This window comes from Mytilus californianus, unplaced genomic scaffold (assembly GCF_021869535.1).
Source record: "Mytilus californianus isolate M0D057914Y unplaced genomic scaffold, xbMytCali1.0.p SCAF_8, whole genome shotgun sequence".
Lineage (NCBI taxonomy): Eukaryota > Metazoa > Mollusca > Bivalvia > Mytilida > Mytilidae > Mytilus > Mytilus californianus.
In genome coordinates, this window is record NW_026262734.1 from 34,501,346 (window position 1) to 34,573,434 (window position 72,089).

Here is a 72,089-nt window from a genome sequence, read left to right on the forward strand (position 1 = left end):
TTAATATGTACAATCAGATAAACACTAGATTTAAAGCAAATAGAATAATTAGAAATACAATAAAGATCAATAAATGAAATAAATTAAAATGAAATGAAATACATCTTATACTTTCACTTTCTTTTACAGGTGCGGATCGGTGATATGCGACAAAGCCATTTAGTAGATGCAAAAGTGCACGGTGTATTAGTCAAGAAACGAATTACAGAAGAGGGAAAGACTTATCCTCTGTATCTCCATAGTCTAGATTTCGAGGCCAATGACATGGGCGACAAAATTGTTCTCATGTGGCCAATGGTTCTTAGTCATAAAATTACCGAAAATAGTCCTTTATGGAACATTCGTCCTTCAGACTTGACAAATGAAAAGTATGAAATTATAATTTATGCAGAGGGAACATTAGAATCAACTGGAGAATTTTGCCAGGCTAGAACATCATATTTACCATGTGAACTACTTTGGGGTCATCGATTTGATCGCATAGAACAGTTTGATGCTGGTAATGGGAGGTGGGAAGTTGACTTTTCTGGGTTCAATGATGTAGTTTATAATAGCAACATTCGTCACAGTGCTAAAGAACTTAGCGATTTCAAAAGGAGAACCAAATGCAAACAAGAAAAACCACCTCGACCTCCATCGCCTCTCAAATCAGTAACATACGATTTACCTCCAGAATATCCTGCTGTTCTTCCGCCGTCCGAACATGAAAATGCTGATTACCACAGACCATTATCAGGATTTGCCGTGTTACATAGACTTTCCAATCCAGAAACAGACGCAAGCTCTGAAGCAACGGATGATACTGTAATCGAACGAGATCTTGGAGAGGGGGGAACTGTATACGAACGAGATCTTGGAGAGGGGGGCACTGTAGACGATCGAGATCTTGGAGACGGTGGCACTGTAGAAACCCACAGTAGTGATGAAGAATCATATGGCGATGCTGAAGAAACTTGTAAATCTATAGACAAAGATCAAGATACAATTGAATAATATTTAAATAAAAAAAAAAATCTTACTTTTCATGTCCAGTGCTTTACCTGCAAAGTTACTTTAAACCAGAAGTGATGGATTAGTGAACTTTTATCTACTCTTTTGGTCACGAATTGTTGAAATATACCACTTCCGTATAAACGAATAACATTTTTATTCTTTTTTTTTAATCAACAAATTAATTTTGTCTCGAAATGTTTCATTTAAAATGGTAATTAATTTCGAAAACTCCACACTGTAAACTAAGGGGAAGCGTTTACACTGCAATCCTAGCTTTATCATTTAAGCCAAGGTTGCACTGACTACGCAAAAGATGAAAATAATCATAGAAGATCCCATAACCATGCAAGATAACCTAACTCTCCATAAAGTACTGTCTTGAGCGAGCTCGGGGATGAACATATTATTTCATTTTTATGTAGATAATACCTGTAGAAAATAATACACCGTACGCTCTATCTATTGTAACACCTGGTTTAGACTATAGATAGATATAAGAAGATGTGGTATGAGTGCCAATGAGACAACTCTCCATCCAAGTCACAATTTGTAAAAGTAAAACATTATAGGTCAAAGTACGGCCTTCAACACAGAGCCGTGGCTCACACCGAACAGCAAGTTATAAAGGGCCCCAAAAATGACTAGTGTAAAACCATTCAAACAGGAAAACCAACGGTCTAATCTATATAAAAAACGAGAAACGAGAAACACTTATGAACCACATCAACAAACGACAACCACTGAACATACTTTTTTTTAAATTCGCTATCATAATCTACGCCTAATATCATGTTGATTTCCTTCAGATATTATTTACATTAAAATTGAGTATGAATCAATTTACATGAATCAAATATATCACAAATGTGGAATATAAAAATAAGAAGATGTGGTATGATTGCCAATGAGGCAATTCTCCACCAGGGACCAAATGTGCCAGATATCAAGAGATTTTCAATGATCAAAATAACATAACATATACGTTTCATAAGAATCCGTAACTTTGACAACAATCGCGAGCCATTCCAAAATTGTCCTACGAAGCCCTTGTGGTCTCATACAGATAGAAAGTTGTAAAATATTACCGTTTTCCAATAAGTCATATGTTTGTAGGGTTGTAAAAGCATTGATCGTTTAGACTTAGATACGTACCGATTATCAGGTTGTCTGCATATTGATATCGTAAAATATCAGCGGCGAGTCACAATAGGAAGCTTTTTGTCGAGTGAGCGCAGCGAACGAGATCAAAAAGGCTTCATATTGTGTCGAGCAACTGATATTTTACAATATGAATGATCATGAATATGCATACAACCAGATAATCGATTCATTGGGTTGTATTTGCGTATTTTGCATGATAGAAACAAGTGTTTTCTTTATTTTACCAACAAACCGGAAGATGACGTAATAAGTTCGGGTCAAACTTATCAACGTCGGTTCATATATTATGACGTCGGTGATATGTCCGGGTTAACGTATTTGGTTGTTGTTTGTTGCTGTTTATCATATTTGTTTTTCGTTGGTTGGTTTTTATTAAAAGAATTAAGCAATTTCGATAACAGCATCAATATAATCATTATTGAATAATTCACAAAATTTCAAGACAGTTGGTTTAATAATATGCAAATACACATTTAGTTTATGCAATTAAACATTTGGTAATAAAGATTTTCTTTCGTTATAGAAAAAAATTACATTAGAAAATAACATGAAATTCATCACCAATACATTGAAGATTTATTTACATAAATTACAGATTTTCAACACCTAAGAAACGACCTTGTAAGTTTGAAATATACTTTTATACACGCACGGTCAGTCTCCATACTCGTGAACAGTAACGAATGACACATTGACTTATTTCATATTTAAGTTAATGGTATTTTTTTTAAACATCATGAATATCAGTTATATCAGTATTAACAAAATTGAATTAAAATCATTTTGCACACGTATAAGAATTCATTTACGCAGTTAGTGTACATATGTTTAACATATATATTGATCTATAAGTCAATCCCCAGTCTATAAGTATATTAAAGATGTAACATATGTCCGAGAATTTGTATGAAATCATTTTATCAATTTTTCGTATAAACATGGATGTTTCTATTTCGAATATGTTCTTTTTCGTCACTTTTGTTTCATTCATATTATTAGGTTTTGGAGCCAATATTAACAGGTATCAAGTCGATGATCTTTCTAAAAATCCGTTTGGTTTTTTAACGGGTAAGTTCTTTGCAAACCCTGTTTAAATATAGATATGTATTTTAATTTTAATGTTGAGAACTGTTTTCAACCATGTATAGATTGGTGAATAGCTTTTTATAGTGCGTTAAAGTGTTTGTAATTTTTGTAATCCTATAGTTATTTGTAAAATGATTGTATGAATGCACACAATTCTGAATGAATTATCAATGAAAGCAGCCGGATTAAGAGTATACATATCTATATGAGGCAACAACCCAGCGACAAAAGCACATACATAGGTCAACATATATAGTCGTCACCATTAGACAGGTGTCTACACGATATATTAAGAGCTCCCTTGGGTGTAAACAATTTGTAAATTATAAATTAACGAAGACAGTCAAACTATAGCTCTGCCATCAACACAAAATTACCTAGAACATCCTAAAGATTTAGCAGAATGCAATGACAAGGTTCTGAATTGGGAAAGCCATAAAAACAAGTAGTTATTTAGATCTCAACTCTCCCCTTCTAATATCGATCAGTGTAATACAAAATGGTCCGTAAAATAGTATATAATAAAAACCATGAAAAGAAAGCACATATATACAGATAAGATGGGTAGCAAAAACAAAAGTGCAATAAAACAATGATAAACAATATGGTCGCTGTCACTGAAAGTCACCACAACGTACTAAACGTTCTGCTATGAAATCATTGGTCCTATAGTCTGATATTAGTGACTATATTATTCGGAGTAGATTTCATTAAGCAACTTTATGAAAGGTACATGAAAAATGATCTTGAGCAATGCACAGAACACTTTGTAAAGAATCTCAAGACATGTACATTTCAAAGACTGGCCCAGTGGGTGTTGTCTTTTAAATTTGTTGTTATCAGAAATGGTTTTACTTATTTAGAGCATTTGCTTATTCCTTTAAGATAGTTATACCGTTTAGTTAACTAAAGTTAGTTAAATTCAAAGTGCAATAAATGTGTCATAATATTAAATACACACATGTAGACGAATATTGTATCAAATAATATCTACCAACCAACATGACACATACTGCATATACTATATACTATATACTATGCATGGGTCTTCGTCCGGAACACATTACAGTCTACATATTTTTAAGGATGTTCAGTGTAGTTTTAGTGAAGTTTATACCATAAATTCTTTAATCTAACTTTATATTTGAGTAAATAACTAGATCAATGTATTTTGATATGATTTTACGTTTTTTTTTATTTTTCATATAAGGAGTATTCACTATACGATACTCTTCTTTAATTTTAATATGTTGAGTTGCTGTCTCACCGACAATTGCAACATAGCACCTTATGTGTTGTTTGTTTAATATTTATTTTAAGATAAACAAAGTTAACAAATTAGAGAAAATAACATGAGTAAAAGTTAAAAACGGAGAGATAAATGGGATAGTAAACAGAGAATTGTTTTGCAGAAAATATCAAGAGATTTGGGATGAACGATGACACCTGTTTAAAGATTTTAGACTTTCATTTTATCAACTTTCAATCCATCAACGACTGTCACAGAAGCCATATTTATAAATTAATTTATGCCATTTTAAAATATTTTCCCTGTTACAAAATATTTCGTTCCAAAATCTTGATATTTGCCAGAGGGATGTAGCCCTAGTGCAGATATGAATCGAATGATACATGTAACAACAGAGCAGAAATAGAAAAAAAATATTATTATATATAATGTATTTATACGGAAGCCGATAAGGGTCATTAAAAAAAAATGATGTCGTTATTACGACATAGCGATGTTGTTATTTCCACATAATATGTCGTTATTACGACATAGCGATGTCGTTATTACGACATACTATGTCGTAATTACGACATATATTTTTTTTTAATGACCCTTATCGGCTTCCGTATATTTATCACTTACATGTATTTGAGTGCATTAAAATGAGTTATTACTTGTGAAATAGTTTTTCTCCCAAACTAGATTAATAACAGGAAAGTCCAGTTCAAACGAATTCAACAAATTTGACGTGGGGTTTATACATATGTAGAGTGCTACATTCTTTAGAAAAAAACGACTCAGTATATGATTAGATCCTGCAAAACATCCAAAAATCAAAATGAATTCTTCCTGCTCTGCCATAGCGCAAAAACATTTAATTGACGGGTCACACTTGACGTCGCAGTTTTGATCTTATGAACAGTGCTCTCGTCCTGAACATGCATATGCAATATTTGCCACTGGACAAACAATAACCAATCAATATGAACAGAGCAAGATAACATGTTAATAATCTTTACATATATTCCCGTTGAGTAAAAGCCAGAATTGGCATCCTCAACGTACTCATACAGATACAGATACATAATGTATATTAACATAAGTCTCACACGTTTAATGGATTTGTAACGCGTTGGGACATGATTCAATTTGGCTTATCTCACGTCTCAATATACATGTAACTTACCATTACAAATGCATTATATGTATGAAAGATACGTCAAAAAGTAACTTAAGTTGGATATAAATTGTGTCGTTTTTTGTGTTTGTCTCTAATAAAACAAAAACAAAAACTTAGATTGAAAACTAAAATTTTCTTAAGATATCCATAGGTATAATGAGATATGAGCCCAGGTTGATTGCTTATCATTTTGATTTCACCCTGCGACCCAACTTTCAAAAGTGCAACATTCTTGAAAATCTCAGAAAGTTATAAATTTAGTTCATAATTGTAGATTTCCTGAATTTACTGAAAGACGATGAGAGAAATTTAACAGTCATCCCTCTGGTTATGTCGAATATAAGCAAAGAAATAAGCGAGAAACTACACGATCAAATGAAGTTCTCGAACCACATCGATACCATATTGGACCAATATCCGGATAATTATAACAAATCTTTCTCAAATGTAAGTTTTGCGCCTATCGACGAATTAGATTTACATAATTCGGTACTGGCATACAAATATAGATATTATTTTATTGTAATTAACTGTTATACAGTTTAGAAAATAATTTTAGATTAAGCAATGCATATATTTCACCCTAATACTTAGCTCTGGTTCCTAAGCCAGTTTTGGGCTTTAATTCTGGTCCTTTTTGGTCTGATCAGCTCTTCAACGTTTGTGTCAAGTTTTTGATGTTCAAATAACTTGAATTCGAGCATCACTGACGAGACATAAATAATAAATGATTAATTGTCGAAATGCCCATCTGGTACCGTTAAATGTTATAAACATGTTATGTACTGACAAGTTGAATATATACTAAAAGTACGACCTAACGCAACCGGTCCTAACGCATCATATCATAAGTGGACTTTAGATGTACCGAAGCTTAATACTACAGCTCTCCTCGCCTTCTGTTCAGACGGTCGTATGTACACATATATACAGTTTAAGGTCATACATGACGGTTATCTTTTATTACACAATGGTGTTCAGCATCATTGGATCTCGGGTGTTGGACAAGCCTGGCCTTCGTGATATATATTTTAAATCAGTCATTGGGTTATGCCGCTTTGTTCGTATGTTTAAAATGTGAATAAAAAAGGAGATTCAAGGTAATACGCCGATGAAACAGCAGCCAAATGACAAAAAATACCCGCTTTATTTTGAATTATGCCAAATTTTCATGATAAGCAGTAAGTCAAAATATACTTGATAAATATGCACTGACAGACTTATTGGTGCTCTTTTCTGCAAGTGTTGACTAAAAAAAACTGGCGGTTTACTTCGTATCTTTCAGTTTTGTGTTTGTTAATTAAAGAATTAAATCTCGAAATCAAGTTTACTACATTTGATACATGTTTGCATAAAAAAGGGGCATGGTATTCATATCACGGTACTAACTAGCCAATGTCATATGCGTACACTTTACTGGTGCCTGCTTCTGTTTTTAACGAACAGCCAAATTCAAATTACTGTTTAAACCACAGTAAATTAAGGAGACATCTCGCTGTTCATACTCGACAGGTAAATAACATTTTGGACTTCTTTTCTTCTGAAAAAAGGGGGAAGTACACACACAACACAACAGACGGGAGGGTTCATATATTTTTGGATTAACAAAATGTTATTTGTGTCAGACGTAATTTAATGATAGAATAGTTACACTGTATTAGCGTCTAATGTCCTCGGATATTTATAAAAAAGAGGAAAAAGTACGGGTTCTATCTCTTGACTGCATGTTTAAAAAAAAAACTTTTTCGTTGTTAGCCGAATTTTCCAGATTTATACACATCTAAATAGCACTACATACACTTGTATGCCGAAAATGCCTAATTATTATTCAAATTCGACAGGGGCAATAATCTCGGTTGAAACTTCTCAACAAGGCATGCATTTTTATTTCCAATTTCAAAGAATAGTTGGCTGACCCGATATTATCGAACGTAACTCACATTTGCAACATATAAACAATACTTCATAGTCTAAATTGATTGTGATAAAAATTGAAATGTTTGAAAAAATTTGTAGAGTGCCATGCAGAGAGAGTACTTTTACTAAAAAAAAAACACCAGTTTAATTGTTTTTGTTACTTGTGTTATAGGTCAAAAACATAAATGGGACAAAAGTAATGACCAACACAACGATCTTCAAGAGTAAGGACAACGACTCGATGACCGGAATGTATATGAAAGAGAATATTGTTGATGGAAAAGTAGGTTTTAGGAAACAAATATAATATTTCGACGAAAATTTAAAAGCATTGTACAATACTATCATAATTTTCAAGACTTGAGCAGCGCATACTGCTGATGTGTGGCCGTTTGATTTTAAGTTCAGTTTGGTTTTTCTGGTGCATGTCCTTTGATGTAGACTTTTAACAAATAGTTCCCATTTTAGCTTTTTACCTTCTCAATTAATATGAAAAATGGGATAATTATTTTCATATACCTGTGTTTAAAGTAATTGCAAATGGCTGGTATTTTTGTTCAAGCATATTGTTTTTCTTAAATTGTTTAACATTTCACAGCGGTATAACATGTTACTTTAATTATTCTTCCCTTAGTTTATTTATTTTGTATTTGCATTGTATCATATAATACGTAGATTAAATTTATTTGTTCAGTGTATGTTCACTGGTGTTAATATGTCTTTTGATTGAGTTAAGCCATTTCAATTGATATTTTATAGTGTGTCTTTCTATGTTGTGATGTAAACTATTGTTTCAGATAAGGGTGAAGGTTTGGTACCATTAAAACGTTTAAACCCGCTGCAATTGTTTACACCTGTCCTAAGTCAGGAATCTGATGTTCAGTAGTTGTCGTTTGTTGATGTGGTTCATAAGTGTTTCTCGTTTCTCGTTTTTTATATAGATTAGACCGTTGGTTTTCCCGTTTGAATGCATGGTTTTACACTAGTAATTTTTGGGGCCCTTTAAAGCTTGCTGTTCGATGTGAGCCAAGGCTCCGTGTTTAAGACCGTACTTTGACCTATAATGCTTTACTTCTATAAATTTTGACTTGGTATGAGAGTTGTCTCATTGGCACTCATACCTCATCTTCTTATATCTATATCTACTTAAAAATAGAAGGACCAGACACTCAATAAACATATGTACGTCTGTGCAAGGTCTTTAATATTTAACAAAGACCAATACCTTGAAGTATGCATCAACTAAAAGTCCCTCAGTAAACATTTGTGGAAAACAAATCATAATTGAAAATATTGAAATGTGTCAAGATTTGATGTTCTATCTGAATTATATATTGTTTCAACACTTTTGCTTTATATATTTGTAGTCGAAGCTCTTGCAAGCACGTATGATCTTACATCCAAAGTATTCAGCGATGAACAATACAATTTGATGACAGAAACCGACCAATTGAAGCAAAAAGATACTTACTGACTTTACTTATTATAGTCATTACATTCTGTACTTAAGTTTAATATTAAACGAGAAGAAAAATATATCTTTGTTCATAAAGCGGTAAAGAGGAACGAATTGTTTACATGTATATGCAAACAATTAAATCGTGTGATTCAAATATAACTGATGAATTTGTACATTTGACATGTATGTTTCTGCGTTCTCTAAACCTGATCTTGGATAAATAATTGCGGCTTGTTTAAAGTCCAGTAGCAAATATTTCATGCAAATTTATGACGAGAACAAAATAACAAACCAAAACAATAGTTTCGTTTTGCAAAGTTGGCAGACCGGGATAAAGAACTAGAAATTGTGACAGCCTCTGGAAAATAAGGATATGTAGGAAAGGCGAAGAAATGTTGCTTAGCAACAGGCCTCTTACTTAATAAAATAGGTGTTACAATGTTTATTTAATGTGGAGAGAGTACGACGCTATCTCTTCACGATACATCAGATCCAGTTATACCAAGGGTTTAACTGCCGGACGGGAAATTTAAGGGATGGTCTTACTTCTAAACGCTAGTGAACCTTTTACGTCTAAATCTGTTTAAGGTTGCCATAGATTGATATAGGTACATGTACTACAACAGAAATACATGCAGTTATGAAGCTGATCTTGCTGTTTTGAACTTGATTATTTCTAGTAGTAACCATCGGAACATTACTTACCAAGACGAAAATTAATGGTCGACTCGGGAGTCAGAATAATATTACCTCGATGGTGGAAGATGTGTCTCCCTGCGACACTTTGCTGATGAACTTGCCTTTCCAGTTCAGCGTACAAAGCAGTATTCATATTCATATCCGTTTCAATTTTTCTTGACCTAAATATCAATACTATACTAGTATTTGTTATAGTGCCTGCGGTATTTTTGGGGTCTTAATCTGGATTATAATGGTTTACTTTTATAAATTTTGACTTGGATGGAGAGTTGTCTCATTGGCACTCATACCACATCTTCTTATATCTATATAAATATATTCTGGTGTAACGGGAAACTTTGCTGATGAACTTGCCTTTCCAGTTCAGCGTACAAAGCAGAATTCATATTCATATCCGTTTCAATTTTTCTTGACCTAAATATCAATACTATACTAGTATTTGTTATAGTGCCTGCGGTATTTTTGGGGTCTTAATCTGGATTATAATGGTTTACTTTTATAAATTTTGACTTGGATGGAGAGTTGTCTCATTGGCACTCATACCACATCTTCTTATATCTATATAAATATATTCTGGTGTAACGGGAAACTTTGCCCGCCACATGTATTTCGCTTTAACGTTGTATTGCACTTTTTTCAGATTTCATTTGGTGGGTCATTTGTTGAAATGTCAGATCCCAAGGCCATTTTACTTTTATATTTAACGTTCTTATATATATCGATTAGATCAATGTTATCTTTAAATAAAATTCAATAGAATTATCCACACAAAAGAAGCAACAAGTCCTTCAGTATGTTTTATTATCTGTTTTTTTTCATAACATAAAAATAAAGTCTTGCGTACAACACATCCCCCCTCCTAGTACCTTCCAAGTTTCAACAGAAATAAAAACCAACTGCTCCTTTTAAATTATTGTTATCAATAGATAATTTATATATTATTTCCAAATAATATACATATGATAATCGTATACCATTTATTATAGCATCAGTTTGCTCTGTATTTTTAATGTATCCAGCATGCATCTTGGATGTTAATTCACTTTACATATGCGGTACAAGATAGGCCCTTCCAGCTCATAAAGGGTATCATATGAATCAGTATGCATATAATGATTCTTTTCCACTGTCAAACCAACAGCTTGCGATTCATCCAAGCGTGATCCAATTCCTACTACAAATATATGAATTTTCTTAAATTTAGCCCTCCTGGATTCAAGTTCAGACTTGTGAAATTCTTCCTTGCTCAGCGGTCGACTTAGAAAGATAAAGCCGACCTTTAAACCTTTGTCCGATTGAATCTTCTGTCTCATATCTCGAAGTATGCTTTGGAAAGAGGCCGAGGTCATGGTGTCAAGACTGTTCTGTAAAGAGTTCTGGTCGTGGACATGATCGATAAGGCCGCCATTTTGTGTTTGGAGGCCACATGAACTTGTCAGGACACTTAAGCTGATTTGTTGCTTGTCCATTCGGAGCCGCGATGCGATTCTATTTATTAGGACCATCACAAAGTAGGCATTCTCTGCACCAATCGATGAGGTATCCACTGCGTATGCAATGCTCATAGGTTTGGAAGGAGAACATGCTAAATGTAAACAAAAAATAGTTCACATGTTTTGTATTAGAATTATAGAACTTCACACAACAATGAATTCGGTAATGAGGCATAGGTTTTGTTATCTAGTTAAAGGAAACATCGTAATTTCTAAGTGTGTATGCGCATACTCGTGAGTAAATATTTTTCATTCGTCAGTTTCCATTTTCTGAAAGTTTCAATCATTCGTTTTTTATCAAGAAACTACGAGCTCATATTTCAAATATCGCATCCCTTGTATGCATGTATATCGGCATATTTCTAAGGTGTAGCTTGTAAATTATAGCTGCTGCAAAGCATTTAAAGATTATTGGGGGGGGGGGGGGGGGTGGGGACTAATTAAGGTGGTGCTGATAAATGTATGAAAGATTGCAAGATAGGAAATGGCTGATAACATTTATTCGCCCCGGGGACTAATTAAAATGTTTTCCAAAACCGACCCCCTTTATGAAAATTAAATGTCATACTAGTATATAAAAGTAGAAAATGCAATATTCAAGATTTGTGATACAATTGATGCTCTAAAATATGTTGAAAGTGGGTTTTTGTTCTTTTTCAACAATTGTCTAGATTTGGAGCAATATTTATGACATGCAGTCGAGGTCGGTTCTAACCGCTCTTCAGGACTATCAGAAACATCTCAAAAATATATGTAAGATGTTATATCAGAGACATATATACTCTGGTTATATGCAGTAGTTCTACCCTAAAGCTTGCCAAATCTGTTTTAAGGTAGAACTGTCACAATATGTTCTAGGATAAAATTGTCAGAATTTGTTCTAGCATTGAACGGTCCTACATGACGTAAAAAAGAGCAGCTCTAATATCATAAATCAGAACAGTTCTAGTTGTCGAGTTAGTCAGGGGCAGAGAACTGTATTTTAATGTTAAGACATACTTTTATACTGTTCTAGAACATATCTCCAGACAGTTCCTTTTAGATTTGGAGAAAGGTTCAAATTTATCCCTACTGTATTGTTAAGATATTTACCGTAACTGTCTATGATTCTATCGTGTAGTGAATGCGTAGTTGTCGAAAATGAATACACTCTACATCTCCTTTTAAAACAGTATAGAAAAAATATAGATTTTGGTATCATATTGTCCCTTTATAAAAAAATGTAATACAACTTACTGCCTTCTCCATACAGTACTTCATCGTCATTCATCATGGGTTCAGTAGGTGGCGCTGGTGTTACGGGTACAACTAAAACAATAAAATGTCAATGTTATGTGTTTTAAGAAGATTTTCTTGATTATACCTGTAAAATCTGTTAAGGGAACGACCATTTAACTTCAAAGGGAGGGTTCTGAATCCAGATTTTCCCAATACCTTATAGTGTTAAATTTTGAAAAAAAGAATTTGATTGATAGCGTCGAAAAACTGAAGAAAAAAAAAATTTCTGACTCAGACAAAAAACTATAACCCCCCCCCCCCCCTCTTGAAGTTAAATGGTTGCTCCCTATAACTAATGATACATAGTGTATACGATCCAAAAAGTTCAGACAAGTACCTCCATACTCCTATATAGAGAAGTTTCTTTGACATTCAACCGTCACTGATGCATCGTTCTTTGGAACCTGGTGAACTATTTCCAGGGACTAGACATTCCTGTATTAAGATCGCAAGGGAATAAACAATAACGCACTTTGTCTAACTGTTTTTAATTTGTTATTTGAAAAATTGGAGTTAATGACATGCGCAGATCATTGATGGTTTCTGATCTGTTTAAATTATTCACAATTTGTTTAGACGATATAGTGCTTGACACATTGTATATACACTTTTCTGTTGTTGAAGGCGATATTTTTTTCTATAGACCTATTTGTTATTTTTGACGCCGGGTTTCTGTCTCATTGACGCATGCCTCACATTCCCATTTACTTCTATATACTTTGTTTATAAATATCAGAAAGACAGAAATCTACTGTAACAACTTACAATAAAATGCCGCGAAATATAATATTATATAAACCTACCACAAACTTAAATGGTAAACAAACCCAACTATGTGTGTTCTTGTCAGGGGTGTTTTGGTAAATTAATTATTTGCAGCCTTTTTTGTGTATCATAATTATGTTAAAAAATGCCTTTAGCTTGTATGGATCGTTACATAAAATCATATCGAGGCTCATTAACATTACTGCGATCTAATCAATGACAAAAAAAAAATGATACCTTCACATGCTTTAATCGCAAGTTCATCTTTTATTGAATCCAATGCATCAAAATTTCCAATCTTTAACATATAAGTTGACAATGGTTTGGTTGCAATAGCTTCAAGCTCATGTTCATCTACCTGAAAAATATAAATAGGCTGTTTGAGCATTTACAGAAATTCATATAACAGACAATAATTGTGAAATATCACGTTCCAGAGAGCTATTCATATAACTCATTCCTTAATATTTATAGAAGGTGTTCAATTCAAGAACTTGCTGATCTTTAATTCAGTGAAAGTCGAATCATTTGATTCCGTCATATGTTTTCATTTCGTATGAAATTTATGTAGGTTATTGAAAAAATGTAAATACGGATTGAGTTTGATGTAATGCCGAAATATGAATCAATCGCTTGTAATTTTGTATCCCGAATGGAACAACTTTTCTTAAGAAATACGTAGAACATACCGAAAAGCACAAATGTCATAAACACATACAGGAGGGTCTAGAGGATGGTTCTTTATTTCTGTATTCTTTTTATTATCTTTTGTTTTTAATTTTAGCACACCATTACCTTCTATTCTTTATTTCTTTTGTCCCTTTTTCCTGCAGATTTTGCCGATTGTTATATAATATTCTACAAACCCTATCCAGACCCTTATACAGATTACAACCAATAGAAACTTACAATTGTTACATATATCGGAAGTGAACACAAACCTGTGACCCTATTCCAATGACAAATACGGTAATCCCTGCTGTTTTTGTCTTTGCAGCTTCCGTTACTGTCCGAACTACGTCATTTGACTGACCATCCGTCAATATTATGGCTATCCTAGGTCGATCTACAGACTCAGTGGACTTGAAACCTTTCTGTCTAATGTAACTTAGAGCTTCAGCAGTGTTGGTGTTACCTCCTTGAAACTGTACTTCGTTTGTCTTTTCCAAAATTTCCGCTTTAGTTTCAAACTCTCCAACACGGAGTACTGGGACAACTGTTGTACTACAATTTCGAAGATAAATGCAAAATATCACATAATCTTCAAAACATATCAAAAGATAATTTATATTTTGTAGGAGGGATGTAAAGTTGTTAATATACATTACTTAGATGTCTCAAATTACATAAACCCAAACTTATTGAACAGATCAGACACCATGTCCATTGTCTATTGTTGACGACCATATATTGACCTCTAGATGTCTTTTGGTTTTCATTGCTATTGGTTTTCTATCTCCTTGCCGTTTTCTACTTATCTCCTTTTATTCATATTGAAATATAATATGGAAGCTAAATGTAGCTACTAGCATTATAGCCATTTGTTTTATTCATTCATACTTTATTAAATAAAATAGGGAATAGTCAAAACGGAAAAAAGGAAGAAGCGTTTACAGAAATATATAAGATCATTGTCCTCTCTTTGTTAAAGGTTATAGGTAAACTGTAACTTTGTTGTTGTTCAATCATTGCGTCTTGTAATTTTTGAAATGATCTGCTTATTTATTTTTTAAAACAAGATTGATATGTTTATGTTGTTTTTCTGCATTGGAATTCTGTACAGTGTGTTGTTTGGATTGCACAAGATCCTGTCTTCCAGTATTATGTATGACATTGTTGTATGACATTTTCTATAAAGAACAATCACCTTATTAAGTGTAGGACGGCATGCATTCATATCAGTATTGAAAGTGCTTTGAGAATAATTTCAGCAATTGCGAGAATTCTTTGGTTCATTTTTTTTTATATTTTTAAGTGATGAAGGCAGATTGGTCTCTGGCAGTATGTTGTGTTAGCCTTTGAAACACTAGTAGGTCTTAAATAACTTTGACATTTCTTTGATATTATGTACACAGTTAAATCGATGAAATCTATAAAAAAAAATACGTATTCCTAATAACCCCCAAGTTTTCAATCGTATGACAGATAATAGATATATCAGTCTGGTAAATATGTTCTATTTTATTAATTTATAACGTACCTAAATGTAACTAGCCCGACTCGAGTTTTGTCTGAACCAATATCAAATATTTTTATTAAGTTTTGTGTAAAGTTTATTTCTTTCTGGAAATCCTTGAATGGAATACTGGCAGACGAATCAAGAGCAAACATGATATCTGCTGGCTTGCCGCCACATTCTACAAAATTGAATTAAAGATCAGCATTAAACATTTCGTTAAAATGCAATGAAATCAACGAGTGAAACCTTATTATGATACATTAGAACCAAAATATGATACATGTAGCTCTTCTAAAAGACAAAGGGTTCGTAGATTTAAACAAAGGATGTCAACAAATCCTCTTCAAATAAAAGCCACTAGCTGAATTGTTTTCACAAGGCTAAAAACCAACAAAACATCGAAAGATAATTTGCAAAAATGCGATTCACATGTATCCTCTTGGAATTTGATGTATAACAGTGCATTCTATTAAAACTACCAATGTGCAAATCGATTGCTTCATTCATTCATTTCACCGAACACGCCTTGAACACATCGTACATAATGTAGTAGTTACATCCGATCAGTTTATATTTTCCAGTTATATAAAGCAAAAAAAAAATATATTGTTTATAAAATTTCAGGAAACAACTTTAAACTTTCATGGTTACTGTAGATTGGTGGGATTTTTCAATCAGGATTACTGACCTGTTGGATTTTCAGAAGCAAAACAAATATTAGCTCTACAAAAATGTATGCTTCATCTTGTTTATTTATTTACATGACCTTTTAGAAAATACAGAAAATAGAACGCATCCGTTTTGTTGCAAAATATATATGAAATGTTGTCAATGGATAAGTTTCACAAACCATTAATCATTGTTAATTACGGACGCTTAAGGAAATATTATTCAGGCAGCTTTACAGAAGCCATAGCGCCGTTCATACATCATTTACATGTAAATTATACATTTTAAATATAATTTTTCAGTTTATGAATTATTTAATTGTTCAAAAAACGAATGCTGCAAATCTCTTCGACAAAGTAACCTATAGGTGTTCTTCTATCTTGTCTTTTTTGCATTGAGGCTCATAAAGAATTTAGTTTCAAGTGTTTCAAAAAAAAACATAACAATTTATATGTATTCCAACATATACTGAAGAGCTTTACAGCAGTAATCTCGTACAATTTTGCGTGATGGTCTATGTATTATCAAGCTCTCTTGTGAATTGTTATCCGATTTAACGTAATCACAAGTGTCCCGTTTTCTTTATCTTTATGGAATAAATGGATAATTCACAAGAAAGGCGAAAATCAAAGTCATATTTTGTAGATGGCAGTTGATTTTCGAGCACTTGTGAATTGTTAATCTTATTATATAGGAGATTTACTCCATCATTATACATTCAAGGTTATAGATAATAATATAACATTCGATGCAGTGGTAGAATGTATATTATGTATTTTACAACTGTATGAATAAAATGAGATATGGAGTATACTTCAACGGCATGTGTCAAGCTTTTAAAAGTCCCGAGATAAAGCAAAGACCCCCAAAAATCTTTCTACGTGTTCAAATTCTCAAAGAACAAATACAATAAGATATAAGGATATGAATGTCTTTCATTTCGTTATTTTTTATTTTTTGTGTAAGTTTTCTCTATTCTATATATTTGTTTGCCCATTATTCTCTAATAGGTATATTATAAGAACCCATGATTCTCTATTCTTTTTTTTTTCACATTATTCTTTAGTCTTTACCAATTATTTATTTTTTTTTAATTTACATTAAATTGATACATAATAATGATTATACCGGATGTTAATTGTTGCTAGAAGTAATTTAAGTTGCATTGAATTGTCTTGTAAAAAATGGAAAAAAGTGAGGAAAAGATTTCACTGATGATGAAAATGTTTTGGATATTTCCCTTATAAATTAATAATATCTCAGTACGTACCTTTATACTGCTGTCCATAGATAAATGTCTGAAACTAAATTTTAAAAAGAAATCATTAGTTGCTAGTAAATTGGTTTGTTACTTTGCTTTAGTTTGCTTTAGTTTGCATGCGTTAACATCTATTTGTTTTAATACTGGTTCGATCACTATAGTAAATACAAATAGGAAATTTAAAGAAAATAAATGAAAGTTTTCATCTTCAATATATTTAGTAATAGTTATCAAAATGAACCGACGTTATTTGTGTACAGCATATTAACATTTCGCTTACTACATAAAATAGCATTTAGCGATTAGTAAAATGCATCCTATTGTGTTTTAATTAGTACCCCTTACATCGGTGCATTTCATTTTTCTATGAAATCATTGTTTAGACAAGAGTATAGCGATTGTCAATTTAGTAAACAGGAAGTTCAGTCTTTGTTGACGAATGATATCCGGGAAGTGGCAACCTTATGCAATGATTATTACGTATGCCCTGATTTCATTTTGATTTCCTTGGAGATTAGTTATTATCACTGGTTTGTAATAAGATAAATAGAACAGCAATTTAATCATTGACTACATACTGGCAAACCTAATTGAAAATTGAGAAGAAAGAAATTTAAGCAAGTGCAAAAGTTAGAACGTTGAATAAAACGTTGATCAATTTTGATACAAACTCGATCAACCTACATGTCAATCGACAGAGGCAGAAACTGTAATTCTAAGAAAGTTAACCACAATTCCCAAAACTATCCTAGTCTAATGTTTTTGTATGTACAAAGGGATATTCTATCAGACATTAACAATTTTATACTTCTCACAGAACCACTGACAGGAAAGTGTCTGTCATTAAGTCCGCCATTTCGCCAAAATATTTGATGAAAATTAAAGCAGCAATTTATTATTTGACCACAATTAATATTTTATGGTAGGTAGTTCTTTACTATTTCCGGAAGTTCAAAGTCGCAGAATATAGTAAAATTTTGATAAAATCACAGAGATTTGGTAAAATAACATTTATAATTAAACAGTGCTAACTTCAACCACGCAAATATTTAGCTTTTTACCAATTCTACTGAACTACATTTTTGTACACTCCCTAAATGAATTCCAGGATGGTCGTTAGATTTCGCTGTACATCATAATTTATAAATTGTCTGTAGTTACGGTTAGTTGATAGATTAGTGTTTATTTAACGTCCTGTGATATTTGATTTAGAGGTAATGTTGCAAAATCTGTTTCACTCCATTAACTTGAAGGTCTCGGAAACTTATACAATTACGTATATAGTATAATATTGACAGCACATTACAAAACAATATCTCTTATTTACGTCTGGATATCAACGACGCTGTTTTACAAATAATAATATTAGACCGGTATATAAGTTATCAGTGCAATTCTCAAGAGAGACAGCGTAGTAAAAGATATGGACAAAATCAATTATATCATTAAAAGTCAATATATTTTCCTTCTTCATTTATTAACGAAATGAAAGAACGTTTTCTTAGATGTACGTATTGACCAATCTGATTTAAATTCAGACCTCTATTAACTCGCGTGCTCGTACATATAAGCTCATATGAGTATAACGAAATCAGAGAACTATATTCTAATTAGATTGACGTATTGACATAAGATTTTAAATATATGTCAAAGTTTTGACTCTGAAATAAAGCTCATTGCTATTTTTATTTTACGATGCACGTTTTGACAGATTTTTGGATAATATTTATATCACAACTAGCTAAAATAATTAACAGTTACATCTAATTAGAATGTGCTTAGAAATATTAATTTTCGAACTAGAAATGCAAAGTAGACCTTTAGTTAGATGTATTTTTCTATTATCTTAGGTCCTTTTGGTCATGTAGCTCTTCAACTGTTTCGGGCTATACATCCTTGGCTTTCAAATATTCGAGTTTAAACATTCCTGATACAGGTAAATCCAGAAAATCTCTTCGGACGTATGACACTTATAAAGTGTTGTTTTCATTTTTTCTATTTATCATTTGACACGGAAAAGGCAGTATATATGACGAAATAAAATTGTATGAGTACTAATATGTTCTTTGATGTAAATGAAAAAAATGGCATATAGAGAAAATCTGTGATAGCAGCCTGTTCAAGAAAAGTTGGGCTAACATGTATTTTGCTATTATTTATATTATTTATTAATAGATAGATAGATACAGTACATGGCCAAAAGTATTCGTTACCTTTTTTTTGCCATATATTTCACACTTTTTCAAAAAATTGTTTTGAAAGCATCTATAATGTTGGATTTTCACAAACAAGTTGTTAAAAGACATATCATTGTTTAAAGTATGCTTGATTATTTTATCATAGTTTTTTCATCAATTTATTTTTGTTTTCTCTTGATATGAACATGTATAATATTTTTTTTAGTTGAAATATATAGCAAATTTATGAATAGAAATGTCCCCATAATATTGTGGGTAAACCAGAGAGTACAACATTTTCGTTTACATTAATTGATTTAAAAAATGTCACCATGATCTCAGCGAAACAAATTACATTAACATCATACAGTATTGATTTCGTCGTAGTCAGACGCTTCAAATTTATAAATTTGAACTTCAATTTCGTTTTATTTGCAAAAACAGTCGCTGAAGTTTTTTTAATTAAACATGTTAAATGGAACCGTTCTACGTCATATAGTTCAAAGCATGTTTACGTTTTAACAATGTAAATACTCGTAATCAAACATATGTTGTAAAATTGAATAGCTTGACGTGATATTAAACAAAGATCAAACACTTAATATTACCCACTGTCTGTATTCCGTGTACTTTCTAATGTTACAATCACACTAAATTGCAAGATTATAAAAGTATGGAGATGTTGAATGATTGCCTATGTAACACCAAGTGACCTATCCACCAGAGCTAAAAAGACGCAGATTCAAGATAAAAGCAATTATAGGTCACCGTATGGCGTTCGACGATGAGAAAACCCATATACCGTATAGTCAGCTATTAAAGGCCCCGAAATGAAAAATGTAAAACAATTCAAACGAGAAAACTAACGACTAAGCTGTGTTTGAAACGCATGTCTATGCATGCCTTCACAAGAAACTCAATATCTTCTTTAGAGGTACTGCGAGCCCCTGTCCCTTTGCAAATTCAATGCTTTGATAAGACAGGGCCGTAACTAGCCTTTTTTAAAAGTGAGGCAAACAATTTTTCGGTGAGGGGTCTGGAAAAAATGACGCAAAATCGTGCATTCTGAGCGTTTCCCAGACCCTTTCTTAAACTAAAACGCAAGTTTTGTTTTAATTATTTTTTTGACAATATTCTGGTCTCAAAGCAAAATATATAGATTCAGTGTAAGACTTTTTAGTTTTTATGGACAACATCAAAAGACCGATATGTAGGATAAAGCAAAATTCGTAATTCACAGTCAAGTGTGTGGCTGCTGTTTTTTTTGTTTTTTTGTTATTGAGTTTTGGCTTGCAGAAATTTTATGTTTTTTTTTCAAATTAAGCTAAGAGGGGGCTGATTATCATTGATATAACTATGTGAATTCAGTTTTTATAACATATTTCAATTACAAGTTGATGTAGTTCCTAACTGGGATAAAAGTGTACCCTCAGGGTAGACTCAGTTCTTATAATATATAGACCTCATTGCTACATTTTTGTGCAGTTTTAATATGTATACCGGCTAATTAATGTCAAATCTGTCTGTTCTGGTCTTGTATTGTGTTTAGACTTTGGTGTAATATTTTTGTGACTTTAAAATTTATTCACAGTACAATACTTTAAGTACCGCTTAAGTCGACGCTAGGGGCCGTCTTGACCTTGTTGTAGGGTATGAATGATTTGTTCATTGTTGAAGACCCTCCATTGATAATTTGTATTTTTTCTATGTATTGTGTGCGATTTTGTCCCATGCACATTTATTCCATGTCCCTTTATTTTCTATTTTAGGGCCTGAACACGGCTCAATGCAAGTTAAGTCCTTCAATGTAAAAGGTCATATGGCAATACATTATTTTCTTTTTAAATGATTTGATTCCAGGAGATTGGGTTGTCTCACTTTAATTTAACCCATGTCAGCTTTTTAGTTTTATTTACAGAAAAGAGAGCCAGTTTTGTATTCTTTAATATAAAGTTAAATTTTCCATGAAAAACTGACAAATTTTCTATGTCCGATAGCATCTTATCTTCTAAAAGCATTTTCTCTAACAATATCTGGACATCGGTGGGCATGTAACATTGCCAAACCACACATGGCCGTTCACTAGTCATCGTAGATCTTTCCCAAGTCTTAAGTCTACGCAAAGCAGAGAATTAACGTTCACAACAAGGAATATTAGACAACTGAAGCCATAGTCATAAAGATCGATTGATTGATTGGTGTTTGTTTAAAGCCACCTCAGAACAAAAAAAAGCGAGAGCTAATTTCAAATATTTTTACAATTTAAAGTAGTTTTTAAAATTAGACAAAAGGTCCTTAAATATAATAAAACTCAAGTTTAAAACAAAATTACTAATTTACAAATGAAATCAAAAGACAACCCTGGGAACAGATATAAGACACATAACGACAAACAATAGACAATCAACACTTAAAACTAAAAATAAATAAGAAACATGGATCCCGAAAAAACAGGGACGACGTCAGAGGGTGAACAGAACTTGCTTCTTGCAAGACAATCGCCGTAAAACAATTTGATATGAAGACAAGCTTTTGTTTCAACTTATTATTTTTTTTTTTTGGAAATTTCCAACATGAGGCATTTGCCTCATTTGCCTCAATGTAGTTTTCAAAATGGTCTTTTAAGGTCTATTCGCCGCCAAAAATCTATGTGTAGCGCTTACTTTGAGATTCAGGAAAAGCTTACTTTAAGATTTTAGGATGCAAGTTCAGTCAAACATAGTACATGTATGTTCAAACAAGTTTCATTGTAGAAAATCTTTACATTAGGGAACGATCATTCAAATCTGAGAAGGGGATGGGTTATGGTTTGTTTCCTTAAATATATTCTGATTCCCAACTTTAGAGAAAGAAATATTTTGATCTGGAGAAGGAAAAAAAATTCTGATTGAGAGTTTTTGCCATGCATTAAATCTAATTTTAAGTTCTCAAAATAATAAATAATTTGATGCTTGATGAAAGAATTTCAGAATTAAAATTCAGAGTTATATGGTTGTTCGCTTACGTTATGTTACAAGGTACATATCTATGTTATCTTATTCATATAATGGCCATACAAAACACAAATATTTATTTAATATTTCCTACCTTCACAACGTTCTACGCCTTCAGCTATATATTTGTCATCGTTTTTTTTTCAATGAAAACACACGCAACCACCTCTTCATGTCCCATCGTCTGGCTGGTGGATTTTACTTATCTTTAGTTCTCACTATTCCGGCCTTGACTGGCCTGTTCCTTCTAAAGTACATTTTTTTAATTTCAAAGGAAATATGTATCAATTTCCATGTTTTTACATAAAATATAAAGGTAACATTCATTCCCTGAGAAAATATAATAATTCATTTTTCTCTCAGTCTTCATAAAAAATATATATATGCAAACACTTTACAAGACCATATAGAAATCATTCTAATATAGTACACCTTTCATCAATTCTATCAATTATGTTTTTTTCCAAGTCTCGTGTCTTTATCCATAAAAAAAACGGATGCTCAATAGATGGCAAAAAATAATTGATGCATATAACTGTCGACCGACAGAAAATTTACCAATTGATAATTCTGGGAAAAGGGGGATCTGACAGTGTAGCAACTTGCAAAAATGTCGGCCGACAGAATAGGGACAAAGTGGACGTCTTATTGAAATTCCTAGAAAAAAGATGGGATTCTGACATAGTAGCAACCTGCAAAAATAATATCTCAAAGCAGTTTGATGATAAATATCGAAGCCCATAGAATGCTGTCCATGAAAAATTAAAATACTATCAGTGCTATACATGTTGCTGTTGAGGGCATTTTGATCCACAATTGTAAATTTTACATTTATTCTATTAAATTTTGCATCCGGAAGAACATCGCTCACAAAAATGAATTAATTTGTTTCCGAAAGACAATACATAGCTTTACTTCCAACTAATACACATAATTATAGTTTTGCTTAACGATGTCGTTCATGTAGGTTTTTGGTATAGCTAGATACCGAAAATTTCCAAGCATTTTTTTCTATTATCTTCTAAAGTTTCTCTTTAGAAATAATCTAAAAACTTGAAGTACAAACATTGGGCTACTGTAATATGAATTTAAGTAAAGACTGAACCATTATGGGTAAGTTTTTTTTCGAAGCATTGACTCAGGTAACAATAATTTGTTGTATTAAACATTTCTCTATTGTAGTTGCAGTTATATTAAGTATCTTTTCAGATACAGATTAAACCGGTTTTTTTTTCGGCAAGCTAAAGTAATAACTTGCATGTTATAATTTAAACACGCAAGAAGCAGAAACCATTTACCCTTCCAGAACACATGATTTCCCCCTCCCCCTGATTTTGCGCACCGTAAATTTTCTCGTGTCCTTAGTTTTCAGTGTGAAATCCCCCTTGTTTGCTAATTTAAAAGTTTGTTTTTCTTGCTTGAGTTTAACTTGTCTTTTATTTCTAAATTTCATCTTCATTCCATTTTCATCTTTTGAGACATTTATATTGGTAATCTGTACACAAAACAGTATAACAATCTGATAATGTATACCAACACGGGTACCGCTGCATATTCTATAGTCATTTTCGCAAACCGTCAAATCTGCTTCTGATCAGTCAAAATATATATAGTCATTTAGGTACCACGTCTAATCAGGCACCTTGTTATTAAGTAAAATTGGCATGATTATTTTAAATTCATGTTTGAAATAACTGTACAGGTTTTATTTTTTTATTATTATTTTGACTGACCTGGGTCTCAATATAGAACCGTGTTTCTTTAAAAAAAAAAGTCTTCTAAGCATGCAGAATCTCTTTTCCCAAATTAACCAAATAGAACTTATAATATCTTGATAAATAGATTTTTATTGACGAATCAAAGAAGAATTTCTGACAAACAGCTCAGTGGCGAAATAAATCAGTATTATTTAACTTCTGTGATGCACTGGCATACCAAGAGTAGATTTGACCTGATCGTTCCATCTGAAAGAAGTCGTTTCCTGAAAATCGGAAAGCAATCGTTTCCCAGAACGGTGCTGAAAGTAAACACTCTGAAAGACAGTGTTTCTTGTGATTTTTTACAACGGGCAGTTATGGCTAGATAAAATGAATTTTGAGATATGGAAAAGTAATAATAAAAGAAAAGTCAATAAATGATTTGAAAGCTGGCTTAATTTCAATGTTTTAAACAGTTTCATACTAATGAAATTCATTGTTGTGTTCAATTGTTTACAAAGTCGCGTTTGTGGAACCATTTACGATCTGACTATAAACACTTTCAAAATGACATGCATTACATTTTTATCAAGTAAAATAGCTCTATTGTTCCATGAGATCCAAGAGAGAACGCAAAATACCACCCAATTAAAGCATCATCCACCCTCATTTCGTGTTTCTGCTTCTTCGTCAACAAAAATCTGAAAGCAAGCATTACGCGTATCAAAAAAGCAAGCGTTACAGTCGTTTGAATCGGAAAGCAAGCGTTCTGAATATACACTGTGGTCTTGTCCTGTCTCGTCTTCCTGAACATGAATGAAATATTTGCCACTGAATGTTTAATAACCAAGAACCAATCAATATACCGGTAATTGTCTTATGCAAAGCAATCCAGTTCGTTTAGACTGTGTTACCTTATGAGTGAAATAAATATTAAAATAATCTGATACGATTGGAGTTCAACTATATATGTATCTACTTTTCGGAAACATAATTGGTTAAACTATTAGTTGTACTGTTGTCTCCAAGCCTCTGGGAAAGAAACGAAAAGAATATAGGACCGTCAATATTCATTAATGACAAAATTTACTATATGTACTTGTACATATATTTCTTTAAGGAAACATTTCTGTCAGAATCTAATAGAATTCCGTCACTAGGCAATTACATTTTTAGGTCAGATCCCAAATGATTTTTCTAACAGAAATTCTTCAATAACTTACCCCACATTATACTGACAGAACTAATTGGTTCTTTTATCAGTACATAGAAAAGTACTTTAATTATAAATTATTAAAATAATAGTCTTACCAAGCAAACTGTGAACTGAAGCAACAACCCAAAAGTCTTCAAATAATTCATATTTGGTGTCTGGATGTATCGCTATGTCTAGTTCAAGTACTCATTTAAAAAACAAAATGTTAACGAGAATTCTTATACAATGGAACATTAACATGAGAAACCATAATACAATTTCATTTATAGCCCACGTGTAAATTTATAACATCCCTGCGCTGGTGTATGATTTCCTAAATATTTGATTGCAAATAGTTCAGTAATGATAATGCAAAACGGTATAATTACGGAATGCTTTGTACAATGAAATTTTGTAGCATCCTTTCTCGGAAATTACGAAATACAGATTCCCATCAGGCAATGTTATATTACGCGTTACTTTTATCCATCTGTCTAGAAAATTAATCTAGGATACATCATTTCACATCATAAACACTGACAATAGTTTCATATTTGCATTGTTTTAGTATGTTTTGATGTGAAATTCAATAAATATCAAATATTTATGTTCATTTTATAGATTTTTCAATATTTACTCACAAATGTCTGCAATGTTAACCATTCTAAGGCTTATTAATGAAAATACACGATCTCGATAGCCTCTACAAACGCAAGGTTTAACAAATACTAAATGTCTCCATTTATCATTTTAAACAAAATTAGCACGCCTGTTTGTCATGAAATTAACCGGAATGAAATAATGTTTATATCTATTGCTTCAATTATTCAGTCGAAATTGATACCATATTTTTTTTTCCTTTTTCGATTTATTTCATGTCGAATTAGTGAAAGTAAGGGAACCATAGTTTGCCAATGTGTAAGCATATCTGTTAGAACTTTCATCCGTGTCACTTCCAGCATTATAGATAAAGGTTATTCTATATATATACACTAACATAACAACAAAAGACACTTAATTTCCACAATGACAGCTTATAAAGCAAACAGTATTGAAACATGTTGCATAACTCATTGGGTACATGTGCACGGACTAAAACAATTATCCATCATTAACCTATGGTGCATGAAAAAATGTTTGCATACTCTTAATTAGGCTGTCCATAGATTTTATTATAGTACATGTATCTCCTAGGGTAATCCTATCCACAGAAGATTTTCGAAGTCAGCAAATTCCGTATACAATGTTTTCTTTGATTTGACTATGATCATATTTTCCTCATGTTTTAGACAGGAAATCTATGAAAGCTGAATCACAATTTTTATAACCTCTTTTCATTTTGACCTTATCAAAATAAAATATTAAAGATTAAAACAGTCCATGTTGTTTGTACAATAATACTTTACTTTATTAAAAAAAAAACAAGTTAATTAAATATAACACCACTTCCACAACAATGTTTTTAATGAACCCCAATTTTACAAAAAAGAAATTTTTGAAGCCGTTTGTCTTAGAAACAGACATAAAAATGTTTGAAGGCACAAAACATTTAAGATTTAAGTTGTGAATTCAACACAAAAAAGGCCAAACTCAGTTAGGACTTTCTTTTCTTTTTAGTGGTTTACTTCGAAATAAATATGTAAACATTTAAGGTATAAGACATTTTTTAAACAGAAGTAACGAAATTTAAAGTATTTCAATTGTAGAATGAATTATTGGTAAAACATCTACTAGTATTTATTAATTTATTTTCCTATTTTCTTTATCGTTTTATTTCTTCTATAAAACCTATTGCCTTTTTGCTATAAAAGATACATATTCTTTGCAATTATTTTCAGAATTATAGATGTATAACGAATGCATTGTACTTGTTACTTGAAGCCAAACTCATTTAATGAGCCAAGATCTCTTTTTTGAAATATAATGTTCGTACGAGTGTAAACAGTGCAGTGATGACGTTAAATTAACAATTTGAAAAACCAATATTCCGACACCTTATAGAATGCTTTACAAAACTCGTCTGCAGCTTAAAACGTTTATTTTCTTGGTAAAGGAATTATAAGGTATTGACTGCTTTCATGAGTGACACAATACCTTAAAGCGTTTAAATTGTTATAAGAACTCCACACCTTTTCTTTATGCAACTGAATTACAAACGTATATTTTTTGTTTGTTTTCAGCTTAAAAAATAAATGGTATCTTTGTTTATCGACGAACACAGACAATTGAGAAAAACTTGTAAAAAAAAATTTACTACATGTAGCACTGCTGCTGTTGGACTGCGTGCCATTAACCCAGTAACACGTGATTCAGAATTGTCATGATTTTAATGGTAAATTTTCACTGTAAATTTCTCATTTTTAATACTTCTTACTGAATAATAATCAAGTAAATATAAAAATATGAAGATGTGGTATGATTGCCAATGAGACAACTCTCCACCAGAGACCAAATGACATAGGAGTTTTCAATTATAGATCACCGTACGGCCTTTAACAATGAGCAAACCCCATACCGCATAGTCAGCTATAAAAGGCCCCAAAATGACAAATTTAATGTAAAACAATTTAAACGAGAAAACTAACGGCCTGATTTATGTAAAAACAATGAACGAAATACAAATATGATATACAGTAACCACTGAATAATAGGCTCCTGATTAGGGACAGACACAAACAGAATGTGGCGGGGTTAAACATGTAAACGGGGTCCAAACCTCCCCTATCTTCGGACAGCGGTGTAACAGTAAAACACATGAACAAACTATAAAAATCAGTTGAAAAGGGCTTAATCCATCAGATTGATACAAAGCAGAAAAACAAGCAACAAAAACATAGTCGGGCGTGGCAGGGTATCTATACATCCTTACAAAAAACATGACCCTGTGCAGTACCAAAAATCGACAGATTGTATAATTATCAGATCCCCTAATGCAAGCCACACCGTTTGAAAGTTTTTTTTTAAGTGTCTTTCAGTTTTAAAAAACTTTGATCATATTATATTAAATCAACACGTAAATCTTACGTTTCTTGTTATCAATTCTTATTTCAATATCATTTTTGACTACTAATCGAATAGAAAAGTTAAAAAAAAAAAAAAAGAAAAAAAAACGTGATTTCATTGCAATTTAGGTTTTAATAATATAACACATTGTAAAATCGAAACTTTTACGTCATCTTTTAGATCTGAAAAACTAAGTTTACATAATAATGGAATGATCGGTTTGAATTTTCAGATACACCAAAATCTAAGAGTGCTTTTTTTCAATATTTCTGCAATGTTCTAGAATTTTTGGATACTCAGAATATACTTGTGAGATTTGTTATAATCACATTTCGTCATTCGGTGTATTATTTAAGAAGGTGGGGGAGTGAATAATACACGGAATTACGAATTATATATATATAACTACATGTATAACAATTCTCAAATAAAAATAAGAAGATGTGGTATGAGTGCCAATGAGACAACTCTCCATCCAAGTCACAATGTGTAAAAAGTAAACCAAAGTATATTATGAGTATCCGACATAAATCATTATACTATAGTCAAATGAATATTTCAGTTCTGGATATATGCAATGGGTAACATTTCCTCTTCAATAGCAGGTCAACACTGAACAACGTTTCCATATAGAAGGCTTTTTTGTATTACTTACTAGGGCTCTGTTGACACGTCTAGATGTGAGTTTGGTCCCGGACATGACTTGGGAAACATTAATTGTCGAAATGCGCGTCTGGTGTAGTAAAATTAGTACAGTTAATGGTATTACTACCCCACTCTGCTGGTGGACAGTTATTCCCCGAGGTTAACACCAGCCCAGTAGCCAGTACTTCGGTACTTGCATGAAAATACGGATATTGTGTTAAAAACATTTGCTGATATAGAAATTCGAAATAATTCTAAATTAAGGAATGTATCTCCCTCATGCATAGCTCTGATTCCTTTTCCCGATTTGGCTATACGTTTGGTCCTTTTGGTTTTACCAACTATTAGGTTTTGGAATTTCAAATATTTTGGCCCCGAGCTTCACTGAAGAGACATAAATTGTCGAAATATACATCTGGCGCAGTAAAATTGGTACCGTTTATGTTATTAATTGTCCCGTGGATGTCCCCTTATTTCATTTTACATCGAAAATGTGTAAAGTTTTTAATCTTAAACGTTACAATAAATTAAGGTAACGCTATATAAGGGAAGGGAGTTGAAGTAAATTATTTCGATGAAAAGATAAAATAATAGCGTAGAAATATATTGCAACTGAACAATAAATTGTGCCTTTCTTGTCCCTTTTCGGGGTTTGTAAATGTAAATAAGTAATGCAACGATACAAAATTACAAAAGTTCTCTATTTCTACGGATTGAAAAATCGTTTTAACAGAGAGCAAACAATTATTTCTAAAATTAATACAAAACAAAAAATAACTTACCAGACATAAAACGAACACCACTAAGTTTAATTGACTCATTATGTGTAGAAGCCTCTGTCAAATTGATTGTATTTCTTGTCAAGTTTGTTCATCGCTGTTCTCTACATCAATAAGTTTTCAATTTCATGGTATTTTAGTTTTATTTAAGCACTGTATTCATAATATTACTAGCCTTATTGAAATTATATTGTATCATACCGCTTTAAATACACGGAAACAGCTTTAATTAACATAAATCAGGTTGATAGTTCCTGGAATTCCCTCGTCTCAGTTGGAAAATGGACTATTTAGTCATGTAATGGAAATCAATTAGCTGAAATCTGTTATGTTGAATGTGTTACAAATGACCATAAGAGATGCTGACCGATACATAACAAACAAAAAATATTCTGTGTTATTGATGTTTGTCGGCTTGATTTCTGATATATAAATTGTTATTAAACATAGCTTCAGCCGTAGGACATATGCTTCTGTAATCTTGCAGAATAAGTTTACTAGTATTGTTTTATTATTTGAAGAAGTCGGTATATTTTTTATCAATGGGACTCAGCCTGTCAAAAACAATGTTTCAGACAAGATGAAAATTAATTGACCCTTCTTTATTCAAAACTATTCTACTTCATCCTTTGTAAGTATTCCATTCTTATTCCCGTGTCGTCCCATTGTGGTCTCGTTGTAGCGTGCTCGCATCGAGTACGGACAGTCAAAGGGTTCGATCATCAATTGTATTTGATGCTTCTACACTAAGAACGCGGCATTAATTAGTAAGAGCAAAGACTGATCAAATCGGATAAAAAATAGTGTGTCAAAGTAGGGTGACATGTCTTCCTGAGAACTGTTACGTGAGAACTAGCGCGTTAAAAATCCGACTCAGCGGGTCTGTCTTGTACAAAGCGGGATTCATATTCATAACTTATCAACATATTCTCGTCTTGATATATGGATGTACCAATTGCCACTGGCCGTTAAATGGCCCTCTATCATTATCATCAAATTGAAGATTGCTGTCATTTCAAATCTATTGCCTTTTTTCAGTAACGACAACGTACATTTGTAAGTCGAAGTTTTCAATTATATCATTTTTGTATGCAATCTGTTATTAATTGCTTCTCCCTCCACGACCATTTTATAACATTAGATTTATGAATAATTAGGTCTCCCACACAAAATTTGAGACTTATGGTTTTTGCTCAGTTCTTCTTCTTCCTCTTCCTCTTCTGCCACTGTTAAATTTGAATTTGTCTGCACCCGTTCTGTCAGATTACATTAGGGTTCTACAATATGTTAGACTAACATGTTTAGTGGTGCAATCGGGGTTTTGTTTGTGCAATGGGGTTTATAAAGGGGTACTTTGATGGGCCAAAAGAAAGGGGGTTTACTATAGAACCCTATGGGATTTTTTTTTTTCATCTTCAAATGATTTTATACTTGAGAACAGTTAGTGATAGATACATATGGTCGTCAGTATTGACAATGGGAACATATGGCCTACTGAAAGATCAAAAGGTCTTTTGACCGTAAACTTTTTTTTCCAATTTATTCAATAGGGAGAGTTCTTAAGGGTTTATACTTATGGGGATTTGTTTGGGGGACTTCGTAACAGCATCCTGTTACAATCATTTCTTGTTTTACTAATTAATAAAAAACTTGTTAAAATTCAGATGTATTCGAAACAACTGCATGTGCCATAATTATATTATCAAAGTTCTGCTTTTAATACTTTTCTACATTACTATATACTTCTAATATTCAACATGTTTTAACCTCCTCTGCCATAACGTTCTTTAAACAGTAAATGACATGCTGCTGCTCTATACATTATTTTCCAATGGTCAATAGGTATTTCTATCTGTTTTTGTTTTCTTAGTTGCTTCTTTTTTCTCAATATGACTATTTATAATAACAAATTTTGTTCTCCCGCGCAAAGGACGAAATTCCTGAAATCTCCCGCTTGCCGGTCCGCTCCCGTGCGGGAGTATAGAATCTCCCGCTTTCGGATATTTTGACCTGGAATAACCCGCGTTCGTAATTCTCTGGCTTTTTCATTACTTTCAATAGAAATAAATAACCAATCGGCGATCATTTGAAAACTTTGGTCAGTAGTTTTTATGTTCGATATATAAGTAATCCAAATTCAGTTCTGCTATTTCAACTCCAACAAGATAGAGGGTCTTTGTCTTGACCAAGCGATAGTGTAAAAAAGAAGAAATAGATAACTGCAAATCGAAATGTCAAGCAGATTTGAATAAAAGATTTTCAATTTTTACGACCAAGTTCACTTGGCAATGAATCTTAAACTCACAACAAAATCAAAATATGGAATGTTATGAGTTATGAAACTCGGAGGTATTGAAAAAGGCTTTAAAAAACCCACCTTGTATAGATTATGACCATGAATTGAAGAAATAAAGTATTATTTTATAAACTATTATCCTGTTTTATCAAATTTTGCTATCTTTTTCAGAACTGTTGTGTTTATTTCCTCGTGTAATGAGAAGTCTTATTCGATGAGTGAATACATTAAATATAAATCAAAACAAATTGGTGCAATGACCCAAAAATTCAACATTGATGTAAGCAGTCAATTTAAGCACCATAATATAATTTTACATTATTTTAGCATTACTGTGTAACAAAATGCTATCCAATACACAGAAGAGAAAAAACATTTCAAAGATATTAGACAGGATTTAATATTCAATTTTATTCTTTGCAATGCATCCACTTTTATTTCCTTTGTAATCATAAGTATAAATGAATAGGTAAAAATGACGTATTTTTAGCACTTATTTTCCTGTACATCAATTAAAACTAAGTTGTTAGAACATCAAATTACCTTATAACAACAGCTATTGTACTTTGTTTGTAGGGATAGAAGGAATATATATTTTTAAAATGTAGGAATAGCAGGAAGACACCTTAGATATAATTGTTGTTTTTGTATATCATATGTTTTTCAAGTATTTTCAAAAACCAACCCTAAATATCAATTGTTCCTTAATCGAATTTGCCATACTCTTTCACCTTGCTATCATGGTTATACTTTTAATATTTGCACACATATTTAAGTTTCTTTAATAACAGACTGGTACTAAAGTTATATTATGAAGATTCACCTTTTTAAAGAAATATCACTTTTACATTTATTGGTATAATTATATAATATAAAAATAAGAAGATGTGGTATGAATCACAGGCACTTGTCTCAGAAATTTGTTTTCCTATATACCTTAATATAACTGTTATATTAAGGTATATAGGAAAATTTTTTTCTGAGACAAGTGCCTGTGGTATGAATGCCAATGAGACAACTCTCTACAAGAGACCAAATGATATAGAAATACAATAAAAAAAAATAGAACATTAACATAATGGAATATGTAGACAGCTCTCTCACAAGCAAAAACCCCTAACTGTAAAATATAAGGGCATACACTACAGGCACGGGGACACATTCTACTGCATCCACACAGCACAGTAACAAACCCTGCAGTAAATATAAAAATAAGAAGATATGGTATGATTGTCAATGAGTCCATAATAACATCTTGCAACTAAATGTTGGCAAGAGATCTAACACGTATGGATAAACTACGAAACTTTATTCTGAAGCTCAGTCACAAAATTATTATGCAATCATTTGTATTGTGTATTTTGTCAAGGTTTTCCCTCATACACTTCATTAATGGTTCATGTAAAGTAAAACGTTAATTTATATACATATACAGATATGGTGTATGATCGCCCATTCAACGAGAGACAATCTACCAGCGATCAAAAGACAAAGAACATCTACAAAAATGTGAAACAATTGTAACGATAAATTAAGGCAAATGCTACAAACAATTTTAGACGAAGAACAATTATGACAGACCCTAGTCAACGAAACCCCCTGAATGACATGCGTCTGACCTGGAACAGACTTATATAAGGAATGTGAAGGGGTTAAACATGTTTGTGATACACCAACCCTCTCCTTAGCTGGGACAGTGGTGTAACATCACAGCATAAGAGCAAACCATGTTTGATCAGTCCTAAGCACAAAAACAACTAACAAAGAGACGAAAGACACACAGTGACGATCTAAGAGGACTTGCAGTTGCTGAAAGCTATTTCAAAGCCCAGTTTCAAGTTTATACAAATAACAGTGTTTTCCTAGACTAGAATAACAATCAGCACACATCGAATTTAATATAAGTACGTCATAAATCTATTTTAATATCTTCTTGACATTTACACGAGTAGGATAACCAATCTTTGTAGGAAGTCACATTCGATATTTCTCCATTTAAAACCTATGTTTGTTTCTATTTCTAATTTATCAATTTAGCGTCAATACTTCCAAAGTTTATATTTAATTCAAACATTTTAATTTAATAATCAAAATTGAATAACAACGGTAAAATTCCAAACAAATTAGCTGTGTAGGAGTTGTTAACAGAAATACTCTTGCAATATTTATGTTACCATTCCGTTCCGTTCCGTTCCGTGGAGTACCAAGATATAATTACGAATGAAAGGAGTAACACTTTTTGTCTGACTTGCCTATTTCATATAAATTATTGATCTGGTTATTGAATGCATATCTAAAACACTTACCACTCATTTAAAAAAAGAGGTGTAAGACAAAAAATAGGAATCATACCGTCTTTTACATAGATGTTTGTTTCCGTTGATTCCGTTAAATACCAATTCCTCAGAGCAATTGGTACTTTGCGGAACGGAACGGAACGGAATAACAAATTTAGAAAGTTAAAATCAGAATTAATGTTTCTAATCATCGCCGGAAAGGACGACGGGAGGTATGTCTTCTTAGATATCATAATGAATGAAAGAAGTAAGACTTTTTCTCTGACCTGCCAATGCGTCAAATTCATGATAATTTATCAGGACATGCATGTATATCTACAGGATATTTCCCGATATTATACATTATTACACATTTTACATATGAAGATGAGATTTAGTATACAATTGTGTTATCTGTATATTGAAAACTGTAAACAGCGAAATTTAAAGTTTGTTTTGCTTTAAAGATTTTTCGAAATTTTGATAGATGCCTCCTATGGATACCTTAAATGAAATTCTGTTCCGTTCCGTTCCGTAAAGTACCAATAGCCTTTAAATCTATAGTTTTGAACGAATCGTTTTGCCTGGGGGTTAATACAATTTGGATAGATTGTGTTATTAACAAAGAGAAATAATGGAATTTTGTGAAGGTTCCTGCAACACGCATCGTCTGCACGGAAATTACATCATGCAAGTTTTTCCTTTGGAAAGAAATGTCAATTAGCTTTAAGAGATCTGACTTAATTTAGACAATTTGCAACCCTGCAATTGATATTGCGTGTACATAGTATGCATTTTTAAGTCAGTATCAGTATAAAAGTATGGAGATATTGAAGAATCGTGTATACAATACCGTATATGACATTACTGAGGTTTTGTTACTCAATAGTAAGGTCGTGTACTTGAATTATTAAAATTATTCATAATCAAAGTGGGGGCTGTATTAAAATTACCTTGTCCGTCCGTTCGTCTAACAACTTTTCAGTCACATTTTTCTCTAGAATCGCACAACAGACCGACTTCACATTGTGACAGCAGAGAGTAAATAAAAGGTGATTACGTGTAACGTGTGAGCACTTTTCGGATTTGTCCGAATCTTATACTTCCCGATTACCGATACTTTGAAATTTTCAGTATGTTCAATGAACTTAAATTTTTCGGTCGAACATTTCTCCAGTACTACAAAACAGAATAACTTCCTATTTGGTCATCAGCTCAACAGTGATGTGTTGTAACGTGTGTGCGTTTTTCAGATTACACAACTAGTATCTAGGCAGGTGCGCTCGACTCCAATGTTAAATATACTTAGATTGTCAGTTTTTCTACCAAAGGTCTGCGGTTCTTTTCGGACACTCCGGCTTCCTCCACCCATAACAACTGACCGCCATGAAATAGCGCAACAGTGCTGAAAGTGGCCTTCAACAATAATCAATCAATCCTAGTATCTCATGGGATTTTGGTCTTTTGTATATCTATGAAAAAAATCCTTAAACGCATTTTGAAACCAGACTATGTATTCCTACAGAATATTCAATATAGATGTACGTAATAATATGTTAGAATACATAAGAGCATACTTGACAATTAATTAATCATTCTGAGCAAAATACACAATTTAAATTTAATTTAGTAGAATAATCTGATCTCGTTTTATTTCGATCATAAAATTTTGTAGCGCACAAGGGATACATAAAGTAACGGTTCTAGTTTTTATCTTCAATGAAACCATGTCATTGATTCCTGTAAGAATATGTTAACGATAAATGGACTACAAATATACTTTTTATTCGCAATTTCTTAATGATCCAACAATTAATAGTTTTATTTGCAAGACAGGGAGAATAAATTAACACAATTGTTTGGTTTACAGCAGTTTCAAAAGTAGTGACGCATTCCTAGCATGATATTTAAGAATTTAAAAGCTAAAGCAACTCTTAATTTGTTGATAATTAATTATTGCGGTGTTTAATATAATCTGTGAATGAATTGATATTGCATTCGTGTATTTAGAGTTACAAAAGTGTATGTGGACAGAGGGTCCCGGTAAAGTGAGAAACGGAACAGAAACGAAACAGAGCGAAACGAAACGAAACATGGCGAAACGAAACGAAACACAGCGAAACGAAACGAAACACGACGAAACGAAGCGAAACATGTAAATTGAGAAACGAAACACAACGAAACGAAACAAAATCTGTATTTTGAGGAACGACCTATAGAAAATCTTCCTGACATAGCCAAAGATCAATATGGGTTTAGAGGGCCCTTTTGATTGATGTCATCTAATCGTTTGCTTAAAAATCGCCAAAAAACAACATTGGTGGTATGTTTATCTTTTTGGACAATTATGCCTCCCCCTTTCCTTAAACTCTGGATCTGTCTCTGCTTTTTTTTATATCTCGTTTAATCCAAAGAGAACGTGTGATTAACGGTTTATTCGAACACACATTACACACTGGGATTAACTTCACTGATTGCCGCACTAGAAAGAACGCATTACATACCAGTTCTATTGTGCTTTGTTTTTTTCTATGCTTTATAGTCCCACACATTGTTATCATTAATAATATTATGATATATTAGTATGTATAACTTTTCATTCGATCACGTCTGTGAATATCATTGTATATGCAATAATCTGCAATAGGTTTTTATCACTTATTGTTTATGAGTTTGTGCCAAGAAAGTATTTGATTCATGAATGAAACACTTACATGTACGTATCCCAAGTGAAATAACCATAGCCAAAATATGTAAATGGTATGGACACTTTGCCATACATAACTTTAGGTAGTAGGATACAAATGTCCAAGTTGGATGCATTCACCCTATATGTGGCTACACTGAACATTGTCAAGTCCGACCTGGGACGTCAAAGGGGGGGATTGACCACGTTGCGACCTGACGTCTCTTTTGAAAGTACATGTGACCTTTAAAATGTTTAAACCGAGAATCAAATCAGTTTAGAACCGAATAGTTTGCTTAAAAGTGACCTGGTGACCCGAGGCAATTTTTAATCGTGACCTTGTGATCTAAAGTGGTACTGGAGCACAATCACCTTTCTCCTTTTATTCATACAATATTGTATGTTCGACTCGTCATGTTCTACTTTCTTTTTTAAACTTACGGTACCGAATATTGTGTTTTGTTATTCGCCATTTATCTTGACAGACACGTGTTACTATAGGTATAGTATCTACCACATTTTCAAAAGATAAGCTACGAAGTACATACGGCATCTCCATACAGTTGAAGTCGATGGTACCTGTTGTAAGTAGTTTAAAAGGTTAATATGAATTGAACTTGTATTAAACGAGATTATGTTTTGCCTGATTTGCAACAAAATGAAAGAAGAAGAATGTCATCATGGTCATGGACTGCCATAATAAAAAATCTTTGAAACTTAAAAACAAAGAAGAAACGAATACAAACTAGAATATGTTATAGTGACGAATTAGAAATGGACATGTTGTGTAGATACCTATCTATTGTTGAAATTATACTATATGTTGCCTTCTAGATGTCCTTAGTTTGTTCTTGTCGTTTGGTTGCTGTCTTATTGACGTGTAACCTACATTTCATACAGTTTTAGTTCCGTTGAGTGAACTTTAGAATCGGTGCATGAAAAATCATAACTAAACTGGTTATTGTGTATAGATTAATTGTCTTTCATTCCCTCAATAATTCTAGGAAGATGAACCAAAGAGAGATGTACACAGACACTTGTTTCTATTAATATATAATACATATGAATAGTCGACCTTCCCATGTGGAGATGTACCTAAATTAAAAATATTAATATGTAAACAGAAAATAATGTTACACTTTTCAATCTTTAACTTCCCCTCCCTCCATTTTTTTTACTGTATAAATTTTAAAGACATGTCGCTTCTAAACAAAATCCGATTGATCTGTAGCTTATCCCCCAAACCTGCTTTGATACAAACTTGAATATGTTCCTCATTCAATTCGATCCCAAAACTTAAAAGGCATACATATCTAAATAGTCGTAATTAATTCCATTGAGCACGAAACTATAATCAAAATCAGATTTTATTTATTTAGATATTCTAAAGTACATTTCTTTTTCGGCAGAAATTACAAAAAAAATTATTATTATCTGGTTTGACTGGGAAACACTGATTTCAGATGTACATTGTACACAAAATATTATAAAATATTTTATGTCCCACCCTTTGAGTGGAAAACATATCATGTTTTAGCATAAAATCTTTTTTGGAGTGAAAAAAATTGGATGATTTAAATAAACTAGATGATTTTGATGGTCTGTTGGATTCTGTTGACAGTTTTGACTTTTCTACTCTAATTAAATGGTCGTTTGGTAAATCTGAATGCAAATATATTTGCTGCAATTCATTTAAAGCCTTCTTCTATAATGTGAAAGGTAATTATGCTAGATATACTTACTGGGGGTGGGATGAGATGATTGAAGCTGTTAATTTCCCCTTGATAATATTTATGTACGTTTTGGCAACAAAGTTTATCGACAGGTTGTAGGTATTCCAATGGGCACTAATTGCGCCCCTTTAATAGAAGACTTGTTTTTGTACTGTTATGAATCATAGTTTATGACCACACTAAGTAAAGACCCGTCAAAATTGCATTTAACTGATAAATTCAACAACACTTACCTTTATCTTGATGATATTATTTCGTTAAAAAATCAAGAATTTTCTAAATATACTGCCGAAATTTACGACAAAAGGGACGATTTTTCGTTCCCGATTGTTATTTTTCCCTTTTTGGATGGTGATGTTCCATTGGCACCATCTTATGGTGTTTGAATTTCACAACTCGTTCGCTATGCCCGTGTCTGTTGTGACGTTTTTTGATTTTAACGAACGTAATCTATGTATTACTGGTAAATTATTAAGCCAGGGATTTCGTCACCACAAATTACTTAAAACCTTTACTAAATTCTTCCATTGATATAAAGATTTGGTTTTGAAGTTCAAATGGGATAGCACATCCTATTTTTTTATGGAAATGTTGTTTACCGTGCCCGGAATTTAGAAACGATCCTGGTAAACTTGTCGATCCGTGAAATAAACTAATTCTAAAAGGTTACCAATTCAACACTGTAATTAGATCATTGAAAATTGTTTTATTGGTATCAATATTGATTTTGTTGTCAGTAAATTAAAAGCAAACTAAATATTATTGTTATATAATTCATATACACATTCATGGATCTACAATCTGTCGATACCTGTATCTTGGCATTACACAAGGTCGTGTTTTTCCTCTACTGTTTATGACGTCTGTACACTAAATCCATTGGATGTTGGATGCGTACAGATTGATAATTTAGTCTTAGATGCATGATTTTTTTATTACTTGTTAGTGGCTTTGAACTAGCTGTCAGTAACTTCGAGTACTCTCAGATCAGTACTTAGTGTCTTTTTGTTGCTGGGATATACAAGTACCCGGCCACGTCCACTCTGTGTTTTTGTTAGATGTATGTTATTTGTATCTATCTGATGAGTTAAGCCTTTTTCAACTGATTTTTATAGTTCGTTCCTATGTTGTACTGTTACACCACTGTCCAAGGTTAGGGGGGATCCCGCTAACATGTTTAACCCCGCCACATTCTGTATGAATGTGCCTGTCCCAAGTCAGGAGCCTGTAATTCAGTGGTTGTCAATTGTTGAAGTGTTACATATTTGTTTTTCGTTCATTTTTTGTATATAAATTAGGCCGTTAGTTTTCTCGTTTGAATTGTTTTATATTTGTACGTCATTTTGGGGCCTTTTATAGCTGACTATGCGATATGGGCTTTGCTTATTGTTGAAGGCCGTACGGTGACCTATAGTTGTTAATTACTATGTCATTTGGTCACTTGTGGAGAGTTGACTCATTGGCAATCATATCACATCTTCTTTTTTATATTCGCTACATGTACGGTGGTATTTTTAAAATTTTATATGGAATTACACTCCTTTCAAAATCGAGGGTCCGCCCCAAAAGGTAAGAGTACTTTTGAACTGTGCAGTATATCTGAGGTAGTAAATGCACACATTTGCTGTGCATTATCCAGATTATAGCACAGTAAGAACAAAGAGATTTTACTCATGTCATGTGTTAAGTATCCATAGGACAGTATGACTCGCTTAAATATCAAATTTTCATGTTCATTGAATCGCAAATTATGGTTCAAATTCCTAATTTGGCATACATTTCAAAAAGAACATGTCATAATGAACATGTGTAGATTCAAGTTGACATAAACACAACTCCATTGTAATTTAATCTATCTTAACAAACAGAATAAACCTAGTATCGGACGAACGGACTGACGGACGGCAGCACAGACCAGAAAAGATTATGCCCCACTACCGTAGGCGGTACATAAAAATCCTAGTCACAAAGGTAAGAATGGCCAATTTAGTTTGAGGCTGATATTCAGACGATCCCCAGTAACAGCTATTCTAATTTCAATGTTCCCTCATTGTTGCACGTGACAAGAAGCCTTGATATTAGAACAGGCTATGTAGCATAGCTGACGCACCTAAGCCTCACATTTAACAAAACAAGTTGACTAATTGCAACTAATGCACGAAGATACCAATGTAAATGACGAGTAATTTTTTCAAAGTTGAATGGAATATTCGGTGTCTTCGGCTATGCACATATCTCGTCAGGAAGATTTTCTATAGGTCGTTCCTCAAAATACAGATTTTGTTTCGTTTCGTTGTGTTTCGTTTCTCAATTTACATGTTTCGTTTCGTTTCGCTGTGTTTCGTTTCGTTTCGCCATGTTTCGTTTCGTTTCGCTCTGTTTCGTTTCGTTTCGCTCTGTTTCGTTTCTGTTCCGTTTCTCACTTTACCGGGACCCGTGAGCTGATGGTCCCCGAAGGTAAAATCTGCATATTAGCACAGTAACATCATCAGTGATCTAAAAAAACAATCATCCTTGCATATACTATACAGAAATAAACGGTCTGCTTCATATCAAAATATCATTCTGATAGTTTTACTCTTGTCATAAATCCTGACTATAGCACATATCATATTCTCAAACTCGAAACTTAAAGTACTAAGTATCGGTAAACAGGACGTAGGAAGTAATAAATATATAGAATGCACTTTGATGCCTGTTTCCTACCTTCACAGTCGTAAGAGGTTCACCACGACATAAAGAACTCATACCTAACAACCTTACAATATAATGAAGACTTGTAGTGTTGACATGATCGTCCTTTGAGTGTATGTATTACAGATAACAATTCCATCCACTATTACCCCGATACGTACGAAAGATAGTCACTTGACATTGCGTCGTGCGAATCTTGTAATGATGTATTCTCCATTTTTTACATCGCGATGACCTTGGGGTCATTCAGATGTATTGCTATCGCCTAGATTTCCATTATGTAAATTAGTTTTGGGTTTGTAACCGATCTATAAACATGATAAATATGCGCACATAAACGAATGCAAAATAACATTCCTTATCGTTTGATATAAATACATCTCTTCAATGAATACTGATAAAAATATTTTTGTTTACAACATAAATTAATAATATGAAAATGTTTTGTAGTTAGATATAGATATATAAGTAAAAAATCATTGATAATATCAATGCAGACGTACCGAAAAATTGTGTTAAAGCATGCGGAAGAATATCTCAGAGAACTTTTTGCGAGGACCGGTAACTCTGTAATTGTTTTTGCGGGAAAATATGAATGCCTACTCGTATCCAATCTTAGAAAAATCGAATTTTTACAGAAAAGTGTCCACCATGTATACTGATTTGTATCACTACAATATAATAGTTATTACGGTGAAGTTGGATTTCCTGTCATTTATTCATCATCCACGCACGAACTTGTCTCAGAAAAAAATATATCTCTGTACATTAACCTCAGTTTCAGGTAAAGAGATATGTTGTTTTTTTCTGAGACAAGTGCTTTTGACCATCCTCAAGAACTTGTGGTCATCCGATGTTCAGTACTTCAGTACTTTGATTCTAACTGTTGGGAAATTGAATATAAAGTTTAAAAGATCAATCTCATGAATCATGATTTGAGACATAAAAAGTTGTAAAGGAATTCAATTTGCGTACACGAAGAGTAACTCTTTGTTCGATTGTTTTTTTTAATAAACAAGCAAATTAGATAAATAAAGCATTCCCTTTTCTGGAGATAGAACAGTTCACTATAAATAATGTTGTTTTATAAATTTATCCCTATATTTCTATTGGAGATACACCATGCATGGATTTTTTAACTGTGTAATATCCCCAATACTGGACTGCTGGATTTGCCAGGAATTGCTCATAAATTGAGTTCAAACCATGCAAACCATTTAAGCATATACGATAATTTTGATAACAATTATTTTTTACAGCATAATTACCTGAAAAATAGTGGATACAACACTATAGAAATATTTTTTTCTGAACTAATAAGATGAATAAGCTATTATAATCCAATGGGAGTGTGGAGATATAACTGCACGATTGTGTAGTTCTGCTAGAAACTCGTAGACTGTAGACATCTCGTATTATAGTTGTATAGGGAAGACCATTGCACTTGGTTATCAAATATATAGCTATATCAATTTTTAGCAAAAGTGGACATATAACATTATAAGATTGACACAACGAATGGAGTATGAAAAATACATCAATACAAAAGGAAATTTCCTAATAGTCAAAAACTTTGCCTGGAAGGATACTGCCTGTGTTTTTGTTTATTTCACAGAATTTCGCATTTATGCGGTAATACTGAAATGGTCCTATGTTATAATCTCATCTCAATGCACAATCTTCAGGGTTCAGTATTATAGTGTTGTGTGGAATGTTGTTCGTCTGTTTTCATTTGGAAAAGGTGTTACAAATGTATCTGTTTGTCCTCAAATTACGGGTTTCATTGCGCCTTTGCTATTATGGCTCCCATAATATTTCATTAAAAATTCCGTATATTCGTGTCAATGAAAGAAAGTTCAAAGGAATAACACAATACATGTTTCTAGCGTGCTTCGTAGATGTCAACTCTGCCCAGTGATATTTATAGATTTAACCCTTAAAGAAACATGTATCGCAGATCTGTTATTCAATCAGTTCTTTTTTACAAAAGGTTTACCTATATCATATGCACAACAATCTAATAGACGAAATACAATCAAAGTACTGAAGTACTGAACATCGGATGACCGCAGGTTCTTGTGGATGGTCAAAAGCACATGTCACAGAAACAGATCACATCTCTATACCTGAAACTGAGGTTAATTTACAGAGATTTTTTTTTCTTATACAAGTTCGTGCTTGGATGATGAATAAATGACAGGAAATTCAACCTCACCGTAATAACTATTATATTGTAGTGATACAAATCAGTATACCTTAGACTATTATACTAATATAGTAATAGTTCCAGAGAATACACTGGTTTGTTGTTATATATTATATTAATATTACGGTTGCATATATATATAATTTTCATCTATTTGTATATCATACTATTCTACTATTATTATAGTGTAATGCAAGTGCATGGTGGACACTCTTCTGTAAAAAAAATCAAAGTCTTAAAGGCTGTAAAAGCAATTGCTGCCATGTTAATGTTTTGTGGACTTTTATTTTTCATCCATATATATAAGAATTAAACCTGACAGGACAGGAGTGTTGACTAGTGAGAAGCAAGACGGTTTTAACTTTATATCAATATAAGACTTTAACAGGAAATCATTTTAAATATGTTTTATATTTCACAAGGAGACAACAAGTTTACCAGGCTAAAGTTGGGGTTAATTATACATGTGCTGAAACATATAACTAAAAAAAATCATTATGGATTAACCCCTGGTAGTGTTTGTAACTGGGCAATAATTTCCTTTATTGATTTAATTTTAACCATTTTCATAATTAATTTAAATTAACCATTCAGTTAAAACATTTCAACTTTCCAGACGCAAAGGTTGAAAAACGGGACAGAAATAAAATATCTTACAAGACATAAACATGTAAAAAATAAATATATATTTCAGCTTACTAAAAATATTTTCATAATGTTACTTTGACGTCATTTCTTAAAACTAAGTCCCAAACATAATTGCTCAGTTGACTTGTGTCATCCTCATGCGATACGAGATAACTATAATTCTGATGCAATCCCGAAAAGGGGGGTCATCACAAACAAACATGACATTAAATTGTCATTATACGAACTAGAACAAACAGCTCTATGTTGCTTTGATATTTATCAATTTTCAGGAAACATGTGAAATAAATTTCAGGTCCATTTCATTATAGTGCCTAACAAGATTGTGTGAGGTAGACGAAATTGACCTTAAAACGATCGTATTGTCTTTTGATGTCCAAAAATAGGCAGATCGGACATATAAGGACTTTATCTAATGACTACATAAATTTGGGATTTATTATTATTATAATATTCTAATGAAACTGAAAATTGTATTTTTTTTTAGGATAAACAACAATTTTACCTGGCGTAGCCGTGCATAAATGTTATTCTGCATTTATCTTCGAAAAATGGCGTATTTAATGGAATAGAACGTTAATACAGTAAACTTTCTCTTTTTTCTCCGCAATAGGCTATCAAAAATAATTTATCTAATGTGTATGTGGAAAATTATGTGAAAAGATAAAAAGTGGCAATTGTTACCTTTCATACCTTAAGTTTCATTCATCTGATTCTGACCAATGCTTATATACTAAATATCTATTTATATGCCGCTATTATTGTTGTTGTTACCATTAATGTAAATCAATTGTATCTGATTTTACGCCCTTTATAGGCCCTGTAATTTGGGAAATAAAAAAAAAATCTATTCATTGATAAAACATAATATGGACTGGTCCAGTGTCCAGTTTGCAGGTCATTTAATTTTCTGTACACATTCATGCACGCTCTGATTTAATCAATATACTCGTACGAAAACGCATGAACAGTTTGAAGGTAATCTAATAATAACTTAATCCAATCAAATTGCATAAGATTCAATAACAATGTCAAGTCCACATCATAATGAGTAATAGAGGTAAACTGGGTAGGGAGAAAATGACAGATATTTCAAGTTAATATTTATGCAATAACGAATTAAAATTTGTCAACCAAAAGTTTTGCTACAATTTCAAAAACATGTCGTTCTGTATGGGTATAGTTTTCGGATCTTTCATTAGCGTATTTAAGGCTATAAAAAGTTTGGGCTTCAAAAGTTCACACAATTATTGACTTTATACAGAAAATTCGTCCTTGTAAAACATTTAATAGTTCACAAATGATACGCGATTTTAAAGTAAAATTATTTCTTAAAACACTGCAAAAAATTTCATTCATATTGATAAAGTGGTATCGTCATAAAGTGCGTTGAAATGAACAGTGGTATAGCAAACATCGAATTCCCTCACAAAATGTTATCACACACTACAGTAAGGGGAGTCAGTTAAGTTTGTCTATTTTTAGATACTATACAGGTAATCATTTGACACTACGTATACAACCTGTGTGACCTGTGTAGTGATTTTGATTTTACGATAAATTCATGAATGAACGATAATTTTATGAATGAACATGAGCACCTGACCTCTTTCTTAAACACCTATTAAACATATAAAACCGTATTTAATAAGGAGATAATTCAGTCAAATTTTCAGTACTAAATCAACAACTGAAATGATTCCATTTTTTGATGAAACATCGTACGAACGGAGAACGGAATCGCAGGTATAAAAATGCACTTTTTTCCCTTGTAATGACCGCGGATCTATAATTTTTATAGATCGGTTGAAATCCCAAAACTAATTTGCATAATGGAAATTTAGGCGATAGCAATACATCGGAATGACCCCAAGGTCATCCTCTGTAAAAAAAAATGAACAGTTGATCCACCAAATAAAAAAAGCCTATAAATTTTTCAACTACTAATGTATAAACAGAATGACTAATGACCCTTATAAGGCAAATTTTTCAAACTTACAATGTATAGTTTACAGTAAGCGCAAAACTGATCATCTCATCACGAAATTTGACATTTGTTAAATGGAAATTTTAGATCTGGATCTAGGTTTTCATATTTAAATAATCGATCATAAAGCTCTTCTATCTTCGAAAGTATGAATTCTATGTCTAGCCTTCAGTGACAGTCATCCCAAAGGGACATACAAAGAAGTGAGAAGAAATACTTGATACATTTTCTTATAATATTTATGTTTAATATTGAAATAAATTACAGAATATGAATATGAAAGGTGTGTAGAATGGTCTACCTGTCCTTTAACCTGTTTGGTAGGCTTGACCTGGAAATGAAGGCACTAAAGTTATCCTGTTCGCAAGGTAGGGAACAAGACTACAAAATCACGCTGATTTCATGCTGCGAATCTCCTTCTCGAGCACCTCTGTAACTCGGATAGCTTCGTTTGCTTTTGGTCCTCCAATTTTGTTCAACGCTACAAGGGCAGCCTCTCTTACATTGGAAATAATGTCGTTTCGCCTACAATCATTAAAAGAAAAGTGAAAACATTCAACGTTTTAAAAGAAACAATAGAATATTAAGCGACAAATATAATCCAGTTACTAGCAATTAACCATAGATGTCGAGAAACATGTTTTGAATCTGTAATTTTAATGGATAATACTGACAATGTTGCATTCCAGAAGATCGTTAATGATCCGAATATTGTTAATTCTCATCGATAATGATAGTATTTTAAAATTCATAATCATTTTATAAGTGCAAAAACCGTGGTTGATAAAGGAAGACCAATGTATAAAACTTGTTGATCGTTGGAAGATCGTACTATGATGACCCTTTTTGCCGTTTTTAACGTGTGTTGCTATGCTGGTGTCTCAAAAGAGTTTAGTCCACATTTACTTTAGTTTATCCATTATTGAAAAAAAGGATCTCTTAACATATTTTTAATAGTTTTTCCTCAAAAAGTGGTAGTTATTGAAGGGGTCAAATTGCCTTTTTATGATCATCGCAATGTGCCCTATAAACATGTGGGTTGACATTAGGAAGCACATGATCATCGCAATATGATCTATTAACATGTGGGTTGACATCACGAAGCATATGATCATCGCAATGTGGTCTATTAACATGTTGGTTGACAGCAGGAAGCATATGCTCATCGCAATATGCCCTATTAACATGTGAATTGACATTACGAAGCATATGCTCATCGCAATATGGTCTATTAACATGCAACTACAAAAAAATGATCAGAAAATGTAAGTCCAGTCTTTATTAGAAACACTTGGCCTGTTAAAATTTAACAAGTGAATTTGCGTATAATTAAACAAAACACTATATGGATGATTAGACCGAAAAAGGCCTAGTGGTTCAAATGAAAACTTGGTAGGAAAGGGAGCTAAACATGCTTTTGCAAGTGTCCCCACGAGTTCAGAAATGCAATGACAAACAGTATAAATAAGTCGTGATTTATTATATATTCCTTTAATGGAAGTGACAAAAGCAAGGATAATCCTATCTTTATAGCCACAACACATAAAGTAAATAAAAAAATTAAAAAAATATCTCCGCGTGTGTCGAATGTCATATTGGAATATCAATTTATGTTCTGTGTTGGAATACGCAAAGAGAAATGAGTGCAAGTTATGTAAAATATAGCTAATTGTGATTCAACTTGTTATAAAACAATCACTTAAAGCAACTTTCAAATTATCAGTATCAGGCAATGTTAAATTGTATGTCTTGAGTTATTTTTTTCATATAATTGGAGATGATCAATGTCGCCTCTACCTACCGTGTCTACATTTTAAGGCTATTTTACCAACAAGACGACCAACGGATCTAGGGTTCGAGGGAAGGGAAGGAGACTATACTAAAGATAACGGTAAAAACATTGGCGACCTTAGCAAGTCGAACATTTTTCACGATTTTATATATATGTTTAACACCTGAATCCGCCACTGAATGACTAAATATACTTGTAATTTGATTTTGAATTTTGCTATAATAACATACTGTTACACGTGTTCTCTATTGTGTACTAAGATGTGTAAGAGACTTAAAGGTTTCCAAATATTCATGAAACTGTGAGGTTTAACTTATAATTTGTGTAATTGCAAAATTTTAAATGGAAATTATAAACCAACTGACGTTAATACATTGGTCCTAAAAGTCAATCTATACCCAGTAAGATCCACCCATATACCCGTTCTGAAACTTTTTGCTACTAAAAAGTAATTGATGGAGAGGTCTGTTTATTTGAATTGAAAAATACATCGCGTTTAAAAACAATTGAATGCTTATTGGTCGATTTTTCTTGCAAAACAAACAAACAAACCCAAAAAATATATGAATATTTAAGGATGTCAATATAAAGATAAGAAGATGTTGTATGATTGCCAATGAGACAAATCTCCACCAGAGACCAAATGACGTAGAAGTTAACAACTATATATCCCCGTATGGCCTTCAACAATGAGCAAAATCCATAACCGCATAGCAAGCTATAAAAAAGGCCCCGACATGATAAATGTAAAACATTCCAAACGAGAAAACTAAAGGTCTGATTTATGTATGAACAATAAACGAGAAACAATTATGATAAACAACATCCGACCACAATCACTGAATTATTTACAAGCTGCAGACTTTGAACAGACACACACAGAATGTGGCGGGGTTAATCTTGTTCTCTTTTAAGCGCTTACCAAAGGTTTACTAGCTCTTCAATAACAGCTTCTACACCAAGATGGCCTAAAGCAAGACATGCCGCTTCCCTTACGACCCTGTCTTTCGTTTTCAAACATTTCCGTAGAGCTACGATAGTTTCTATGTCTTTGGAATCTGTTCTAGCTAAGGAGATAATAGCCACAGCCTGTACGTTTGCGTCTTTGTCTGTCAATAAATCTCTCAACGCACCAATCACTGTCAGACTTTTGAATTTTCCTAGTAAAATTAATGATTTTGAAATGAGTAACTATGTGATATTGCACTAACGTTTTTATTTTGCAGGCAAAGTACCAAAACATATTTTTCAAGTATATAAACTTGTAATAGAGGCGTAGACTTAAAAGAAAATGTAGCCTCTTTTTCATTTTTTGTGAGAAGCACATATTTGACGTCTGCATGATACGTATAAAGTCGGCGATGAGAGCAGCAATGTTAATTACATATGAATGCTGACAGTCTGTTGAAAAACTTATGAAAAAGTATTGTGTCAATCAAAAATTGAATGATCTTGATGGTCAGTATCAGCGACTTTTCTTTAATCATCACACTTTTCTTTTATCATAAAATGTGATATGTTCTTCCTAGAACATGACGTTTAAGCTACGTCATTTTTATAAAAAGAAATTACGATTAATTCTTTCAAACCGACATTTCGTTAAGAATGAGAAAAAGTTGTTTGAAATGCAAAGAAGTCATATGTTTTATATTATTGCAAGAAGAGATGAACTTAGCTTGTACACAACGTAACTAAGTACTTGAAGAAATCTCTTAAGAGTTTTGAGTATCAACGACAAAATATTATACTGCTTCATAAAATTTAAATTTCATTTTAAGTAATTTTACATTTTGTATTGATGTTGTGCCACAATTTTCTATGGCATTACATGTAGCTTTGAAATAATATTTTGGATATTATATATAATATATATATATCAACTTTTACACCTACCAAGATTTTCTATAGCATCAACTCTTACACTAGAATCCATGTCAAAAACTTCTCTCATTGCGTAACTTTCTCTGGCTTGTTCTTGGATCCTGGACCATATGGGCAATACTTTCTCATCTATTGTACAGAATGCTGAAGAAAATAAATCATATAATAGCAAATAATTCAAAAATTTCTTTATTTTTTTTGTCATCATCATTATTTGGTTGACCGACACCATCGTTCTAACATGAAATGTATTTTTTCGCGTTCTAGAATCTTCCAAAACCGCAAGACTCGTTTGACTTGTAAAATTTACAAAGTGTGTTAAATATATATCAACGATCATGAAATTGGAATCACACGTGGGGATACCTCTGAAGCAGGAGACAATTACCCTAGAGTTGCATTCGGTCTGGATTCATTTGTTCTTTATGCAACTGAGGCATTTATTGGCAAAATGAATTTACGAATTTCAATCGAAAGGTATCACATAACAAAATGACAAAGTGAAATCAGTAAAAAGGTGCTGTATAAGCAAGAATTAAAAAACGCCTCAAATACTTGCAGCTGATATCAAGGAAACACAAGTCGATTATATATGAAATATAAATCAACCGTTCAGGCAAGAATTATAGAACTTATCTGGCTACATGATGTAATATTTCACATAAAATAAAAGGGGAACCTATACATTGCTTAAGGTAAATAAATTATTTTATTCATGGGTATTATACAATGATTATACAGTTCAAATTATACTACCAATGAAATTCTCAAAAGAGACGTTTTCATCTTGTTCAACCATTAGCTCTCTGTGCAAGATAGCAAGTAGCCATTCAGTATCCTCTTGCCCAAACGTCTGCTCAAAGTCAAGTTTGAAATCTTCTACCAGTTTCGCTTTGAATCTACCAAATAATTAAACATCTATTTTTTAAATCATTGAACAATTATGACTACAATTGTCGTATTGAATGCTTGATTATAAATCTCAACTGGCAGGTGATAATGGACATTTTTAGAAAAAAATAAGATAACATGTAGTTACTAGAAAACTACGTAATCGTATTAGCACCACACACACCTTTTTATATTTCTTCCGATGTTTGCGTTATTACGGAAACCTTTGCTACACAGGCAACATTTGCTCACGTGAATTTCACATGAATCTCATATAATTACATTACATGTATGTTTCATTATAATACGTTATTTTGATTGGCTAACAGCAATCTCGCGTCATTCTAAAATTAACCTTCATTTCAAAATGAAATGTAACATTCATGATGACACGAGCTTCCGCAATAAAGTGCACAGGTAAATAAAAGAAAAAACTTGAAAGAAATCGTATTTTCATGATCCTAGCAAAAAAATGTAATTATAAGTATTGAATGCTTCTTTTAGTAATTTTATAGGGGTGTAAAAGCGTTGACCGTGCGCACATTTTTAGAATGAAGCGCTTCCGCGCTTCATACAAAATGTACTTCGAACGGTCATAGCTTTTACACCCCAATGAATTTACAAAAAGAAGCATTCAATTCTTAAATGAAATTCACGTGATAAATTTAACGTGAGATTCACATCAAACGAGCTTATACGTGTAACTCAGGTAAAATTTTCATGTGATATTCACGTGAATTGAGATTCACATGAATCTCACATGAATTGCACGTGAACTTTACAAAAAAAAACATGGTATTTTTCATGATTTTAATTAAATTTGAAAATTTAGATGTTATTTGAATTACTTTGTTTTTAAACTTCACGTGAATTTCAGGTGAAAAAAATTCATGTGATTTTTCACGTGAAATTCACGCTAGTTTCACATGAGATGAAATTTGCCTGTGTAGAAATATCAAAAAATGTGTGGCGCTTATACGCTTCAGTAAAAACCCGTCCTTACTCTATAAAAACAAAAAATGGAACTTAAACAAGTTAAAACGAAGAACATTGTAAAAAAACAGCAAGTACAAGTTCACATGAAGATATTACCGATATGTAAAATGTTAAAATAGGTTATATTGTCAGAATTCACCTTTCCCAGGACATGTTTGCAACTACTCCGAATGTATTGGTCCAATATGCCTTTCCATCTTGCAGATGGATTCTGGATGCTTTTATCCTTGACCTTGATTTTGCGGATCTCAGATACCTTTTCTTTTCTTCGGTTTTCTTTTTCGTTTCTTCGTCTACAAAAATAAAAAAAAAGAAATCAAAATTGATTTGACTTAACTTAACCTTCTGATATTTCCAAACAGTCTATCATCATCTATCTTGAATTTGCAACATAACAAATTAATTTTCTCATATGATAGAAACATCTTGATGATGAATACGGGATATATAGTTTAACATTGTTGCATTCAATTTTTCAAAGAATTTGAAATCGACTGTTTAGATGTCATAATTAGAAAACAATATGGTATTGATAAATGTTTAATATGGAAAATTTCAAATATCTTATAACAAACGATTTTTTTAAAAATTAGAATGGTTTCTAGTTTTATGAAAGCATTGATCGTTAAAAAAGGGTGTTCCAACCCGCAGACCCCAAAAAATCATCTGAAATCAACTTTTGTCATTGGAAATAAGTACAGTATCAACATATAACTTAACTACCTCGATTTGATGAATCATAGTCCGCTAACATATCTTTAATACGAGCAACCAAGCTAGGTAAGCCATCCTCAATTATTTCACGATCTAAGAACGACCATTCAAAACCAGCAAGCTGCAATCGCCTGAAAGTATAGCTCTTTTATCACTAGAATAAACTTAAGTATAGCAAACGGCATGGGGAAAACCCTTAAAACAAGTGTATTTAAGTATCATAACTGATCCGATAACACTGCACTTCCCTAATGAGAGGGTTTGGATTAGGAGGGGGGGGGTCCTTCATTTCTGCATTCTTTAATTTTTTAGGCCATTTTTTCTACTCTTTAAACTGTTTGCACATTGTTCTATATTCTTTATATTTAAGCACCTTATTATTCTCTTTTCTTTATTTTTTGGGGTTGATTTGTGTATTCTTAAGAGTTTTGTCCATAATTCTCTATTCTGTAAACCCCATCCACACCCTCTTATAATATTTATTATAGTTAACATAAAATGAACAAAATGATATAAAAATATGTATAAAAATTCAAATAGTGTCGTTGCTATGTAGGGTATTAATCTATTAAGGATGTTCGCTACTCTTGTTTATGACTGTTTGTCATATATTCGGAATCCTCTAGTTTTATCCATGTGGTGCCAATAAAAATTTTGCCCACTAAACACTAGCTACTTTTCTTTTCATAATTTTATTACACATAAGTAAAAAAAAGCCATTCCTGAAAATGTTATAAAATCCTTGTTATTTTTTTCAGTTTTTTAAAGTAAAAAAAGTCATTCTTGAAAATGTTAAAAAATCCTAGTTATTTTTTCACAGTTTTTTAAAGCAAAAATATACCAATGTTAAATGTATGAAAAATCTAGAGAGAATTATTTCCCGCCAAATATTCTGGCTTACATCTCGAAAACAAGCACACGAACCCTTCATTTTTTTCAGCTTATTTAGTTCCTTCATTTATATACTATCAATTTATAACAGTCTTCTAAAAAGCTTGTTATTTTGAAACAGAGTAGCGAACATCCTTATAAAAAATGTTTACTATTTATGTCTTTATATGCAAATTAGAATAATATTAATACATGTAGCAAAGAAAACCCTTTATAGATGACTGTATTATCTTACATGCCGTTGTCCATAATTTTGGAAACATCATCTTCATCGTCTATCGCTACGGGGAGAATCGATTTCTTCGAGACGTAGGCGAGAGCCAGTTGATCCTGGCATAACTTTGATTTCACAGAATCTGTACTGATCAGGTAAAAAAATATCTAAAACAGGGAGACAAACTGAAGCTTCAGAAATTTCAAGTTTTTTTTTCTCTATAAAATGTATTGAACTAAACATATTTTTATTAGAGGAATGTGTTACACCTGCAAATATGTTTGGAGTTTTAATAAAATTATAGTCTACATTGTACTGCAGTTCGACTTTACACCTCATTCATATATAGTAACTAATTATATTATCTGCATTACGTTTGAGTATTAACCATTTTACAGTAACTATAGCTGCAATAAGCTTACATGTGGTCGACCGTTTCTATATATAGTCATGCTCTTTTTCGTAAGTTGTAAATTTCGCTACCAAAATTATTTTGATTCATGACTTTGAAAATCCATGCAATTAATATGTTGATCATGATAGACTTCACTTTTCATTCGGATTCTCTATATCGCAACAAACCCTGATTTAACATTAGAAATAATAACAATGTTCAAAACATTTAGCAAAACCAACCTTTGCATCCACGACAGCCTGACCGACCTTGCTGAAGACGTTTGCTCCTCCTCCCAAATCATAAGTCTCCACCCAGACAGCAATTCCCGCTTCTTTCAGTTTGTCTGATTTACAAAAACAAATCATACATGTATATTTTAAAATACGAATGTTCTGGTGAACTATATGTTAATCTAGTTGTCCCGCTTTTAAGGACAACAATGGAATATTATTGAAAGAAATGGTTTTGTGCTTTATATTCGTATATACAAGGCACTTCATTTGCTTTTTCGTAATTGAACTTTATACATTGCATGTATGAACTTTCTGTTTATTTATTCACACATGTATTTAGTATACCATAATATCAGCTGTTTTCGTATGTATAATATTTCAATACAAGAACTTTATAAATCTTAATTTAATGAAGTTTTAAATGTTTTATCCGACTTCATGAGACAGAGAACCCGTACATTTAGTAACTAAGATTCTACTGTTTACATTTCATGTTATTTGATTGATTGATTGATTGATTGATTGATTGATTGATTGATTGATTGATTGATTGTTGGTAGTTCAGCACTCTTGGTTGTATCATGACGGTCGTTTTGTATTGGCAGAGGAAGCCTGACACAACCATCGACCCTCGGCAGGAAACACTCATCTCATTTGAGGACATAATTTACGCCACTAGTAATTACAAAACTGGTGACTTTTCCGTTGCAATCATGCATACCAATTACTAAGAAAGACAATTCATAAAATCAAGGAAGAGGAAGCTTGAATACATTGAATAAACCAAGGCTTTTACCTCTGATTTTAATGACGTAATTTCTGTCTTCAGGATCGTAGCTAATGATTACGTCATTTCCGGCAGGAAGATGAGTTACCATAGCAAGTTTTGCTTTCATTCGCTTGTGTTCCATCTTTGTCTGACCACGTACCACTTCAAATCTTCAAAAAGCTGGATTTACTTGTTCACTCTCTATGCCTCACATTGTAAGTTTGTGGATAATGTATGAATTAACTGAAGAAAAAGGTGAAAGTGAAAACATGCACATTAGGGACTAGTCATTTTCTTTCATTGGTGATGGTGGAAACATTGGAATTTCTCTAATTTTTTTCCAAGTCCCCACCTTGAGGAAGGAAAATAAATTCAAGACCCACCTTCCAAAGACATGAAAACCACCCCCTCCCAAACATTTCGAAATACTTTTATTCTTCATAACAAAAATACATGCATATAATTTCTATTTATATAATTATCGTTCAATAAAATATTGCATCAGATGAGGATCTAGAGCTGAAAGTGGGGGAAATTCTTTGTGACTTCAGGGAACTTTACTTTGATATATATAAAAATGAGGAGATGTGGTATGATTTCCAATGAGACAGTTATCTAACAGAGTTAAAATGAAGTGGGAGTAAGCAGTTATAGGCCACCGTACGGCCTTCAACAGAGTTAAGATGAAATGGTTCAGTAGAAATCAATTATAGGCCACTGTATTGCCTTCAACAATGAGAAAAACTTATACTGTATAGTCGGCTATAAAAGGACCGACATGTAAAATGTTAAACAAATCAAACAAGAAAACTAATGGCCTAATTTGTAAACAAAACTATTTACAAAAAACAAATACATGTATGACAAACCTGAACCAAAGACAACACTGTACTACAGGCTCCTGACTTGGGACAGGTTCATATAGAATGGGGCAGGGTTAAACATGTTTGTGAGCGCTCAACCCTCCCATAACATGGGACAGCAGTATTACAGGACAACATAAGAACAAACTGTATAAATCAGTTGCAATTTGCCACTGAAAAGATCGGTAAGAGGCACAAAAACAATAGACACAAAGTACCGAAAAAAAGTACTCGCAGTTACTGAAAGCTAGTTCAGAGCTAACTACAGCTAATAGATAATTCATGTTTTCCCATACTAAAGAATCAACCAGTTCACATCCAACAGATTTAGTGTAAATACGTCATAAACAGTCTGATAAACGCAAGACCTTGTGCAATGCCAAAATAAAACAGTATCTACAGGATATATATTTTAAGTTATTATAACTGTAGATATATAGCAACATATAGTCAGTTATGTTTTAATTGTTAGAAAACAAAAAGTATGTTAGTAGTCCTATTAAACAATATTTTAAGATTTGCAATAAATAAACTACTGTGTTAAATTGATACCTTTTATTACAGAATAAGTTTATTCAAAGGATCAATTAGTTTACATGCAATGTGTCTAAATCTACGGGCTTTATAAACAACATCACCGTAAAAATTAGGATGGGATATCCCTTTGTATTCTAACCAAAACTTTATATTTATGAAAGAATTTGGTAAAGGTTTTGATCAATTTGTGGCTTTTAACATACCAGCCATACATAAATTATGTTCTTTTAAATCTAAAACCATCTACAGACACGGGCATAGCTAGCAGGTTGTGAGATATATTATCACACCTTCAGAAGGGGCAAAAGGAATATGCCTGTTATGGTCTTATTGACATTTAGCACACTTTCATTCAATTTCAGCACATTGTTCATATATATCCTTTATTAAAAAAGTTTGTAAATCAACTTTAGATATAAATACAGTCCTGGAAGATCATTTTAGAACTTTAAATTTGATTTTTAACAAATTGAGCCGAGCGGAATGAGGCGAAAAAAAATTGATGTATTTCGTGCCAAAACATTTTTTTATTGTATGGGGAAGATGTTGGTGTGGGTCGTCAAAATATTTCGATGCCCCCCATCTGAAGTATTGAAAATCGGACACCCCCTTTCCATTCCAAAACATTTTCAAGTCCCCACCCCCCCCCCCCCCCCCTTTAGGTTACAAATGACCAGTCCCTTAATGTATATTCAAGTTAATTGCTACGCTTTTTATAATTGATGAATGTATTCGATCAAGTGTAACTGTTCAGTCTGGCCCTGGTTATATGTAAAGTAAAATGTAATTTACAGTCAATTGTATAGTTTAAAATTAATTATTTGTAAACGAAGGTGGTTATTAAAAAAAGTGCAAACAGATGCAATAACTTGGTTTAAGTTATCTTAATTAGTATGTCGAAACCATGACCGTACTTTCTGTGTAAACAATGGTAAAGGGCGAGTAGGCTGCATTTTTCTTATCAAATGTTGGTCCAAAAATCATTAATATAATGTCAATTTCTAAATAAAAACTATAATATAACCAAATGTCCCCATTATTAATCGAACAGTGTAGATAGTTCGTTTTATACCTTAATAGATAGATTTCTTTGCACCCCCAAAAATAAAATAAAAAAATACACCAGTTCAATCATATTGATGTCCAGTTTTGTATAAGCACTAACCACTTTGTCTTAAGCCATCGCTTGGTTATTACCTTAAAATCATCAATTTCTTCATTTAATTCTAAGTTAGATTACTCTGTCCTAATGCATTAACGTTTTATAGCTGTACAGACTAGCATTTTTTAATCAAAATTGTTATTAGAGATAGATAGAGACAGAATGCTTACAAACCCGTGTCTTTTATGTTATGCTTATTTAGCAATCAAGTAGGTATATTTTTATTAGTGATATTGCACAGCTGTAGGGACATTCCTTCACTTTAACGACTCTAGGGTATGATATATACTTTTTGTTTTAAACTGATTATGTCGGGGTAGGCACTAAACAGAAACTAATATGTCATTGTAGGTTAACTATGTCCAATCGTAAATGAGTAGGTTGAGAGTAATATTATAAAATATATATAAAGAGGACTGAATCCCATTCAACATGTTTATCGCAATCGTTTACATATTTTCTTGGTATTGTGTGTTGTTTACTTTTGGTCGTTGTAGTCATAGCTGTGTGTACTAGCTGCACTGAAGAATGTTTTTTTTTGAGTACATGAAATGCAAATGCTTTTTAACATCGAACAGTCTGTTTTTTAAAGTTTGAGATTCCTGACAAACGACAGTTTTCTCTAAAATAAGTTTACTCCTTCCACCGTCAACCAAAAAAGACAGTATTCGTCGTGGTCAAATCGGAAATAATTTTACAGATGTTTGTTATTTCAATCAAATGAAGAAGTCCGTGTTAAACTTAGGCTATAATATTTGTCACTGGATGCTCAACCAGGCACTCTTAAAAATCAAAAGAAATCATTGCAAAGCGATTTTATCAACATTTGTATTTCGCAATCTGTGATTAAACAAAAAGCTTACAGAAACGAATACAAATAGTAGTAAAGCACCATATTTTTGAATTATATATAAATAACATTGACGTATACGATTTCTGTCATACAAATGATAGACATGCACGGTGAATCAATAGCATTTATTTTACACAAACAGTTGAACGACATTGAAAGATAATAATGATATTCAACTTACATATTCGTAGGAAAATATTCTACAGGTATATATTCTAACCGGATGTTTACTATCGTTGTTTAGTTCTACGACCTTGCCATTTAAACGAAGCATGAACATGATGAATCGATTCTTTTCATAAAAATATAATCAATATTGGTTATTTTTAAATACAAATATGTTTAAAGTACATCATGTCAATTAAGTGTGATACGTACACATTATACTTAAAGATAAGTGATAATTTGGTTTCCATTTTTTATCACACTTATTTTAATTATACATGAAATATTTGTCACTGAACGTTCAGCAAAACAACAAATAATATTTAATATGAAATGAATTAGCACATGAACTAGAATTAGTTATATACTTAAATTGATAAAAAAAAAAATTGTAAAATACAATCAAAAGGGAAACCCGATAATGCAATTCGGAAATCATTGCTTGCATTCATTTTTGCGATTAAAAAAAAATGGACAAAATACGAGATAAATTATTGCGGTTTAAGTAAATGATGCATACAAATAATGCTACAAAAATTTTAAAATGAAGGTTTTTTTTTTTCGTGACACCTTTTCGTCGCAAGTTTCGCAATAATAAAATTAAGTAAACACGATTTTTTAAAATCATTTTTTTATAACTTAATTCGTTATAATGTCATTGCATTGTAGAAAGATATTATCAAAATTTGTAATAACAAATTAAAGACATTTGGATAGGCGATATAATTAATTTATATTTTTATATTTCAACGTTAGTATGGATTGTAATGCATTTATAGCTTGTGAAGGAGCGAGGCTCAAAATCGATTATCTTTAAGTAGGAAAACATTCTCAAATTTATGCTGAACTGGAGTAATAATGTTATGAATTCTGCAAAATGTTTCAAAATCAGGTTCAACCCACCATTTTTTTCTTAAAATGTCCTGTACCGAGTCAGGAAAATGGCCATTGTTATATTATAGTTCGTTTCTGTGTGTGTTACATTTTAATATTGTGTTTCTGTTGTGTCGTAGTTCTCCTCTTATATTTGATGTGTTTCCCTCAGTTTTAGTTTGTAACCCGGATTTGTTTTTTTCCCAATCGATTTATGAATTTTGAACAGCGATATACTACTGTTGCCTTTATTTATAGAATAAAATCTGATTTTGTTTTGAGAAATATTTTTTAGTGTTACCATCTGATCTAAGAATGTATTTATGTAAGTTCCGCTGCATTAGTAATAAATTGCCCATTGAAACTGGCAGATTTTTTAATATTGATAGAACTGCAAGACATTGTAATCTCTGTAATGCTAATGAACTTGGTGATGAGTTTCATTACTTATTCAAATGTACCTTTTTCAACAAAGAGCTAAATGTTTAGCTTTGAATATATGTAATAACCCAAATGTTTTAAAATTTAAATAACTGATGTTCCGGACCATATGAATATTTGGACCATACGTGTACATGTATGGTCATGACCATATGCGTATACTCATATGGTCCGACCATACGTATACTCGTTTGGTTATAAACGGGCCGGACCGTATGAGTATTTGGACCATATAGGTATGTTGCAAATATGCATTATAAACGTTAATATATTACAATAAACATTATCTAAAAAAAAAAAAGAAATAATGATGGTAACATCCAGCAAAATGTACCGTCAGGGTCTGCACGCCTGTCAACTAAATCCAACTGACCCCTATGCATACAATGTTTGGATGAAATCGGTTTTAATAGTGCTATGTTATTTTAAAGTTTCTTACAAGCATATTTTACACATCCTTTAATAAATTTCTTACAAAGGCTTCTCGGGACGCCGTAAAAAGTATCTTCAACATCTTTGAATAATTTATGATACCCTGTATGAGACCGAGTTCCTTCATGAACTAGCTTTAAAGTCTTGAACATATTTTCGACTGTCACAACACGACGCCAGTGTGCAAGCAGGCCTGGCCTCTCACATTCCTGAGAAAAATAACGAAAGAAAGGTATAAAAAATAAGCTAGCAAGAGGTGCAGAATGAATAAAAAATCATTGTAGAAGGCCTATAGTTGCTAACTTCAACGTCATTTGGTCTCTGGTGGAGATTTGTCTCATTGGCAATCATACCACATGCATATTCTTTTTTTTATGATAACATAACTAAAAGCACCAGAGTAGGATACAACTTTTCTTTGACCAACTATTATAAACCATATAAGATGCGATGACAGTAAGTAAAAACAAAAACACGTATAGGAAACAAAATTCTGAATATTGCACTGCTAATGCTAATTAAAATTAAAGTTTCAAAAGTAAACAAAGCCGAAACGTGTAGAATTTTAACGTCTTCCGTTGGAACACACAGCTCGTTCTCTAAACCAAAAACGGCACAAGTTACAAGCTGAAACCCTCTGTCTTTCACATATTGTCTAAATCTGGGTATATCTGTTTGCTGTCCTTCTCTAGTGTCAATTATTAGACTCTGTATCCTGTCGACATTTCGTCAGTGAGTAACACAGTTGACTTCTTGTTTAACAGTTCATTAAGATCTTACCAAGTCGACATATTTGCAATTCATTCCTAAAAACAAATCGATAATGACCATAGGTATAAAATGTGGAATGGCATGGCAGGTGAAGCATGCTTTTGAAACAGGGATGGAAGATATCATAGGGATATTCTAACTTATATGTCGAAGATAAACTAACAACGAAAATTAAAGACAAACAACAGTCTACAAAACACAACATAGAAAAACAAGACTGAACAAAACGAACCCTACAAAAACTGACCAAGGGTTATCTAAGATGCTACGACAGGGTAAGCAGATCCCGATCCACATGTGGGATCCGTCGTATTGCCCATGTAAATACAAATTCGGCGACAAGTCTCATTTGAGTAATGTCACATTCGAGGAAAAGAGGACGGGATTTTCGTTACGAGAATTGGAACATATCCGTCTCAAAGATTTTGAAGATATGTTTACCCTGCTGATATTCATGGTCTCACTTCTCTTGAAGTTCATGTATTTTTTATTCTAATGTTTGCCTGTTGATATCTGGATTTATGTTTCAACTGGCACTAGTATAATACCTGCATATGTTAATAGACATGTAATGCTATCTCACGGTGCTCCGTCATCTTCAAAATATCTAAATTCGGTAATGCCGTTCATTTTTCGTAAAAAAATACTGTTTATCTTATTTTCACAGAAAATTATTCGGCGGTGTTCCGCTTGATATAACTTAAATACTAGAAAATAAGATCAAGGAGTTACTTTTAGCCTTTAGTTAGATACTTCTGAACACTTTTACAAATGTAACGCGGTATCATGTTTTAGTGTTTTGTTATAGGTTATTTCGTTAGATATGTAAAAGTTGGTTGTCTTATTACTGCTCAGATTAGTCATACACATTTGATGTTATTCTAACATCGATACATTGGTTTGGATAAGGGTGGGGATAGAATTTGGATGATTTCGTTGATTACAATTTCAAAGTAAGGTCTGCAACTATCTTGCTTTCATAGGCGAAAGGCAAAATGATGAAAAAACAAAGAACGATACAAGATATAGCAACTATCCTCCTGCCAAAATATCGTCTTTCAATGAATGGTTAAGACAATAATTTAATGAGCAGGATAAACAAAAGAAAAAAACATTCAAGGTCAAGGTTGAACTGGTCAAATCAATCGGTCTTTCCGCAGTCTCAAGCATCTACCCTACCAGTAGTTGTAACTGTTTTCCTGCTAATATATGTATCATTGACTTCGACGAGACTTGAATTGTGTTTTGCGTATACACATTTATTTTTACCAGATGATTGTGGGTTATAACAAAGAACATATAGTGAGCGTTATAAAAACATTTCGCGTAATAGATAGATGGTGTATAAACAATCATACAATACCTTTTTCGTCCGTGAGGAGTCATCTGACAATAACCTGTCTTTATAGTACAATGATCCGCGAGTAGTTTTTTCTTTGTTAGTTTCTCATTTACTATCGACAGTAAGTGCATCATGTTTGGAAATGCTTTAAAGAACGCTTGTAAAAAAAACTTTATATTTGAACTTGTTTCAGTTTCAGCCCTAGAAATATCAAATAAGAAATCAGTTAGACCTTTTCTATTTAACAATTTTGTCATGAGACAATCAACGCGAATTTAATGCCAACTATGTCACTGAAGACTTATTTCTATTCATTTTCTTAATTTCAAAGCTTATTGTCCTATCCACGGTTCGGCGATCAACGTTAACATTATGCAAGTGTGTGACACACAGTGCGGTTGAGGAAACTTTTTATCAGAATTTCTTTGCTATTTCGTTTTAGTACTCTCTTCAAAACGGACCATCATTCATAGCTCAAGCCATTTAATACCTACCATGAATAAACAAAATTTGTTTTCACTTTTCATGCCATTGAACAATGCATATGTTGTAATTTGAATGAAAACAAAACGTATTTCACCTTTTATTTTTTCATGAAATCTAAACATTTGTTTTGTTTATCAATTATGGTTTAATATACTTATATATGTTACCTGAGAACAAATACCATAAAAACTTAAGGATTTAAATTGAAAAGTATTTGCTGATAAATAGATTAATCTTAATATAAACATTTTTTTTTATTAATGTTACACATGCAAAACAATCGAAAAATAGCATCGACAAAGGGTAAGAATATTCGTCGAGGGTAGAAGGTTACATTAATTGAAATGTGTTAAGGTCAAGTTACAGTAAATGAACGCCATCTAGCGGATTCCGCGAAATGTTGCGACGTTTTGTACGAGTTACGTCCCATTGACCAGATTTAGCAATTTTGCAATTGGTTACTTTCTGACGATACAACGTTAAATTTGATGGAAAGTATGTTACTTCTAGGAGAATGAACTTGTTTGCTAAAATTGAAGATGAAGAAATGCTACAGAATTTTGAAAATTAATATGAATATAGTCATGAAGACTATCTTCAAAATGAAAATAGGGAACTTGACTTGCGTCAGGGAGGTAGGGTGGTAACGTTTGAGCTTGGATATCTCGCCGACCAGTTAAAACAGTGTAAAAACTGTAGCTCACCACTATTTCTACATAATTGTGATGAGGAAAAACAGTGTGGTCTCGGAAGTATTCTATATGTAGTATGTTAGAAAACGTCCCTACAGAAACCCTATATTCATTGGGAAAAGATATCGTCCCGCAGAAAATAAGAAGAAGGGGATGCAAGTTTGGGACATTAATACTAAACTTTTAGTCTTGGTAAGATATCCCCTATTTTGAAAATTACCACACCAGTCGGAACAAGTAAAAATATTTTCAAATTCCAGAAAAGGGAATGAACCACATAAAATTCTCAGCTGCGTCAGTCAGTCTTGAAACAGATGACACAAAACGATTTTAGATTAAAATTAACCCTCTTTACGATTGCAACAATCATTTAATATTTATACATCACAATTTTTAAGACTAATATAACACATAATGATAAACAAAACGTTATATAGATTCACCGCTACAGTTTGTTATCTAACGATTTTTTGTAATGGTGTTTTCTTTCACGTCCGCAATTTTGTGGAAAGTTTTCGAAGCTAAAAATAGAACACAAATCCTTGAATAGATACATGTATACATAGTATATGGTTTGATGAGTTATGCATGGTATATTTTTCCTAATAAAAGAACATCCAGTGGATCCTAAAAGAATTTTCTTAAAATTGATTAGTCAGATTGTTATTTCCTCAAGGTAATTGATATATCAATGGTTAAAAAAATAACTGGAAACAAATAAAAATTTGTAGCCTGAAAGTTGCATCTCAAATATAGAATAGAACTGTTCTCAATTTAGCTGCGGAACCGTAGCTTTTAGGTCCTTATGTTATTTGTTTGACTTTTTGCGGACCATCTATCTAAAAAATAACATAAGGACCTAAGAGCTACGGTTCCGCGTCTATTCTCAATTCTATTTCACTCATACAACTTTCAAGAAGGTTAAGAACGAGATTCTATCGATCATGTCGATATCAAACTACTAATATATACATGTGTGTGTATCTAATAAAAAAATATGCACACACACTTTCAGTACCTAAAGTAAAATGAAAAAAGTACTTCAGTAATACAGCAACCAGACAATAACACCAGGCCACAAAAAATAGAAAAGGAAAAGACATCTGATGATGTACATGTTGTGCTTTTGTGCAGATGGAATTTAACAAGTTAAAGACAAAATTTTCAGTCATGTTTCAGTATGTGTGTGGTTTTTCAAGAGCTTCATTAGTATAAATTGTTTTGTTAAAAATAAGGCCGTTAGTTTTCTTGTTTGGATTTATTCACATTTTTTCAAATCGGGGCTTTTTATAACCGACTTAACGACATAAGTTTTTTGTCTTTTTTAAGTCCGTAGTCTACGATAGTCTGTAATTGTTTATATCCACATAATGTGAACTTTGGTTGATAGTTGTTTCAATGGCAATCAGACCACATCACCTTGTTTTTATATTTATTGGTGTCAAATACAGTTGCTCTCTGATGCACATTAATTTATTGTCACATATAATAAGATTTAAAAGGGGGTTTGCAGAATAAAAGATAATGGCGAATTAAAAATTGAATAGAGAAAAGAGCCAAAAAATATATATAGGATAGAGAAGAATGGTTCGCAAAAGTATAAAGAATAACAATGGAAAATAAAATAATAAGTTAATGTACAAGTGTAGTGGTTAAAGACATGAACCATGTACAGAATAAACCAATCATGCAATATTAGAAGAATTTTACAATAAAATCATTTATTGAGGATTAAACCGAATAAGCGTTATATTCAAACTTAAAGAAATTTGCCATTAAAATTAATTAAAGAATACAGAAGTTAAGGAGACACACTTCATATAGACCCTTAAGTTAATCGTTGTATTATCTCTGTGTTGTTGGTAATAAACAAAAAAATCACTAGTCAAATTATGCAGAGGGTGTTGTATTTGATGCACTATATTCTTATCTTCCCGTTCCTAATGTATCTTCTATTTTTATTGAAGTTTACATTGATCAAAGCCTTAGTTTAGTATAGTTTCATGTTAATACTATACCCCCACTATTGTGTTGCATTTTGTGTATCGTGTACTGGTTCTATATATACTTCGAGCATATACGTGCTCACTTTTGAAGTAATCTTTAACGTTTTTATTTATACAATAAATTTTATACAGAACGAAAAGAAATTATCAAAGATGTCAGTTTGTATGCGTGTTTTACTTGTTAACTTGCAGATGTATTAATAACCACACGACATTTTTTCAATAATTTGTAGAAAATTCATTGATGATAATATTTGTTGATATATGCGATGTAAAATTCTATTAAACAATTGTATAATCTTTGTAAGACAGACGACTGTACAAATTGCAGCAGCATATGAGCAGAACGCTTTCTGTCGTTATATAGTACCAAAAAAGCTATCAAATGTTCCGCTGGTAAAGTTACCGGTTTTTCAAAAAGTGGCCAAATCTTATATCGGAACGGAGAAATAATGCAAACAGATGACCTGCAAGATAGTCTAAGAGATTTTATTAATTGGTTACCTGACACAATGCAAAGCTTTTTTATTCGAGAGTTTTAGTTTATTCCATGGAGAATAATTCTTTCTTTGATAGTTTTGAACAAAAATGTAAGGGTTCTGTTGACTCGCTATCTTTGCTGAAAACTGTGCTACTAGAGAGGAAACAAACGGGTAAAGGTTATAACCAGGAGAGCCTAGTATTTGACATTCTTGGTGTCAAATACGACGCACATAATGCCGTTGGAGATGTTCAAGCATTACAACAACTAGTAGAACATGTGTCGCTTCCCACTGAGAAAGTAGCACCACACTCATTCTCAGTGGAATATGTTTCACAGTCTTACGAACGTGAGGGGTCTGATGGTGTTGCCAATCTCCTATCGGAACTTCTTTTTTTGAAAAAGCCAGAGTCACAAAAGATAAAATAATTATATAACATTTTTTTTTGAGTCACGACATTGGGATGATTTCTATTTTTATGTTATTATTTTTGCGTTCATGTACTTACACAGTATTTTCTTCTGAATTAGTAATTGTTTTAAACATGTTTATTGATAATGAACATATCACATTTTTTACAACTGTAACAGTTATAATTTAGTTTGAAATACGTGTCCATAAAAGAGGGTCTGACTGGGGTTAACGGAATACAGAATAAAAGGCAAAAACTGCAGAATAACAGGCAAAAAAAAAAAAAAAAAAAGGAATAGAGAATGATGAGGTGCTTAAATATAAAGAATAAAGAATACAATACTGGTAGTACAAAATAAAAAATTAATAAATGAAGGACCCTCTATCCAGACCCTTATGATAAAAAGAAACTATCAATACAAAACACATAATCATCATGCGTAATCAACACCAAGAACTTTGAAAATTCATACCATGATAACTTGACGTTATGTAATAAAAATGAAGACGTCACGATTTTTGATGTTTTTTTTCAAAATGTTGAGGTTGCGTCGTTTCTAGAGGGAAAACGAAGTCGGTGACCATATATTTTTTTCACATCATCTTATTTGTTAGACATAGAGGAAGAAATCATCATTTAAAAAAAAAATTCTATGGAGTGAATCTCGTGATTTATACAGGAAACCGAAAAGAGTAGAAGAAAAATAAGGATTTTTCCTATATATTCAATGTAATTTAGTACCCTCTCGGACCATTTTAAAAATGGCTTTTTCTCGAAAACGAAGTCGGTGACATATACTTTTTTTTTAATTTTCTGATGTATATTTTCAATATCTAATTGAATTCTAAATTTAAAAAAATCTATGGACTGGTCATTTACTGATCCTTGACCTTAAATGTAAAGACGATTATTTTGAAATGACCATACTTTAAACATGGAAGAAAAATAGAAATCCCCAGAATAGCAGAGGCTCTAAAAAGATCAACTGTTACTCACCTGAATCAATGCATCTTCAACAGTGGCCACTCTCAAACAGTGTAGACTATACTATAATTCATGACTAAAATGTCTTTTTCATGATTTGTATTGCTGATAATTTTTTCTATTTTGTTTTTCTCTATATGTTTTAGGTTTTTCCAAAACAGAATTCGATAAAAATCATCATTTAAGATATTTACTCTTACAATAAAAGGTGGACTGACAATTTTGGTTTTGTTGAGTTATTTGTTGGTCGTGTCTTTCTGATCATTTATACTGATTACAGTTTCTCTCTATTTTCTCTAATTTTTACCTAAAACACGAAGAAAATTTTAAGGCGTCATATACGGGCAATAACTTCCAGGATGGGTCAACTGTCAATTTCGACAATATTGATCTATTTTGTCTTGCCGATCATTTTTGCCAGTTAAAGATTCTCTCAAACTTTTATAGTTTTAAAAGATAATAGGAAAAACGCTAACAATTTGTGAGAAAAAAAAACGTCAATTAAGAGCAATAACTCTTAAACAGAGTCGTCTGACGATATTTGTAAATGTTACCTTTAACTGACTATTTTTGTAACTGAAAGTTTTTTTTCTCTTTCTATTGAAGTTATCAAGACAATTGGCACAAATTAAAAAAAATCGTAAAAAATCTTCATTTAAGGACAATTACTCTTTTAGGAGCAGTTAGATTTAAGCTATGTTAACTCTTTTATAGATCCTGTCTTGCTGATACTGAAATAAAAAAAATTCTCTATCTCGTTTAATCTTTAGAGACTTAAGCATGCCAAACACTTGGTAAAATTGATAATTTGGGGTCAATTACTCCTGTAAGAAGGTTTGTAAACGGATAGTTTAGGTTATAAATTTGGCCCTGTCAAATTTTCTCTATCAATGGCTGTTTTCAAGATAAAAGACAGACAACACTTGCATTTTACCCCTATGTTCTATTTTGACCTATGTAGGCCATGCTCGTTGGCAAGCAGGATCATCGGACACATTATAAAAGCAGATACCTCACGGATGGTTGTGGTTCCAATTGGCCCAGTAGTTTTAGAAATGAATATTTTTGTAAGAATAAATAGACAACGGAGACGACAACGACGACAACAAACGACGATGACGGACGACGGACAACGGACGCCAAATGATGAAATAGTGTAAGCCCTCTCTTTCACAGTTCAATTGATTCCGTCATGATTTGATTAACCGTTACACCTTTGTCTTTGTCACATATGACAATGGAAATGATCCACACTCTCCACCGTATATGTGAATTGTCATCGGATACGATGTTTGACCTTTGTGATTTCGCTTTGTCTCGTATTTATGACTTTGTTATTGTTTTATTGTCATGAGCAACATGACCGATGCAATTAGTGATAAAGGAACTGCCTATCCTTCTAGAGAACCTGAAGTTATTCTCGTGTATTTCAACATTTCTTAAATCCGGTTATGAATTTAGAGTAGTATGGCGGACGGGTTTGCTTTTGTTCGAGCAAGTGGGCGGCTTCTGTTTTTTTTCGCCCATTTACTTCAGAATCGTTTGTTAATGACTCTCAATTTTTAATATGCTGTTACTGATGACAAAGTGGAGGTCGGGTTCAAAATTAACGATTTTCACTTTTACAGTTTAGGAGTGATGGTTCTTTAATGATTGGAAATAAGCACATTATGTCGTTACAATGCAATAACTTGAAAAAAGATTGACCAAATGAATGCTTTTTGAATGTAAAGATCTGTAGTTTATGATGACCAAATGAAGGTTTAGTTTAATTTGATGATGTTTCATTATTTTTGCCGTTCAGTGGTTATGGTCCATGATTGATTCGAAAATGGTGGTTCAAATTTTAATATGTTATATTTGCTTACAAAATTTAGGTCAAGTTTGATATTGAGGATAAGACTCAGCACTTTATGTTAATCTATGGGATGTAAAAGGGGCGGAAGATACCATAGCGGAATTTAAAAACTGTTTGTCGAAGAGAAACTAAAAAATCCACGGCAAAAAAACGAAACGTAAGCACACGAACACCTCAAAAACTGGTTATTATCTTATGTGTTCCGGAAATATAAGCGGGTCTTGGTCCGTTATTGGCACCAGTCATGTTGCAAATGTCTAAAAGCAATTTTCCGATGAATACCCATGCAAAATATTTAAATGAACACGAAAAGAAAGTCAATCAATTGCAACAGTAGTATACCGCTGTTCAATAGTCATAAATCGATTAAGCGAAAACAAATCCGGGTTACAAACTAAAACCGTGGGAAACACATCAACTATAAGAGGAAAACAACGGAACAACAGAAACACTGAACTGCAACAAAAACAAACGCCAACATGCATAGAAACGGACTATTTGATAACAACTGCAATATTTCTGACTTGGTACAGGACATTTTAAGAAAAAAATGGTGAGTTGAACCTAGTTTTATGGCTAGCTCCCGCTGATATGGCAATGTTAAAAATACCGCTAAAATGACAACACTACGTGACAAGAATACAGTACAAACAAACGCAAGAAAACTCAGCACAGAGAAATACATAAATAAATGATATAATAGTACATTACAACATGTCAACTGCAGAATACAACGGACACCTCCCATAAATTTACGACTGAACACCAGGACACCACAAACGAAGTATAAACTGCGCTTCACATGCATGGACGAACGCCACAAAATGACGTATTTTTTTGACTTTTATATTATCTAAAAATAAAATAAATTTGTTTTATAGACACGTATGAATTGTCTTATAATTTAATTAAACAAATAGGTATAAACGATAGGATTATTTTTTTATATTACATTGGCTATCATACTGTGACATTTATATATACATAATGATATCAAGTACATGTTGACACAATAACAATATAAATACTTAAAAAGTTAAAGGCAAAAAATCAAAAACAACAACCATGTTATTCTCATTCACACAAGGAGAAAAAATTAACACGCAATATATAAATGCAAATCATCTTTGTGTCTAAGGGACCTAGCTTGTCGATAGTGAATCTTACATAGTAATGTTTTCATTCGTTCACAATTTTCTACACTTGGGCAGATTAAAAGCTCGGAGTTTTATAATGACACTTTCCTATTGTTGAAGGTAGTAGTTTACTATTTTTCGTCTCAGTCTGTCATTGACAGATATTCAACATGTACTATTCAAATAATTCTTTTCATAATTGGTATGTGAGAAATAGGATCTGACTTATGAACAATGAAACTCTTCTATTTAACCATTTAATTATGAGAGGCAGGTCGACGTTAGATTCCACCCGTAGTATTGACACCTACAATGATTGTGTAGACACAATAAGCTTTTGCCTATTATGTAAAAGAGTTCATAAATTGAAGTATTCGACAAAAGAAATTAGTTCTTCAAATTCTCAATTGAGAGATTGAAGACGGAAATACAAAATTATCTAATATTGATAAGAATATTTCCAATTAATGATTTAGCTTCTAATTCTATATCTTGTTAAATCAATTCCTATGTATGACAAATGCTAGCCCTATCTTTAATAACTTAATGGTATAGAAAGGTTTAGTATTATCACCATTGCGTAATCATATACTTTGCAATGTATTTTAACGCTAAATGTGAAATGCACCTTATAAAATGAAATTTATAGTCAGATCAAACATACTGAACCATTCTCGTATTACTCAATCTGTATAGGGACAGATATATCGTTTGTCTTACATGTACCTAGGAATTGTGTAACTTCGAACAAACGTTTAAAACAATGGAAATAATAACGGTAGTAGAATCATTCAGAGATTTGTTATGAGTCGCAACTAATTTCAAACTGCAAAATGAAAAAGAAATGTTGTGTAGAATGCCATTTGTTCTTATCAATTATAATATATCTCCGAATAATCACAAACACTTCCTTTCTACACGTCAGATTTCTGTGAATACAAAATACAATTTGTAGAATCAAACGATAACTCAAGAAGCTGTTTAGCAATATACTTCATATTTAGATGTGCCACATTTCGTGTGACTGGATTGAGTTTGAATGATTGAATCAAGCATCTACGGGCTGAGCAATAATCCTTCTGTAACAAGAAACAATAGGTGATAAAGATAAGTCCTATCGTCTTTTGTTCATCTGGTAATTTCAAAACGCATTTTACCATTTTTTCTAGAATTGATTCTTTTTCCTTGTTTCCTGAACCATACTTCTGATGCCAAATATATTCAAGAAGGAGTCCGTAAATGAATGGATAAAAACTTATATGCTTCTGACTGTAGTCAATGCATAACTCCAAAGCCGCTGGTTTTGGTAGCATCGGTAATTCTGCTAGCATAAATTTAACATCGAAATAACATCGCTTCCAAGCAAGAGTTAATGTGTCGTGCCCAATTAAGTTGACTGTTCGATTGACGCGCTGACCATGTGTTCGCAT

General features: G+C 32.3%; 3 protein-coding genes and 1 long non-coding RNA gene across 5 annotated transcripts in view; 2 read left to right on the forward strand and 2 right to left on the reverse strand.

Annotated features, from left to right (window-relative positions):
* The window catches only part of LOC127711998 (G protein-activated inward rectifier potassium channel 4-like), a 2,997-nt gene extending 2,004 nt beyond the window's left edge, over nt 1–993 (forward strand). The window contains exon 2 of the mRNA XM_052218156.1: nt 130–993. Coding sequence (XP_052074116.1) covers nt 130–993 — 864 coding nt within the window. The remainder of the gene's footprint in view (nt 1–129) is intronic.
* Nucleotides 994–3,068: 2,075 nt separating this feature from the next.
* On the forward strand, nt 3,069–9,104 carry LOC127711910 (uncharacterized). The gene is made up of 4 exons (XR_007986910.1): nt 3,069–3,222; nt 5,926–6,098; nt 7,741–7,851; nt 8,936–9,104. It is a non-coding gene; the product is annotated as an uncharacterized LOC127711910 (long non-coding RNA).
* Nucleotides 9,105–10,509: 1,405 nt separating this feature from the next.
* Nucleotides 10,510–30,192, reverse strand: LOC127711907 (cartilage matrix protein-like). 2 transcript variants are annotated; one of them, XM_052218064.1, is made up of 7 exons: nt 29,864–30,192; nt 17,381–17,414; nt 15,463–15,619; nt 14,204–14,486; nt 13,500–13,620; nt 12,456–12,527; nt 10,510–11,311 (listed from the first exon to the last, which is right to left on the reverse strand). In XM_052218064.1, the coding sequence occupies exons 1-7, from the start codon at nt 29,900–29,902 to the stop codon at nt 10,761–10,763; spliced, it is 1,257 nt and encodes a 418-aa protein (XP_052074024.1). In that variant the 5' UTR covers nt 29,903–30,192; the 3' UTR covers nt 10,510–10,760. The 2 variants fall into 2 exon arrangements, with proteins under 2 accessions (XP_052074024.1, XP_052074023.1); XM_052218063.1 differs by lacking the exon at nt 29,864–30,192 and adding an exon at nt 25,550–25,692.
* A 16,415-nt stretch (nt 30,193–46,607) lies between these two features.
* Nucleotides 46,608–58,850, reverse strand: LOC127711906 (uncharacterized). Its single transcript, XM_052218062.1, has 10 exons — nt 58,761–58,850; nt 55,192–55,407; nt 54,402–54,505; nt 53,787–53,932; nt 52,670–52,791; nt 52,086–52,239; nt 50,816–50,958; nt 50,072–50,203; nt 49,101–49,338; nt 46,608–46,911 (listed from the first exon to the last, which is right to left on the reverse strand). Exons 2-10 carry the CDS (start codon nt 55,304–55,306, stop codon nt 46,776–46,778), a joined length of 1,290 nt encoding a protein of 429 aa, XP_052074022.1. The 5' UTR covers nt 55,307–55,407; nt 58,761–58,850; the 3' UTR covers nt 46,608–46,775.
* Nucleotides 58,851–72,089: the final 13,239 nt, after the last annotated feature.

What these genes read in the sequence shown, in the direction of transcription:
- LOC127711907 (XM_052218063.1), bottom strand. Translation starts at nt 25,600, where the DNA reads ATGAATTATTTGAAGACTTTTGGGTTGTTGCTTCAGTTCACAGTTTGC. An exon ending in TTCAGTTCACAGTTTGCTTG is followed by an intron (nt 17,415 to 25,549) that starts GTAAGACTATTA and finishes TTTAAAATTTAG; the next exon opens with TTTCAGACATTTATCTATGG. An exon ending in AGTACTGTATGGAGAAGGCA is followed by an intron (nt 11,312 to 12,455) that starts GTAAGTTGTATT and finishes GTTTACATTTAG; the next exon opens with CATGTTCTCCTTCCAAACCT.
- LOC127711906 (XM_052218062.1), bottom strand. Translation starts at nt 55,306, where the DNA reads ATGGAACACAAGCGAATGAAAGCAAAACTTGCTATGGTAACTCATCTT. An exon ending in TTACGTCATTAAAATCAGAG is followed by an intron (nt 54,506 to 55,191) that starts GTAAAAGCCTTG and finishes TTTGTAAATCAG; the next exon opens with ACAAACTGAAAGAAGCGGGA. An exon ending in AAAATTATGGACAACGGCAT is followed by an intron (nt 52,792 to 53,786) that starts GTAAGATAATAC and finishes CTATACTTTCAG; the next exon opens with GCGATTGCAGCTTGCTGGTT.